At 42.5% G+C, this 72,089-nt stretch overlaps 2 protein-coding genes across 4 annotated transcripts in view; both read left to right on the forward strand.

Moving 5' to 3' along the window:
* Positions 1–5,006: 5,006 nt before the first annotated feature.
* Positions 5,007–50,665, forward strand: RANBP3L (RAN binding protein 3 like). Of its 2 annotated transcripts, XM_080679059.1 has the most exons (14): positions 5,007–5,779; positions 21,911–21,969; positions 22,772–22,811; positions 23,990–24,067; positions 29,393–29,464; positions 29,788–29,915; positions 33,140–33,240; positions 34,050–34,134; positions 39,425–39,527; positions 39,881–40,011; positions 41,578–41,698; positions 43,989–44,131; positions 47,939–48,128; positions 50,130–50,665. In XM_080679059.1, the coding sequence occupies exons 1-14, from the start codon at positions 5,689–5,691 to the stop codon at positions 50,171–50,173; spliced, it is 1,386 nt and encodes a 461-aa protein (XP_080535185.1). In that variant the 5' UTR covers positions 5,007–5,688; the 3' UTR covers positions 50,174–50,665. The 2 variants fall into 2 exon arrangements, with proteins under 2 accessions (XP_080535185.1, XP_080535186.1); XM_080679060.1 differs by lacking the exon at positions 29,393–29,464 and having other exon boundaries at positions 5,202–5,779.
* A 4,864-nt stretch (positions 50,666–55,529) lies between these two features.
* Positions 55,530–72,089, forward strand: part of NADK2 (NAD kinase 2, mitochondrial) — a 32,081-nt gene continuing 15,521 nt past the window's right edge. Inside the window, exons 1-6 of one of the 2 annotated variants that reach the window (XM_080678499.1) lie at positions 55,530–55,929; positions 62,324–62,412; positions 63,206–63,294; positions 64,109–64,190; positions 69,431–69,514; positions 70,297–70,433. In XM_080678499.1, coding sequence (XP_080534625.1) covers positions 55,630–55,929; positions 62,324–62,412; positions 63,206–63,294; positions 64,109–64,190; positions 69,431–69,514; positions 70,297–70,433 — 781 coding nt within the window. In that variant the 5' untranslated portion in view covers positions 55,530–55,629. The remainder of the gene's footprint in view (positions 55,930–62,323; positions 62,413–63,205; positions 63,295–64,108; positions 64,191–69,430; positions 69,515–70,296; positions 70,434–72,089) is intronic. The other variant, XM_080678498.1, reaches the window with a different exon arrangement.

Raw genomic sequence — 72,089 nt, forward strand, 5'->3', positions numbered from 1 at the left:
ATAAAAGAAAATGAGAGAGAGAGAGAGAGAGAGAGAGAGAGAGAGAGAGAGAGAGAGAGAGAGAAGGGAGAGATAGAGAGGGAGGAAGAAAGGAAGGAAGGAAGGAGGAGGGAGGGAGGAAGGGCGGAAGGAAGGAACTACTGAGAGAAGAAGATATGAGGGAGGTAGAAAAGGAGAAAAAGAGTTTGGTTATTATTTCATTCCTGCAAGTGCAAATTCAGCTCAAGTAACAAAAGTTTGATCAGGTGCAAGTCAATTTGCTTTATTTTGGAAATGATCCCAGTTAATAAGTATTTTTCTTTAGCGTTCAGTTCTGCTGCAATCCCACTGACCCCAATGCCTGTTTACTTCAAACACTTTTAGGTGGAATTCAGGCTCTTTAGCATCATTTGATCCTACCCAGATGGTGCACATTATGGAAACAGAACCACTGAACTCTGGGTTTCCTTGCCACTTAAAACAAACAAAATGAAACTCCACATTTTTCTGACTTTTGGTTTTATTTGGTCTTGTTTTCATTTTATCTAAAAGGCTTCAATAAAGTTAGAAAAATGTAAAGCTGCAGAGATTAACTACCTGCGCACAGCCATGAACAAATGTTACCCAGAGGAGAATAACCAGGTAACTTTCCTATGGTCTCAGGTACAGATCATCATTTTCTCATATTGCAAATACAAGACCCCATTCTCCTGGGCGTTAGATGAAAAGACAAGGGTTTAACTTGTAAGGCTATTTTACTACCTGACCTTGGACTCTGCTGACCTGTGGGAGCCCTGTGACAGTCAAACCTGAGGCTCATCTGCAAGAAAGGGCCAACGTTAGTTTGAACGGCCAATGTTTATGGAGTGAGGCAGTATTTCTGATACCCAAGACCAAAATGTTGGTCTGCACCGAATTAAAGATCAAGGGTGGCAATTCAGATAGTGAGCCCCTTTGATAAGTGGGCATTTGATGCTGGGCCGGCGCAGCCTCCTGCATCCAGGGAGCAGGTGTTCCAGCAAAGCAGTCTCTAATAGAACCATTTGCATCTCCTGTGTTTTACAATCAGCAGAGAGAACGTGGGAAAGAAGGAAGAACCCCGACCAAGGAAACCAGTGCAATCTCTTTGGCATCACAGAGCTGATAAGGGAAGAAGCCTGGCTTTAATAGGATGCTAATTATGTTTTAGTCAAATTGCAAGTAAAAATGCCAAAATATTACTCACTTGTTTCTTAACACAACCAGACTTCACCTTCTTTAGCATCATTTGATCCTACCCAGATGGTGGGTTTTATTTATAAGTAAAAAGCACAGTACACTGTGCACGCTGAGTACTAACTTGGTGGTGTTCCTGAAAAGGCAGGGCCATAGCTTATTATAGCTGATGAGAGGCCCGGTGCACGAATTTAATGCACGGGGGGGGGGGGGGGGGGGGGAGGTGTCCCTCAGCCCAGCCTACACCCTCTCCAATCTGGGACCCCTACCTGGATCAGGCCTAAACGGGCAGTTGGACATCCCTCTCACAATCTAGGACTGCTGGCTCCCAACTGCTCACCTGCCTGCCTTCCTGATTGCCCCTAACCACTTCTGCCTGCCAGCCTAATCACCCCCTAACTGCTCCCCTGCCAGCCTGTTTTCCCCTAACTGCCCTCCCCTGCAGGCCTGGTCACCCCTAACTGCCCTCCCCTGCAGGCCTGGTCCCCCCCAACTGCTCTCCCCTGCAGGCCTGGGTCCCCCACAACTGCCCTTCCCTGCAGGCCCAGTCGCCCGCAACTTCTCTCCTCTGCCGACCTGGTCACCCCTAACTGCCCTCCCCTGCAGGCTTGATCACCCCCAACTGCCCTCCCTTGCAGGCCTGGTCCCTCCCAACTGCCCTCCCCTGCTGGCCTGATCCCTCCCAACTGCCCTCCCCTGCTAGCCATCTTGTGGCGGCCATCTTGTGTCCACATGGGAGCAGCCATCTTGTGTGTTGGAGTGATGGTCAATTTGCATATTATTCTTTTATTAGATAGGATACTTCCTATGGCTGATGCAGCTGATGTTATTTTATAGGCTCTTGTAACATACTGCTTTCAGCTACACTGGCTTATTCCCAGAGCAGAAGTGTGACTCAACATGCAGCGTAAGACCTCAGCAGTCTCCTTGATTCAAGTCGTCAGTCACAGGGCCACCGTGCAGGGATGACTCAATGATGCACAACCGTGGGACATGGAGGGACCGGGCAGCAAGCCTGCCCTGGAAGCCTCTCTCTGCCGGCCGTAGCGACACTGGAAACTGCTTTGGGAAGATGTAATGAATGAAATCAAACCAGATCTGCTTAAGCAGGTTATGCTTGTTTACCTTGACAGGAGGACTTTAAAAATATATAGGCCCTAGCTGGTTTGGCTCAGTGGATGGAGCATCGCCCTGCAGACTGAAGGGTCCCAGGTTCGATTCCAGTCAAGGGCACATGCCTGGGTTGCAGGCTCGATCTCCAGTAGGGGGCATGCAGGAGGCAGCCGATCCATGATTCTCATCATTGATGTTTCTATCTCTCTCTCCCTCTCCCTTCCTCTCTGAAATCAATAAAAATATATTTAAATATATATTCCACCTAAAAACGTCAAAATTAGAGAAACAGAGAAGAGAGTGATGGTTACCAGGGATTGGAAGGTGGGAGAAATGGGGAGTTATTGGCCAAAGTGTACAAACTTCCAGTTATAAGGTTAACTAGTTTGGGGCTTGACTGTATAGGATGGTGTTTATAGCTAATAAGGCTGTGCCATCTACGCGAATGTTGCTAAAGGAGTGGATCTTAAACATTCTCACCACAAAAAAGAAATGGTAACCATGTGATGGGAAGGGGAGGGTAGTGAACGCTATGGTGGTGATCATCTTGCAATGCAAATGTATCAAATCAACACTGCGCCCATCAATTCTATATCGATAAATCTTAGGGGAGGGGGAGTTAAGTTTTAAAAGGAAAGAATGTATACAGTTCAGGCCTCAGACTGTGCAGTGGGGTCTCAGGAATCTCTATCTTGACTCTGTTCCCAGCGTAAGTCCAGTACTCAGCCAGATTTGAGAATTGAGGGCCTAGATTTTCTAATACACTCCCAAATCTTACTTAGATTTTTAGTTTTAAATCTGTATCTTTCTCCTCAGTCTCTAGCCAATGACAAAACAGAATAGTCTTTCCTTTCCCAGGTCTTCATATTCATGGAATGAGTGTTGAGTGACTTCTCTCATTGCTTACCAAACATGTGTTTCATTTGACAAAGGAAGACATAACCCTGAGAGATGCTAAGTACCTGGTTCTGGGTCACACAGTGCAGCGATAGGAGTGCCAGGAAGCTGGCTGTTTTGGCCTCTGTGGTCTTACCATTCCATTTCCTTTCCTTCCCCCTAGCTTTACATCCTTGGGTGAGAAAGAAAATGAGGCATCTTTGGAAAATCAGACACAAATTAGGGTACATGTAGATATTAATCCTTAAGCAACATTTTTTTTTTCCCAGAGAGGAATGTACAGAGTGAAAAAGACTTAAGAGTGATCAACCAGATACAATGTGTGAACCTTTGGATCCCAATTTGAACAGAATGCAAAAATTAAAAAGAAAAATTATGAGGCATCAGAAAAATAACACCAGCTGGATATTTAATAGCATTAAGGAATCATGCTTAAAGATTTAAAAGATGACGATTTTAGCGTGGTCCTGTTTTTCAAAGTGCTTGCGTTTTAGAATTACATATTGAGAATGTAATGATGTCTGGGATGCTTCAATGCCAAGGGTGAAGTGAGGGGAAAGTGACTGTGATGAAACCACATTGATTCAAAACCACATTGTCCCGTGAGTCGATGATGATTGAGTCCAAGGGATGGGTGCACGAGGCTTATGGTGCGGTATTCTCTCTATCAATTCACAGACATGTAAAAATTCTCATAGAACCCTTTAATCCATGTCTCTCAAGGCCTGGCTTACAGCTTTGTGGGTTATGTGCTTTACCTGCATAGCAGTAGGCTCATTAGCGAGGCCCACAGTTGAATAGACTATTGGTAGCTGTGTCCCATTCGGGGAGAAAATGCCTCGGCCTTCCACCGGGACCTCTGTGAAGCAGGAGCCCAACCCCAGCCACTGAAAGCAGGGGCTGTGGTTCTCCAGTCACAGGAATCTCTTTCAAAGGAGCCACAGACTTCTACAGCCTGTTCCACCGCGAGGGGCCTTAAACTGCTAGAGACAGACCATTAAAATAATAAAGGCAGTTTAATAAATCACTAAAAATGTTGTGGAAGAGCAATCACATATTTCCTAGGAGTTCTCCTAGCTCAGAGTACACCTGGGAAATGGTTAACGCCCCGGAGTAAAAGGAGGGTGCCCACCGATCAGACGAGGAGGTACATTCCTAGTTAGGGTGTCAAGTGCAGCACCCATTTCCAAATATGCAAGGAAACGGCAGGACCCAGACATTACGGCTGAACAGCGCCGCCTTTCTCCTTTATTCTTGCCACCGCTTCCTTTCTGAGTCCACGAAGCGCTGTGAATCTTGAAGGGCAGGGTCTACCAGCATTCATTAGAACTTCAGAGGCAGCCAGCTCCCAAGTTAAATGAAAGGTGCTTGGGATTATTTTAAAACATGAATGAATCCACTATTATTTCAATGAAATATGAACAACTTTTAGCATTTCAGTGAGATATGCTTTTTCAGCGCACACACAAACACACACACACACACACACACACACCCTGGAAGCAGCTTTGTCTTATGACCTAGAAGTAGCAATAGAGAATCTAAGGGCGAACGGGGCTAGATTTCTGGAAAGATCATGGTTTGTGTGCTTATTTTTCTTGCAGAACTCCAAATAGTTACCTTGGCAGCTGGTCTCTCTACGACTGCCCATCTCTGAAGACGGGAGGCTGTTTACAGAAACTGAGCGTCCCCAGCAGTACATTTCCATGAGCTCATTCTTAGTTCCAGGCCCACCCTTCAGATCTCGGATGCACAGACGAATCTCCAGGCCGCATAAGCCCCTGCGTTGAGTTTTTGTTTTCATTGCAGACAAAGCGGCAGAAGGCAGCGATGTGGGTACTGAATGTCAGGGCATCTTTCTAGAATCCCTGCTTCGGTCACTATTACTCCCAGCAGCTCCACGGCTGGGTCTTGCCTGCGTCTTTATGCTAATCAGCCAGCCCACGGCTCCTCCTCCTCCCAGCCTCCCTTAAGAACCCTTCACGGTCCGCTGTCCCAGAGGGCAACTCTGACCGGCTTAGAAATCACTTGGCTTAACTCGGCTGCACTTTTGTCTTCTTGTGTGCAATTACTCTCTTAGCAGCCCTCTCTGAATACCCGGGGCATTAGATTTCATGTCAGCAGAAGGAATCAAAAAGGCCCAGACGGTCATCTGTTGGAAATAGTTACTGTGTAGGATGGATTTTACACTTTAAGGAGGAAATTTTTCAATATGCTTTGAAATGAAAGAAGAATTTTGTATTTTTATCCAAGTGCATTGGCATCTTTTTATGTGGGGGCAGTTATAGTGGGGAATGTTGATTTTCAGAATCACGACTAGGAAACCCTTGGACATGTATTAGAGAAGTAAATGTTTTACACGCAAGGGCAGGATCCGCGCCTACCTCTGTGGTTCTGGGTGTCCTGGGAAGACCAGTGTAGGGGACTGGCCCGGGGAAGGGGATGCCCTAGTGACCCTGGAGCCCTAGTGATCCCGCCAGGACCATGTCTGCTGTGCACAGAGGAGGCAGCAGCCACCTGCTCTGCGGTTTGCACACCTGCAGACTGAGGCTCCCGGAGGACACGCAGCAGCGAGGTGAGTCCGGCAGGTTAACGAGTTGTGTGTTCTGTGAGCTCCTGGCCATTTGATTCCTGAAAGAGTGTGTGTGTGTATGGGGCGGGGGAGGTTTGGAGAAGTGCCTGGGGAATCTCTGGTTGTAAAATGCTTGGCAGTCTTCCATGTTTAAACTCTGAGAATAGTCCTAATAGTGATGCATAAGGTGGGTTCACTTGGATTCACTGTTGGTTTTTAAGGGACTCTGGGAGACTATAGACAGGCACGTTTCTTGGAGCTGTCATTCTGGAGCTCTAAATGTCCGGCCACTCTCATTTTTCTGGAGCTTGCCTGATGTTGTGTAATTGAAAACACCCATGCGGGCGAGACTGGATCCGCTGCATGCGGGGGGCGGGGGTGGTGCTGAGAGTGGCTGTGAGTTCGCCTGGGACTCTCCCCTGTCCTACTACGGATCGTGCACTTCTGACTTCGAGTTTAAGCTTAATTTTGTCTGGCTCTCTGCCGTATTCCTTTGTGGGCAAAAGAAGTATATTCTTGGCTCTTTCCCTTTCCCGGTCCAGGAACAGCTGGAGTTGGGCAGGGCAAAGGGTCACGTTTCACCCCGTGGGCACTCGTTCAGACTAAGCCCGCTACCTCCCTCAGGCTTTTTAAAGTTTCAAGTCCACTGTCCAGACAGCTGGATCAGTCCATGGAAGGCGATTGATGATCCCGCCAGTCCGTTCTGTCCGGGACAGCAAAGGACACTGTGGAAAAGTCCGGGTGCTGTCACAGATGACATACCCCGTCCCCCAGATGAAGGATTTCCCCCAGACATTTATAACTTCTCCTCAATAACCTGCGATGGATCTGGCTATGGGTCAGTCTAGGCTACAAGCTCTCTATTTATTTTTCCAAAGACACAGCTTGGGATTTCAGTGACATGGGGAGTGTTGGCTAAAGGACTGAAACCCCCCCCCCCCCTTCCCAAGGTGGCATCTGTGTGCTAGGATTTGTGTGACCACGTCAAGCCGCCTCCCTGAATGTGGGCTGCGTGCTGTATAAGGCTGAGCATAGCGGGGGTAGAAAATACTTCACGTTAAATGGAAACAGAGAAAACTCTTAAGACCATTCTGTGCCATCAGGGCTCATGTAAGTTATTTTGAACTAACTGCTTTAGAACATAAAGTCCTGGTATGTGTCCGGGTTTAAGCACAGAACTCAAACCTTCTCGCTCCCCTATCAGTAGACAATCCTAATTCAGCATAGGGTTTTTTGTGTGCTTGAAATATTTAAAGCTACCTTCCCCCAACTGCTGATATAATATTTGTTATATAAGATATGCTGGGGGGAGCATAAAGGAGATGGTAAGAATCATCTGTAAAAATTACCACCCAAAGATGGTTGCTATTAACATTTGAATGTATAGTCTTCTAACCTTTTCTTCTATGCAAATGTACAGATTATTGTACTGTGTGATTTTTAAACAAAAATAGACTTTGTACATGTGCTCTGTAAACTGCTTTTTAACTTAACAATAGGTCATGAACAAATGCCCACATCTTTATATATTCTCCTACCACCTTATTTTTAACAGTTGTATACTATTCCTTCCTGTGGATGGAGCAGAATTCCTTAGGGCAATTCCCTACTGTTCAACAGTTCATCGATTTCTAATTTTTTTACTCTTACAAACAACACTGTTTAATATAAACTAATAGATAAATCATTACAGAGATAAAATTATTTTCGTGGGATACATTCTTAGAGGTGAAATTGTGGGGTCAAAGAATATGCATAGTTTTAATGTTTTGCTTTTTTTTGTGTGTGTGTGTTTTGGCCAAATGGCCCTCCAATCAGCTGTGTAGGAATATATTCCCAGGAAACTGGGTATTGCTTAAAAAGCTTTTTTCCCGACTTTACAAGTAGAAAATAATGTCCCACTGTTGTTTTAATTTAAGGCAGGCTGTCTTGACGGTCTCTCCCTTCCTGGCCATATTCAGAGCAGCCTGGAAATATCATTATGATGGCATACTTCCCAAAATACCAACAAGACTGAAAGTCTGGTCTCCTTTCTCAGACTGCAGCTTTGGCCTAGATGTTTCAAAGCAGTCATCTTCTTCCACAGCCGAGTCTCAAAATACCTGCCCACATCAACCACAAGCCGTAGAGTTGTGAAGCACACGGATGCAGTCCAGACTGACAGCTGACTGCTCCAAGAAACGCTACCAGACATCTGAGTTGACCAGTGACCCCGGGCAGTGTTTGCTAGGCTGCGAAATAGTGTTCCAGTTACTGTCTTGGGGTTTAAAAGTATTCATTGGGTGCAGAGGCCCTGATTTTTCCTCTAAGCTATATTCGTACCTTGCTATTATGCAAAATTCAGAAAAGTCCAAGGAAGCAAAGCTATTTGTTTCAGTGTGTCATCTAGCTGTGGATTCATTCACTGAGGCATTCTGGCCTCCCGCCCAACCAGCCCAAGGTTCCAGCTCTTTTATTTAGCATACAGACCATGATTAATTGACATTTAATTCTTCAGAGGCATGACCAAGTTCAACACATGCATTCTTTCTTTTCTTTTTAAATTAAATTTTAATAAAATTTTATTGATTTTTAGAGAGAGGAGGAGGAGAAAGAGGAAGAGGAGAAAGAGGAAGAGGAGGAGAGAGAAACATTGATTTGTTGCTCCACTTATTTACTAGTATGCATTCATTGGTTGATTCTTGTAAGTGTCCTGACCGGGGATCGAACCCGTAACCTCGGTCGGTACATCAAGACAACTCTCTAACAAACAGCTACCAGCCACAGCAACACCTACATCTTTTCCAACCCTTCATACTTTATGCTGAAGTGTTTTATGTTAACTGAGGTATTTAACTCTTTCTACCTCGTCACTCACAAAAGAAGTATTTGGGGTATTCTTATAGATAAAAGTCACTTATTCTGCAGCAGTTACTGGGAGGATGACTGTGCAAAGCACTGTGTCAGATGCTGGGTGGGTACGAAGGTTGAACTAAGCCACCTAAGCTGTGGTTTCTGGTCCACACAGCGTTACCCTCTATGGTAGTAGATGCTACATCCGTTGAGAACAGAAGTCCAGTAGGTCCCTCTCCCCACTCATCGCTGTCTTACAGCTTCTTCCATGACATTGTAAATCCATTTTCCCATAACACCCATCTGAGATGGCATCTACAATGATCTGGCAGATATTTCAAAAAGAAGATATACAAATGGCCCATGAAGCACATAAAAAATGCTCAACCTAATTAGTTAGTAGGGAAATGCAAAATAAAAACTATGGTGAAATACCACTTCACATCCACTAGGATAGCTAAAATTTAAAATACCGATGATAGTATGTGTTCTGGAACTCCTACTCATTGTTGTGAAGTGGTGTGACCACTTTGGAAAAGACCTTCACAGTTTCTTATATAATTAAATCTATACCTACCCGATGATGTAGCAATTCCACTCTTAGGTATTTTCCCAAGAGAAATGAAGCTGATAAGTCCACAAAAAGTTGCACAAGAATGCTCACAGCAAATTTCATTCCTATGAGTGCCAACATGCAAACAACCCAAATATATGTAAGCAGGTGAAAAATGGATGAGAAAATTGTAGTCTACTCATACACTGGAAAACTACGCAGTAGTAGGAAGGAATGAATTACTAAATTGAACTCAAATGTGTACACACTTTGGGGATAAAGACAGGAGGTTGACCCTGTGCGAAGAAGGACCAAGATCCTGGCACACGAGTAACACACACACACCTTGGGCTGGTATGCTCCGGCAATAGCATCCATGTTAGCCTTGCTGATATGCTGTGTTATGGAAGGTCATCTATTGAGGATGCTCTAGACAACTTTCATGGTAACTGCCACTGGGAGACCTATAAAATCCCTTGCAGAACTATGATTCTATGATTCGCCCATAATTATTTCATTCATGTTGGTGTTGTCTCCTCCTCTGTGTTGTACAAGTTCTTTGAGAGCAGCAAACCAGGTTTATACCGTGACCACACCACAGTGCTAACATGTCACTTATAAACAAATCACATTTACAAAGCAGTTTGTCATATGTCAGACACTTAAGCACTCTTCATGTGTTAGCTCATTTTGTACACCAGCCCCATGAAGTAGATAATGTCAATACCTCACAGCTGAGCCAAGATCCTAACCCTAGGAACCTGACACCAGAGTCGGCACTTTAACCCATGTTCATTCCTTCTGAAGGGGGCACAAAATACATGCCCAGCTAAGCACCTAGAAAGGGCCTGAGTGATGGCTGATCATGGAATTTAATTTGTGGTTCAGTCATTTAAAAATGTGTTGTTATTAAAGTCACCGGTTCATTTCTATACAAACTACTAACCACATCCTACTGTCTCCAAAAGGGTGTATTTGATGCTTAAAAAAATAGGTGCAAAAATAAACTGTATAAGTGCAAACATCAGCCCAGAGCAAGTGGCCTGCTTACTGGGCTAGCTGTCTTCATTGACATGTAAGTAACCACCCAGTCTCTATCTCTTACGCCGCATGGAGTGGGAAAGGTAGCAATGTAGCACTTTTGGAACTGGGCTGGTATGGCCTTGGAGAGATGGTTTGGGTTTTGACCAAGGAAACAAGCAGTATCTCTAACTTAAGATTCAAAAGGAGCTAAATAATAGTCATGGTTATAAATCACCTTTTCATTTAAACTGAGGACTCTCCTTACTAAAGCGCTGGCCCTTCTATTATTTTAAATCATTAACTCCTCTTGAAATCTTAACATTTAGGCAAGGTAAGTTTCATACCTTAGTTGCTTTTTAATCATGTCTGCTGGCAAATCTAGTACAATATCCAAAGCCAAGATTCAATATGTGGGAAATACCTGTATTGGGTAAGAAGCTGCATTCCTTCTACCTGATGACCAGATAGCTCACCCTCTGTAGATGATAGTAAACAAGCAAGATGTCATAGGGGTAAGGTCTGAACTTCCAAGAAGGGATGGTAATCTGAAGATATCTTTTGATACTAACTAAAGCAACACCTAAAGAATGTAAAAAGTGCATCTGTGAGTTGAGCCAGGAGGAGGACAGGGGTTAAATTGGAGCTGAGGAGATGGGACCTGACCTATACATTCAAATAGGAGGGAAAAGAAGGAGATTTTGTGAGTGGCCCGTATCACTGTAGGATGGTCCTCAGGTCCTAAAAGGACTCAAAGCTCCCAGGGCACATATTCTCTTCCATCAGCAAATCAAAAACAAAAAACAAAAACACCAGACCTCCAGCAACTACAGCGCAATAACTTGATCATCGCTGTGGAGTAGGGATCCAAAACCATACTTCAGACCTATGTGATGTCTGATCTCAGTCATTGGTGCCAAATCCTCTCTTGTGAGAAAAGAGGTAATTCGTAACAAGGAGGGATGTTGCCATCTATAGAGACAAGAATAAAGAGAAAGTCTTTGAATGTTGGAAAGAGACTTTGAATGTGTGAAACTTGAGTTGTATGCAAAGAAATTAAGTGACAGATAAAAATTCATGTGCATGTATGTGTTTGTAAGCTGGGCATGGGTCAGACACACACTAGCACTCTAGATGACGAGGCTCTGTTTGATTAACAAGACCAATTTTGTTACAAGGTGCTTCATTCTCAAGTACGGATTCCAGTTCTGGTGTTGCTATTTTTTTTTCTTTTTGAAAATTGAATAAGCTAAAGTTAATCAGCAGAAGTGATTGTCTTATAGTCGGTTGAAGTGAAATAGGTTTAGAGGGACTTGTAGAAAACAACTAGCCTTAAATTTAATGACAAAAAAAACAAAACAAACAAAAAACACAAACAAAAAACAAGAAAAAAAAATCTTCAAAAAAAACACCGTAATAGAGGAGCCAAATTTCCTTCTAGCTTTGTGAACATTTCTCACATGTTGAGGCTTAAACTCGCAATGTTGTTATTGTCCATTACTTTGCTCACAGCAGGCAATTAATGTTTACTAAATAAATCAATATTTTCTTCCCCAAAAGTTCATCCAAGCGATTGTTATTCATAAGTCCCTGAATGTTAGGGCTTCAAAGATCACACAGTGCAGCTGATTTTACATATCCGAAACCTGACACAGAGTAGAGAAGTACCCTACTCGAAGTTAATAGTTCATGCAGGCATCTCAGACTACACGTCCATCTACATCTACCTAAGAATATTATGACATAAGGGCCATCATGATTAAAAATATTTTAAATGGTCTTTGAAAATTAAAACTAGATAACCTTGAGTTTCTCCTCATTTAAAAATACTCATAAAAGAAGATTTACTTGGTGTATAATGATCCTAATATTAATCATGTAGAGAAAATGACTAGTATATAAGGGAGGGAGAAAGGAGAAAGGGAAGAGTAGAGAGAGGAAGAATGTGTAGGGAGGCAAGAAAGGTGGTGTTAGAGAGAAATACGGGGCCAAATGGAAGCAAAGAAAGGAGGAGGAGGCAAGTGAGGAAAAGCTGATTTTTAATAAAATGTCCAACATGTGGTATATACATTCAGTAGACTATTACTCAACCTTAACAAGGAATGAAATTCTGATATATGCTGCAACATGGATGAACCTTGAAAACTTTATGCTAAGTTAAATAAGTCAGACACCCGAAGACAAATATTGAATGATTCCACCCAGATGAGGGACCCAGGATTAAATCCATTTATCAGATGAGGGACCCAGGATTGTCAGAAAGTAGAACAGTGCTCACCAAGAGCTGAGGCAGTGGCACCGGAGTTAGTAGTGTTTAATGGGCACAGGGTTTCAGTTTGGGATGATGAAAAAGTTCTCGAAATGGATGGTGGCATTCATTCACACATCAGTGTGAATATACTAATGTCACTGAACTATACATTAAAATGCTAAACTTTATGTTAGGTATATTTTCCCGCAACAAAAACAAACTCTTTAAAAAGAAGACCTCGCATAGTTACAGCATCTCCTCTCACCTTTCGTCTTGACTTATAACACCTCAACGATTATGAAAGCTGCAAAGAAAGGAAATGGATAAACATAAAGGATGGTGTTCAGTTTTCTTGAGGACTTTCCAAGCCACATGAAATTACACATTGGATAAGGAGCCTGTATAATTTTCTCCTGTGATTTTCTTCGGCCTGCTGGACAAGTGTTTCTGGGGAGGTTGACCAATTGCTCCCTGGCCTTGACTTCTCCCAAACTGCTTCTACATCAGTGCGATAGGCTGTGGGCCCAGAACCACCCGCACAGGCACACGGCATTCCTGCTGCAGTTCTGCGCCCCGGGGCCCAGCAGGGCTTCTCGGTGGAGATGAAAGCCAGGCTGCCGGCTTCTGCACGGTCCCAGGAGGAGAATGAGGTCCAAGTGCCGGCCTTGGGGGCAGCTCTCTCCTTGCTTCCTGCGTTTGCCTCCCACGTCTTGTTCTCAGGAGAGTAGCATCCACTTATTCCCATGGAAATGGGAAAACCAGGAGCCTTTTCTCCTGCTTGCTCAAAGGCTCAGGACAGAGGGGAACGGGTTGGAGGAAACGAGATTTGGAGTTGGGAGTCTTTGCTATCAAGCCTCTCCATCTAGCCCGTGTCCTCGGAATCTAGGCAGGAACTGAAAAACAATGTGCTTCATGGATCTGAATTCCATACACGGAGCTCTGCTTCGGCCACACTGACTTGGGAATAGTCTTTGTGAAGATTGGTCTAATTACAGGGGTGGGCAAACTTTTTGACTCGAGGGCCACAATGGGTTCTTAAACTAGACCGGAGGGCCGGAACAAAAGCATGGATGGAGTGTTTGTGTGAACTAATATAAATTCAAAGTAAAGGAGCGCAGGGGAGAGCAAGAGAACCCTCCGCTTTTTCGGCTCCGCGGGCCGGATAGAACAGCCGAACGGGCCGGATCCGGCCCGCGGGCCGTAGTTTGCCCACGGCTGGAATTCTTTCTAACATGATATTTTGTGTCAAAATCGCCTCCTTAACTTTAGCAGTACAAAAACACAAGAAAATTGGACTCTGACATACCATGTTAAACCTGTGCGTGTACCTGCTCAATAATGATCTTCAGCGTGCCCTGAAACCTAGACTATGCATCCGTTTCCTCCTCCTCCAGCAAAGTGGGGAGACCCACGTCCAATAGGTGGAAGCATTTTCACATTGCAAGTTCTTCTGAGGGGAAAATGCGTGATTTATAAATGCTGGCAAATGAAATAAATGGTACCAACTTGACCAAGCACATCTTTATCACCCCGTGGGCATGCATGAAGGAAACTGTAGAGAAAGAGCAAAACCACTCTCTATGGCATCCAGGGAGCCCACAAGTGCTGCCACTAAACATCGTCCAGTAATCTCAGATGGCCGGTAACTACACAGCAGCACACAGTAGCTGTGTTTATAGACAGACCTAGTACACCGTCAGCTTATGGAGAAGTGGGTGTGCCCTGTCCAAAGGAACACATTCTTCTGAGCTATTTTTGCCTGGGGCTGGATAAACATTGACAAGGAGATCTTCAGTTGCTAGACTCATCATGTCATTGGCCTGCGGACATTCTCGAACAAACTTCTTTAGAGTCAGAATATGAAGAGAAAACGGCAAGAGTGAGTGAAGCACCTTGAAGTGTTTACACATGGCAAAACAAAAGTTCAGGACGACTCCCACAGCCTGGGTCACAGCTCTGCCAGGCTGGTCCAGACCATGGAGTCAAAGCTAGAAATGCCTGCCCGGCCGGCGTGGCTCAGAGGTTGAGCATCTGCCTATGAACCAGGAGGTCTCGGTTCAGTTCCCTGTCAGGGCACGTTCCTGGGTTGGGGGCTTGATCCCCATTGCGGGGCATGCAGGAGGCAACTGATCAATGATTCTCTCTCATCATTGATGTTTCTCTTTCTTCCTCTCCCTTCCTTTCTAAAATCAATGAAACTCTATGTATTTTTTAAACACACACACACACACACACACACACACACACACACACACACACAACGTAGAAATGCCAGATTTCTTAGAATTGGCAGTTTGTTTTATTTCTAATGAAAACTTAAAGCAGTTCAAAACATTTAGAATTGGATTAAAAAGGTCAAGTGGTTTTCCCCTTTTACTTCACATGTCGTGTTTTTCACAACACGCTTGTACACAAACTGCTGATAGCTGACGCAGGGATGGCCAGGACTGGAGGCAGCCCAGCAGGGGCCATTCATCTTGTGTCTCACATTGAACTGGCGCTTCGTGAGGCAGCCTGGAAACTTCCTGGGCGAACCGCCTGCTTCCCTCCAGGGTGCTGTTATTTTACCTCGTGCTCAGGACAGAGTGTCTCATAAACTAGCATGATTGTCCCGTCACAGTGAATCCTGTCCCTGTGGCCCTACCCCCTCTTTCTGCAAAGACCTCCTTCTTATATTTTGGTGGGTAACTTGTTTATGTCATTTCTTTTGCAGTTTGACAGAGCTCCTCCGTATTGGTGAGAACTAAGTGCAGAACATTTCATGTTTGTGGCTCCTTCATGAATTGACCCGGATTCCTTCTATATTTTCGGGGCTGCAGTTTGCCCTTTCTTAAAATTGTCTTAGAACATTTTCACATAGTTTTGATATTTGTCTGTTCTTTTTTCAAAAAATCAAGACTGTGATTCAGATACTTCGTGCCTCCTCACCTGCTGTGATGTGTTGGTATTTTCTACAGAAGGTATCACAGTTGAGACTTAGATGCTTCAAGTTCTTATTAAAGATTCGGAGTTCTACAACAAATGTTTTTGATGTAGCTTAGGTTTCCAGGCTAAGTGTTTGCTTTGCAGGAATGACCATTTGAACTAACATTTACTAGTAATAATCTCAAGCAGAGATATTTGCTAAACACTTTTGGGGGAAAAAGTCAGATTTCAGACATACTATGAAAACCAACTTTTGCATTACAGAGGAAATCATTTATGGCTTCACAGGATATCTGAATGATTGATTTCCATACCAATTTCATATTTCAACATCCTTCCTACAAATATTTCTTTTTAAGTCTTCAGAGTAACCCTTGACTTCACCTTTCATTGAGTCATAATAATCATAGTGTGGGGTTTGAGTAGCAACTATTTCCTCATTAATAACATCTGGAGGTTTAGTCACTAACTCCAGGAGTCCCCACTGCCATCTTCCTAATCCTGGTCTCCGTGGACAGAAACCTGGGGTTGCTCCAGGGACTGCTTCTCAGATATGTCTGCAGGTCACCTGGGGATCCTGTAAATGCAGCTTCTGCATCAGTAGGTCTGGGCGGGGCCCAGGAGTCTGCATTTCTAACAAGCTCCCAGTCAGTGTTGCTGCTCTGTCTGGACCACACTTGGAGAGCAAGGATCTCTGCAGCTATTTATGGGCCATAGCCTGAATTCAGAAACGTCCTGATATTTAAAACAAACGAAAAGAAGAAGAGAACAGGAGCTCAGGGGAAGTGAGAAGACAGCTAGTGGGAAGAATAGGGTGATGAGTGAAAGGAAAGAGAAAGACCTCTGAGGAGCAATAAGGCATTTCTTCCAGAGTTGACGAGAGTCACAGGGTGTCGGCATATGGCATAGGACTGGGGCGGACGAGGGAAAGGCACCTCACTTTTATTCAGTGTCTTCTGTGCAACCTGTAGTTTGACATGGTGCTGTGTGTGTGTGCATGTATGTATATGTACATGTGCATATAGGTGTATATGTCTGGATAGAGAGAGATATGTGTCTATGTGGGAGACAGATGGATAGAGAGAGAGATAGGTAGATAGATATTCCGCTTTATTCCAAAAAGGTTTGAAGAGGCAGCTCGACCAGGGACCCTCACATGCTCAGATTGTTTCAGCCATAATCACCCTTTAACAAATACATACAGAGCGGGATGGAAAAGACTGAGGCCTGGGTAATTTTTTTCTTTTAGCACAGCTCTAGGACTCTGACGCCAGAGCTCCAAAAATCCATGCTTTGACCGAGAGCTGGACACAGGTGAAGGAGTGGGGAGAGGTCAGGGGTATAAGGGCAGTAATGGAGCCTGGGGTGAGACGGTGCACAAGGAGAAACAATTAGGGAAGAGGAAGCAGCCGAGACCACGGGAAGGCCCAGGGAGAGCGAGATGGGGCCAGGCCGCAGCCCAAGTGGACGAGTCCAGTGCTGGGAGCAGAGGGCGGCGACCCATTTGGCGGCCCCGCCCTCTGTGGAGGGGTTGCCATTACCTCTTCCCTGCCAAGACTGCTCCACCACCATTTTGGCTGTGGCTGGCACAGCCTGGTCCTTTCCAGCGTGTGGAACTTGGCTTTCACCTCCCCTAAACGACAAAAGCGGCAGCAAGCACTTTGCAGGGCTCCAGGTCGGAGAAGCTGGGGAGCAGAAACCTGGGCCCCCCAGAGCTGCACACTCCACTCCCACGGGGACTCTGAGCCAAAGGTGTCTGTTGTCTCAGGCCCCGCCTCTTTTCTGGATCTGCTTTTGGCTCAGTAGATCCTTTCAAACCTCCTCCATTGAGATGATTCCTCAAGAAAACCCTGCAGTTACTTTCCTGGATGAAATTGGGTTGTTTGTCAGAGACCGAGTGCCAATAAAATAGAGGGACAAGACCTTACCACCCACTCCAAATTTGGGGCAATTGTAGAACATGTGAGAATAGGGGGAAAAGGAAATTTACATTTACTGTTCACACTTTAGAATCCTGAAGAACTGAGCTCTTACATACCTGCAGAAGTTTCTAGCTGGATTCTTGTCTGGAGACTTGGAGGAGTACTTGGAATAAAGGTGAAGGGCAAGGACATAAGATGCCTCTCAAATGTGCATCCCAAACTCAGTGAATCCATCTTGTTCACACCTTTATTTCCATACGAGAGGCCCGGTGTATGAATTCGTGCCTGGGAGGGGTCCCTCAGCCTGGCCGATGATTGGGCGATCGGGCCATCTTGCCCAGTCTGGGGGGGAGGGACTTCAGGAGGTTGGTTGGCCATGGGGGGTTGGCCGTGGGAGCGCACTGACTACCAGGGGGCAGCTCCTGCATTGAGCATCTGCCTCCTGGTGGTCAGTGCGCGTATAGCAACCGGTTGTTCAGTCATTCAGTCATTCTGTCACTTAGGCTTTTATATAGAATCTATATTATAGATAGATATTTCCATCATTCTGGAATCTTCCAAGAAAGAAGATAGTGGATGCCTGCCTGCTAGGCAGTGCAACTCAATAAGAAGTCTATTTTGGGCAAGGAGCTTGAGATTTGTCCTTTAATTATGGGTGTCTGACACTGTAGTAGGAAGGAATTATTTTTAAAAAGTTTTTTAATTCTACATATTCATATGGTTTGAAGGATCAAATGGTTCTACAAGATTTTCTGGAGGAAAACCCAGCAGTCTTCTCCTTGCCCGTTCCTTTGCTCTCTCTCTTCTTGGTGCCAACAGTGTACATATTACACATTTAGAACATGATATTTTACAGGTGAAGTTCTATCGGATATCACAGTATGACAGGTGGGAGTTAAGAGCAATAATTTGTAGGAGGAGCCTGGGTTTAATTAAAGGCTTTGCCACTTAGTAGTGGCATGACTTTGAGCAAGTCTCTTAGGGCCTTCGTTCCCCCACCTGTAAATACGGTAAGCATCTGTAAATACGGTAGAAAGCATATTTAATTCACAAAGCAATTAATTAACGTAGACACGATGATGGGTAAAAGCCCTTAGCCCACTGCGTGCTTCCATTGTGGAGCAGAATGACAGGTGAACGGAGGTTGAGGTATATCACTAGTGCACTGTGTCCTTTCTTGTATATAACAGGCCCTTAAGTATATTTGAAGGATGAATGAGCACTTTTCTTGTAATGAGTAGTTTAAAAAACAACCAGGAATATTGGGATTCATTAAATGTTACATGAACCTTAAGACAGGCAAAACATCAAAATTAATCCTTAAGTTTTTAAGTTTCTCCTCCCCATTCTCTCATCTTCATCCCTTTTAACAGAAGACTGTATTTTAAACTTTTAATTATTCCATTTGCCTCAAAACATCATAGATGCAAGATGATCAAAGAAGCAAAGAGCAACTAGCCAGCTCTCTCCTGGAATTTAGCCTAGCCTCTTAATTACTTCCTCTCTCTCAGTCCTTCCCCCGCCAGCCCCCTTTCCACACAGCAGGCAGAGTGATCTTAAAAAAACAAATGCACATCCCAGTGAATCACTCCACAGCGTAAAATCTCTTACTGGCTTCCCATTTTTTCTCTGAATGAAAACAGAACTCCTGGCTCAGCCTACAGGCTTCCCAAAGCTCCAACCTGGTCTTCAGCCTCCTCTGGTACCGCTCTCCTCTCTCTCACCTTGCAGACAATCTCATCCACAGTCATCCGTCACTACATATTTGTTAGATAAATGGCTTGAGTAATAAATACATTATAAATAATAAAGGATACCGTTTAAAAAATATAATTTCAAGGACTTTGCTTTTATTTTCAAACTAGAGGCCCAGTGCATGGGTAGGGTCCCTAAGCCTGGCTAGCAATCAGGGCTGATCAGGGCCTTCCTTCCCCCAGCTGCCAGCTCTAGGCCAGGGCTTTCCTTCGTTCTGTGCTGCCCCCTGGTGGTCAGCGCACGTCATAGCGAGCAGTCGAACTCAGGGTTGGTCAAACTCTCGAGGGGACAATTTGCATATTAGCCTTTTATTATATAGGTTTTTCCTACTGGGTCAGGTGTGAAAGCTGATGTGAACCCAAGGGCTTGATCAATGCTTACTTTGTCTTTGTCTTGGAGGCCAGAGAAATGCTTGGGAGAGAGGGAGAAACTTTAGATGGAAGTGGAGGGTAGGAGATTATCTGCTTTCTAACCAATGTGCTGGGCTGTGTCAGGCAGAGCAGGCGGTGCCTGAGGCTAATGTACCTTCAATCAGACAATGTGTGCCTGGGTCCTAACACAGTGGCTGGCACACAGAAAAGATGTGCAATAAATATTGGTTGAATTAATGAATAAAAGGGGCCTTCTTACTTTACCATACGCCTTCCAAGCTGCGAGTAACCCTTTGGGATTTCCTCCTTAATGCTGCCATTAAAGATCGCTTTTGCCCGTGTTTAGCTGAATGTTTTGATAGGAGGAAAGTGATGTAGTTTGTCTTGGCTGAGGCCAAGTCATGCTATTTTAAGAATGACTACCCAAGTCCAGTTGAGAAAAGATCCATTCATTGCTGGGATTCAGAAGTATTCCCCTGTACATTCACAAAGACAGTTTCCTTTCCAAGTCACTAGCGAGCTCCTTTCTTACATCTAAAGTAATTGCTGGAAAGGGGCTTGTTTGAGGAAGAACGAAGACTTGAGCTATAGTCTCGTGTGGATGGGATTGCCAGTGTGCTACTGAATGTTTCGCGCTGGGACTCACTTGGCCCCCAGGGCGGACAGGGCAGTAGCACTTGCATCAGGAGTGAATAGTGCACGTCACTGGGCTGAAAGAAGGCACCCAGCTTCTCGTGGCTCCAGGAGCTCAGCAAAGGGTAGTCTGGTGGAGTTCATGACACTCTCTCGTGGATAACATTGTGGGGAACTGGAGAACCCCTTTCTGGCATCTAAAAGGTGTGGTAGTTCCTTGAAATGCCTCGGCTAGAGGTTATTTATGCAGCCTAGGGATGCCCGGTGACCTCAGCCTGTATGGCAGCGCGGAATGTTGGTAATGGCTTCTGGAAGCCCATCGTGAGCACAGGTCTGAGCTCATATTTGGGCTCCTCAAGAAAGTGTGTCATCAGTTAGCCATGTCGGTTATGAGCTTTGAAATGGGGGTTGGTGGCATGCCACATATTTACTCTTCTTTTTTTTTAAAAAAATATATATTTTATTGATTTTTTACAGAGAGGAAGGGAGAGGGATAGAAAGTTAGAAACATCGATGAGAGAGAAACATCATGAGAGAGAAACATCGATCAACTGCCTCCTGCACACATCCCACTGGGGATGTGCATGCAACCAAGGTACATGCCCTTGACCGGAATTGAACCTGGGACTCTTCAGTCCGCAGGCCAATGCTTTATCCACTGAGCCAAACCGATTAGGGCTTACTATTCTTTTCTGAGGCTTTTTTGTTTTATTAAAATCTTATAATTAGATCTAAAAATCCATTTAATCTTCACATGAACTCTGTGAGGTAAGTACTGTCATACTCTTTCTTTTTTCAGATGAGGAAACAGGTACAGACATATTCCGTTTCCTAAAGCCAATTAGCAGTGAAACGTGTATTTGAACACATGCCCACCTAACTCCAGAGCCCAAGCTCTTAAGAACCATGTACTTTTCCCTGAGAATTCTGGAGGGCTGATATTTAAAGCTGTGATCACCCACTTATACCCTAGAGTCAATGAGTTTCTCTGCATTGTCCTACCTAAAATAGGAAAATATAAACGATTAATAAGGTTGGTTTGGCTGAGGACAAACTTTAGCTACTTTATAACACTAACACTGATTCTTAGTCTAAATATTAAAAACATTTCTTAGTATATGACTACTCTAGTCAAGGAAATATGGATTATTTCTAGATCATTTTTAAATCTGGAATGCAGCACATCTATACCTTCAGATCTGATCCAAGTAGGAGTACTATTATCAAAGGAGATTTTTCACCCCTTGAAACTTTTTATTCTGAAAGTATAGATGTTAAATCACTCTATCTTGGTGGGATTCCGAAGGCAGGGAATTGTATTTTGTTTTTCTTAAACCCTTAACACATGTTCTTTTTTATTTATTTATTTTTTTTATTTTTTATTTTTTTAATATATTTTATTGATTTTTTACAGAGAGGAAGAGAGAGGGAGAGAGAGTTAGAAACATCGATGAGAGAGAAACATCGATCAGCTGCCTCCTGCACACCTCCTACCGGGGATGTGCCCGCAACCAAGGTACATGCCCTTGACCAGAATCGAACCTGGGACCTTTCAGTCCGCAGGCCGACGCTCTATCCACTGAGCCAAACCGGTCAGGGCAACACATGTTCTTTTAATGGGATGAGCACTCTATTTGTGGAAATATATTTACTATCACTTTCCCCCAAGTATTTATTTCTGTAATTAACTATTAAAATTATTTGTAAATATTCCATTTATAGCATCCATGTAAAACAGTTTGGATTTCACCAAAGGCAAAAAACAACAACAAAAAAAACAAATAAATAAGCAAAATCTTCAAATATTTTTAGTTGGTATTAGAAATGTCAGAATATGATTTTATTTTTTTTCCTGTTCTTTTTACTTTACAGAAAAATCTGTCATTGCTCAACCAATATTTGTTTTTGAAAAGAGAGAGCAAACTTTTAAGGTAAGTTCAAGTGACTTTTTTTGTTTAATTTTCACTTTGACAAAGAAAATTGTATTGAAAGAAGCTAGCTACACTAAGTGATAGCCCTTCCGAGTACGTTTATTTTCTTATTCTTCTCTTAGCAGAGCAGTGCCTCCGGAATATTTATATAGTAGGGATTTACCGACAGCAATTCAGCTGAAATGGGAAGCCAGTGACCTTGTCTTGAATTTCCACTAAATTATACTTTTTTTGGAGTGACTTGCGTAGGAGGGACTGAAAGAGATCAGAAGGACTGAGGCTTCTCCAATCCAGCCTAACTGAGTATTAAATACGTTGTAAACTGCGATATCTGATTTAAAAAGGGATCTGACGGACCCTATCTTTTTTACAGCATCATACCTGCTTCAAGAGACAAACAATAACATTACTAGTAGCATTCTCACTTTATCTTAGTTAGTATTTCCTTGTTATTCATTCCTGCTTACGCAGGTAATGTACATCACTACCCCCACAGTTAACTAACTAAAGAAATCTTAACCCCCAAGCTATAGTTGAGAAACCAGATTCATGGGCCCCAGCCCAGGTCAGCCACTCAGAATCCTGAGTCCGAATTTCAGAAGCTCCCACAGGGTTCTGCAGTCACTGAATGTGGACCCGCTCTGCCAGACGTGGCTTGTTCTTGAATGCATGCTGGTGAGTAACGGTGAGCAGCTGTGTCCTGGCCTCGCTGAAGAGACCTGGCTGTGGAGAATTCTCTTAGAAAGCGACAGGGTAGAAGTCTGGTGTGAAAACTCTCACTGGCAGCTTCGTTTCCTTCCAGAGACCTGCGGAAGAAACCCTGCACGAAGCAGCAGAACCTGGTAACGATTTAAATCTTGTACTTCAAAATCAACCTTTAGACAAAGAACATAAGCAGGCACAAGCATTTTGGCATGTGGCACAGACTACGTAAAACTTGATGGTTTTTCTTGTGTTTAAACATGGAAGCGTTATGTGCTCACACAGAATGGGGTATACAGATGTCGTAGTATAAAATTGCACACTGGAAATTTATATAATGTTATTAACTGATGCTATCCCAATAAATTTAATTTAAAAAGAATTCAATAGGAAAATGTGGTTCAAACTGCATTGAAAACTCAAAATGAAAAAATATTTTATTAAAACACGAGGACTAAATTCTTCAAACAAAGAAAGCCTGAGGAGAGAATCCAGATTAAAGGAGACAAAAGACTTGGGACAATCAAATGCTATATATGATTCTGGGCTGAATCCTGGCTGGATGGAAAGTGTTATAAAGGACATTATTAATCAATGGACAAAATTATGGTTGGTGGGTTAGTTAAGAATATTGTATGTTATGTTAAATTTCTTGAAGTTGATCATCATACTAGGATAATATGAGAGATTTTCTTATTCTTAGGTAATGAACATTGAAATATTTAGGTGTAAGGGACATAAAACACATAGTTTAATCTGAAGTGATTCAGCAAAATATGTGTGTAAATTGAGAATGATAAATCAAATGAGGCAAAATGTTAAAAATGGCTGAATCCGGTTGAAGGGCATATGAGAATCCTTTGTACTATTTTTACAACTTTTCTGTAAATTTGAAAATATTTTCAAATTAAAGCAAAATTAAAAACAAAGAAACAAACAAGGAAGTGGACTGGCTGTTGTTTTGAGAGATGCCATGAGGGTCCCTGAGATCAGTGATGTTAGCAACTCTAAAATCCCAGGATTCTCTACGGCCTTTGTTTCAACGTACCAAAAACATTCGCAATACAATCTCAGAATTCATATACAATTTCTTGCTGAAACTACTTGTGTCTGATAGTTTCACAACTGATGATACGACTATCGGTTCCTAATACCCAAGCTATTAACCCCAATATTTAAAATTGAGCTTCAGGAGTTAACGTGTTATCCAATGATAATTTGCATAGACAAAAGGAAATTCTATTTGTCCCCCATATCATCGGTTGAGGATAATTTGTTATTGCAAGCAATTTTACCCTTCACATTGAATTTCTTGCAGAATGTAATGGTTTTTCAAGAAAGCGCATACGGTCTTCATCTTTTTCTTTGGAAACTACAGATTCTCAGTCCCAAGGAGGTAGGTAGAGTGTAGACTGTGAGTATTTCTGTTATATTTACTCTGAGTATAAAATTTCTAAGAAACTTTTCAAATAGATAATTTTTAAAAGTCTACTGGATAGTGCTTATAATACATGGTTATATGAAAATAGAAGATTGTTTTCATAAAACCATACAGTGAGTACATTCAATTGGTCAACATTGAAAAAAGACTGAAAGGACATAAGCCACAATGTTAGGAATGGTTATTTCAGGTAATGGGATTATGAGTGATTTGGTGTCTTTTGCTATGTTTACAAAGTTTCTGCCTTAAGTATGTATTAGTCTTGTAGGGAAAACAGCCATCCTAATATATAAAGAGCCAGATGCTGTTACGACCGAACAGACGACCGGTCACCATGAAGTGCATGGAGCACCTCTCGGTCTCCCCCCTCCCCCTAGCCCCCGAGCCGCTCGCCATGAGGCTGGGGGTGGCAGCGGGCGGGCCTGGGGACTGTTGAGCGGCAGTGGCAGCGGCGGCAGGCTGCTTCATGGGGCAGCAGTGAGCTTAGCGGAGCTGTCACTGGGCGGCAGTGAGTTGCACAGAGCAGTTGCAGGATGCGGGGAGCCTTGCGGAGCAGTGGCGGGGTGGGGGGAATTTCACGAAGCGTCCAGCCGCGAGCTTTGTGGGGTGGCAGCAAGCTTTGCGGAGCAATCAAGGGGCAGGGGGGAGCCTTGAGGAGCAGTTGTGGGGTGAGGGGAGTTTTGCAGAGCAGTGGCGGGGTGGGGGGAGCCTTGTGGAGCAGTCAAGGGGCCACGAGCATCTCGGAGCATCCTGGGGCGGGGAACTTCACTTAGCATCACAGGGCGGCAGAGGCCAGCGACGGAGGCCAGGCTAGGCATAGGGACCCTAACAGCGCACGATTTTGTGTGCGCTGGGCCTCTAGTTTTCTCATAAGTAACACCTACTTAAATAAGTAGATGTCCACCTTTTAAAAAGACATTTTGTTCTAAGAACGTCATCATATAGTACTGAATTCTGAATAACCAGTGCCTTAGTTTGCCTCTCTTCTACACTCAAAGCACTCTGGTGATTCCTTTTAGAGTTGATTGTGTTGCTCTCTGCCTTGTCATACGGCTATTTATGCTATATCTGCCTCCTCCACTGTAAGTTCCTTGAGATCATCTTCATGCCTGATAGAGTATCTTAACACATTGTGACGGATCACGAGAATTCTCCACTTCATATTACACAGTGTTTTCCAAAGTATCATACTTTAAAAAGATATGAGCTTGTAAGAGCATGTAATAAATAACTTCAAAATGCAATGGGTATTTAATTTTAAAGCGTGCCTTTAACATTTATGTAAAACGTTTTTTGTACTCATTCAATAGAAATGTATCTGGCCACTGGGTAAAGCTAGCAATAAAACTACTGGTCCGCAATGTGTTAAACATGGTGAGCACTCAGAGAGCTTCTAGAACCTTGAGCCTGTCACTCTGACCTTTCCAAATCCATTCTTATTATGATGATCTTTCTTTCTCAGCTGCTATAAAATACTGACCTTTTAGTGGCAAACATAATAGAGATCTTAACAAAGTATGAACAGAAGAACACCTTAAGAACTTTACAGATCCAGACAATACATCTGTTTATTTTTGGAAGAAAGTTTGAACTTGATGATTTTTTTAGGATTTCATGTTTATGATAGCAACATACTGTATAAGGCAGCCCTATAAAAGAACTTGCTTTATTTTACTTATTATTGTCCATGTACATGGTTTATAATACATATAGTTGTATATGCAAAATATACAACTGTACTTTAGATTCTTATTCTAAAGTTATGCTTTAGATTTATATATTTTTTAATTTAATAAATCTTTATTGTTCAGATTATTACAATTATTCCTCTTTTTTCCCCCATAGCTCCCCTCCACCCGGTTCCCACCCCACCCTCTGCCCTTACCCCCCCCCCTCCACTGTCCTCATCCATAGGTGTACGATTTTTGTCCAGTTTCTTCCCACACCCCCCACACCCCTTTCCCCCCGAGAATTGTCAGTCCACTTCCTTTCTATGCCCCTGATTCTATTTTATTCACCAGTTTATTCTGTTCATCAGATTTTTTATTCACTTGATTTTTAGGTTCACTTGTTGATAGACATGTATTTGTTGTTGATAATTTTTATCTTTACCTTTTTCTTCTTCTTCTTCTTCTTAAAGAATACCTTTCAGCATTTCATATAATACTGGTTTGGTGGTGATGAACTCCTTTAGCTTTTTCTTATCTGTGAAGCCCTTTATCTGCCCTTCAATTCTGAATGATAGCTTTGCTGGGTAGAGTAATCTTGGTTGTAGGTTCTTGCTATTCATCACTTTGAATATTTCTTGCCACTCCCATCTGGCCTGCATAGTTTCTGTTGAGAAATCAGCTGACAGTCGTATGGGTGCTCCCTTGTAGGTAATTAACTGTTTTTCTCTTGCTGCTTTTAATATTCTCTCTTTGGGGTTCTTTGGGGTTCTCTGTGCTTCCTGGACTTGTAAGTCTGTTTCTTTCACCAAGTGGGGGAAGTTTTTGGTCATTATTTCTTCAAATAGGTTTTCAGTATCTTGCTCTTCTCTTCCTCTGGCACTCCCATAATTCGGATGTTGGTACGCTTGAAGTTGTCCCAGAGGCTCCTTACACTATCTTCATATTTTTGGATTCTTTTTTCTTTTTGCTTTTCTGGTTGTTTTTTGCTTCTTTGTATTTTAAATCTTTGACTTGATTCTTGCGATCCTCTAGTCTGCCTTTGGATCTCTGTATATTATTTCTTATTTCAGTCAGTGTATGCTTAATTTCTAGTTGGTCCTTTTTCATATCCTTGAGGGTCTCACTAAATTTATCGTCCTTTTCTAGAAAATTCTTGAAAAACCTTATAACCGTGGTTTTGAACTCTATATCCAGTCATTTGCTTTCCTCCATTTCTTTCATTTGTGATCTGTTTCTTTGTTTCCGCATTTTGGCTGCTTCCCTGAGTTGATAGAGTGGCTTTGTGTGGTAGGTGTCCTATAGGGCCCAGTGGCTCAGCGTCCCCAGTTACCTGAGGTGGACACTCTTGGTGCACCCCTTTGTGAACTGTGTGCACAGTCTTGTTGAAGTTAAGCCTTGATTGTTGTTGGTATCACTGGGAGGAATTGACCTCCAGGCCAGTTGGCTGTGAGGATCAGCTGGGTCTATGCTGGGAGAACTTCTGTGCTGGAGACACCCTTATGGGAGAAGACTTGCAAAAGCCTCTGTGCTCAGCTTGAATGGGACAGAGTCTCAGGGCAGAGCAGACAGCATTGGTTTCCTGTCAGCCCTACCCTAATAGGCCCCTGTGTCCCTGTGTCTCAGTGTCCCATGGCAATCGCTGCAAGCACCTCTGAGAGAAAGCTGCCCTCAAGTTCTGCCTGCTGCCAGACAGTCCAGTTTCTCCCCCCAGAGTCTTGCCCAGAACTGGAGTTCAGTGCAGTCAGGAGCTTTTGTCTCCCTCCCACTTGAGAAAGCCAGCCATGCACTCAGTTGCCAGCCCTCTCGTGCACGCGTCTCAGTACCTCTGCCTTCTGCAGTTCCTCTGAGTCTCAGTGTGCTTTTCTCTTTCCTTCTAGTTGTAGAATTTCCACTCAGCCAGCCTTCCTGTGGTTCTGGATGATGTTCGTTTTGTCTTTTAGTTGTAGTTTTGAAATTGTTGTGCGAGGCAGCAGTTCAGGTGTTTACCTATGCTGCCATCTTGGTTTCTCTAGATTTATGCTTTAAAGTTTAGAATATTAATCCTTTTGTACTTTTCATTAATTAAAACATTACTTCCTTTTTATTTGAAATTTATAATGCTTTGCTAAGCATTATAAAAACTATTTTATTTTGCTGAAACCGGTTTGGTTCAGTGGATAGAGCGTCGGCCTGCGGACTGAGGGGTCCCGGGTTCGATTCCAGTCAAGGGCATGTACCTTGGTTGCGGGCATATCCCCAGTGGGGAGTGTGCAGGAGGCAGCTGATCGATGTTTCTCTCTCATCGATGTTTCTAGCTCTCTATCCCTCTCCCTTCCTCTCTGTAGAATATCAATAAAATATATTTAAAAAAAACTATTTTATTTTAATAAAAACTATTTTATTTTAATTAAAGATTTGAAATGGTTGGAATATTTTCTACATTAAAATTATGACTTATATTCTTGGGTGTTTTGTCTCTACTGAACAACCAACTGCCTTTCCAAGGTAAGCTTGCCACTAGAAATAAAAAACCTCCCACAAACTATTCACTTTCTTTTCAGTGATCCTCATGCACCTGGGAACCACCGCATAGTCAAATTAGTGAATTTATATTCTTATTAAGAATTCCAAGCATGACTGAGCAACAGTATGTCAGATACCTTTCAGATACAGAAGAGATGCTTCTAACTCAGTAAGCCCCTGTAAGCCTCACTGACACATTACAGACATTAAGAGGAATGGGGTCCTAATTCCAGAAGATTTGTTTACTGTATTTGTGCACAAAGCAAAGGGATGGCTTTGAGTTAACGAGATAACTGCTTTAATTTTTCTTATTTTAATCAGACCAAAAAAGTCAGATACGCAAAAGGGAAAGAAACCTTCATATCAGTAAGCACCATTCCTTTGTATGTAGTACAGAATATTGGTGGTATTACAACAGAGAAAAATTGCATAATTTTATATGGTCAATTCATTGTTGCTTTTCAAGAATGAAGGTAATAAATACCATTTAATTGAATTTTGAATTATAGAAGCCGTTCTACCCCCAAATTTGTAGCAGGCTATAATACTTTGAAAAAAAGCAATTCTTATTCTTTTCTCATCTCCATTACTCAAATGCTCCAAGGCTTCTGTTTGTGCAACCAGGAGATGATCACTTTGAAATGTATAGTAATTCCGTGCTTGTAGCCACCACCACAGTCTTAGCCCACAGGTGCACTTCTTAGGAAAATAATGTATCACAATGGTTTCACTTCTGTCTTCAGGTATTATTAGAGCAGGGAGAGGGACAGAATTTGCTAACCATTTTTTAACATTCTATCAGGGTTCATTATCAACTTAGATTCTATAATCTGTAGAATTTGCTTCAGCATTCCATTTCATGATTCTAAAGACGGCCTATTCTCTTAATGACCTAATTTTCACTTACATTTATGAGAGCAAACAGAACTGTAGCAAAGCTCATCCCGCCACCACGCATTTTTAGCAGTCAGCGCTCTGCTGTGCACTGCCTCCTACTCTGTTAGTGCGGACACTGACATCTACTGGTGAGTTCCAGGCGAGACTGTTAGAACCCAAATCATAAACGGACCCTAGACTTAAATTTTTCTACATATTTTTTTTCTTACAGTGAAGAAAAACAATGTTTTTATGACACCAACTCTTGTGCAAAGGAATGTTGGCATGAACAGTGCAGAACAAAGTATGTGGTTTCTCTATTATGAAAACCTCAGAAATTACATTTTACCATCTATATTTTAATCTGTGTGTGTGTGTGTGCGTGTGTGTTGGGGGGATGGCGGTAAGGCTGAGTGACAAAACATGAAAGAAGGCATTTGATAAGCCCAGTCCCATGGCCAAAATAAACACTTACTGGGTAAAATCTTGGCTGGAATTACGTAGTAAGCAATTCACTGGCTATTTTGACTTTGAATAGTTAATCATAATCATTAAATTAGTCAAAAAATATGGAGAAAGAAGTATGTCACTTAAGATATATTGACTCTTTAATTCTGTTCCATTAAGGTCCTTTGAAACATTCTGAACGTGTTCTAAGACCTGCTATTTTGCAGCCACCTCTATCTCAAAGGAGTGAAAAAGCAGGACACAATGCACTGGGACACTGCAAGACTAAAGAAAAAGCAGAAAGTAAGGTAAGAGAGCTCTGCCGTGGTAGGATGACCTCAGCCCCCCATCTGTCCATTAGTAGGTTGTGTGGGCCGCACACCAGTCATGAGCACTGGGAGTCATTAGGGGTCGTCTGAGCTTTATGTTGTTGCAGAATCAGCGGCACAGCTGGAGAGCTGCTGGACTAGATAGCAAAGAGCCCTCGGTGACCTTACTCCACATGCCCTCTTACGTTGGAGAGCTGTTCCCCAGAACACGTTTTGTCATGTCTCCGAAGCTGCAAAACTGAGTCCTACAGGACGGAAACCTTGTGGTCTTGTTCCAGTGCCCTGATCCCATGTGAGAATAGGGAAAGCAATGAGGTGCCAGGGGCTGGGAGGCGGAAGTCCAACGTAGGGCAGGGATTTCTGCATCTCCAACTGCTTGGCATCCTAGCGTGGCTTTGCTGGTTTAGGTCACCCCAGGGATCCACTCAGACCCCTTTTCATGGATACCAGGAGCAGGGAACTACCTGCACAGTGTAACTGGGAGGGGTTGGGAAGCCTCTGGAGACGAGAAGAATTCTCTCTTCCGTTGCGATACGTTATTTTCCTAGGAAGTGTGCTGGTGGGCTCAGGACTGTTGTGGGTGGCTGAATCAGGCTTCGTGGACCTTTGAAGGACATACTCATTTTGCTCAGGCCATGTAGACATGGGTTTGGCATCTTCTCTTGCTATAGTTCTAGCTGTTTCCTCCAGTAGCGGGCACTTCAGAGGAATGAGACACAACATCAGTTAGTTGGGATTTAAGAGTTAATTCCACCAGTCGTTTATTTCCAGCTAAACTGTGAGGGTTGGTCCACCTCATTCTGTTTTGTTTTTCCGTACTGAACATAAGGATAGCAACACATGGAGTGTTAAAAAATACCAGTGAGTTCATCAATTCAGTGAAAAGAAATCAAGTTGGTAGTAATCCTACTTCTGCTACTATCTATGTTTGCATTCTTGGAAAAAGCACCCAACCTTTTCTTTCTATTAGTGAAGTGAGGGAGTTGAACTTAGTCAACATTTGCCAACATTTTTATATTTCTAAATCTTTTTTTTTGGTAAAATATGATTTCATGAGACCCATTGTAAGTTAAAAAAACATTTTATTATTTTTGCATGGTTTATGATGTGATTTTTAAGTAACACATGTTTTAAATTTTAAATCAGTATATTATTAAAAGTTTCCATTTCTAATAATAATCACATATTACTTAAAAGCTTTTATTTATTTACGAAGCGATGCATGTTAATGTTTTAAAAGTTTATAAGAAAAAAATACGTGTTGACTAATTCTAAAATGTTATTATATTGCATTTGATTTTGTAACAGCATCCATAAATAATAGATTTTAAAAAAAGTAGATGAATATTTATTCTTCGGCATCTTTTTTAAAATCTTAATTGCATATTTAAATAATAAAATATAATATATTTCTTTCATTTTCTTCCTAAGTGATTAAGCATAAGGGAAAATTTCAGGCTATTGTTTGTAAGCATTTCTTCTTGAACAACTCATGAAGGTTATGAATAGAACTTACTCTTCATTAGTGAAAAGCCTAATTGGATATGCCCATCATTTTCTATTTAATGATGACCTCTGGACATCTAAAGAAAAGCTAAATGCTATGTAAGAATTCTGACAAAATAGATGTAATTTATAGATGTAGTGAAAATCACTCCTAGGTGAATTTTATAGAACCATTATTTTCATGTTCCTTAGTAACTTGTATATCAAAATCAGAAAAATTTTTATACATCTTGTCATTAATCAGTGGTCACTTATTGTGTATAATTTAAACCATATATGCCTAATAAAACTATTTTAAGCAAAAACTATTTTAAGCAATGTAAGAGTAAAATCTGTGATTTTGGCTGAGTGATGAATCCTCTGCGCGACTGAGTCATGAACATATATTTTGATTGTTGCTAACCAATGATGCATAGTCTCTTGATACATATTTCTCAGCTCTCAAATTCTGTTATAATGGAGGAACTACTCAAAATTATTTCTATTGGTTGATACAAGATTAAAGTAGAAACAGACCCCATCTGTCTTTATTTTATTTATTTATTTGATGGAAATATTTATTTTTTTATTTTTATTTATTTCAGAGAGCAAGGGAGAGGGAGATAGAAACGTCAATGATGAGAGAGAATCCTTGATTGGCTACCTCCAGCATGCCCCACACTGGGGATTTATTTTTTAATATATTTTTACTAGAGGCCCGATGCACGAAATTCGTGCAAGAGTAGGCCTTCCTTCCCCCGGCTGTCAGCACCACCCCGGCTTCCCTCTGGCACCCGGACCTGGGCTTCCCTTGCAGCCCTGGCTTTGTCTGGAAGGTCGTCTGGGAGGACATCTGGTCTAATTAGCATATTATGCTTTTATTATTATAGATTGATTTCCAAGAGGAAGGGAGAGAATCATTGATCGGCTGCCTCCTGCATGCCCCACACTGGGGATTGAGCCTGCAACCCGGGCATGTGCCCCGACTGGGACTCGAACCATGGTTCATAAGTCAAAGCTCAACTATTGAGCCATGCTGGCCAGGCCCACCTGCCTTTAAAGACATGAACTCCCTACCACATCTCTGGTAGGGGAAGGAAGGTGTCCACAAAACATTGGAGACACTAGATCTGATCTTTTAGGGCTCCTTCCAGTTCTAAAAGTGCCCACGCCCTCATTTATGCATTAACACATATGTACATATGCACATTACTAATTGATTCAGTTACCAGTCCAATGTTCCTAGGTGAAGAGATGGAGTTTCCTCCCACATTGATTGGATGGTGGTGATGGTGAAACTCTTAGTTGCTTCCAGGGATTAAATAAACCAGAAAGCTAGATTTACTAACCTAGAAATGAGATTAACTCCATTGGCTAAAAAAGGAACAAAAGGAGTGGGATTTCTGAAATATTAGGACCAAGTGTATACAGACCCAGGCTCAAACATCAGCCCCATTCCTGGTTGTCCAGGCCTAGCCAAGTTGTTTGAACTCGTTAGGTTATTCACACATCTGGGAAATGTGAATAATAAATAATAGGTGTACAAAGTGTATAGAGTTGCTGTGAACAGAGAATGCGATAGTGTACATATAATGCTCAGGGAAGTACTTGAATACAGTAAATTTTTAATACATTTAATTGTAACTATTATTTCCTTATCTGATGCTGCCATAGGAAGCAATTTAAATGAACTTTTTGATGGATTTCTTTTCGTTCAGATTTCTGAGAACTCCTGTTTGCTAAATGAAAATTTGCCAAGTGCCGGAATTTCAATCCAGCTGTCTACCAACCAGATTCTTTTGGGTGCCGCACCAGGAGGGTGAGTGCTGTTCCTTCACTGTTGCTTTCTTTTATCGTTATAACCATTTACAGAAAATAATTTTCTGGCATCGTAGAGATAAATTGTCAATATTTCTGTTTGAAAGAAGACTTTATAAAGAACACAGTTTAAAATGCTTTTCAAAATGTCTCTAATATTGCAATATCATTAATATTGGATTGTATCATATATATAGGATGGAATATTTATATATATAATGGAATATTACTAGACCATAAAAAAGAACGAAATCTTACCATTTGTGAAGCATGGATGAAGCTAAAGGGTATTATGCTAAATGAAATAAGCCAGTCAGAAAAAGACAAATACCATATGATTTCACTTATGTGTGGAATTTAAAGAACAATATAAATGAATAAACAAAACAGAAACAGATTCATAGTTACAGAGAACAGACCGACGGTTGCTAGAGGGGAGGGGAATTGGGAGATGGGTGAAAAAGGGGAAGGGATTGAGAAGTACAGATTGGTAATTAAAAATTAGTCAAGGGGATGTAAAGCACAGCATAGGGAATATAGTCAGTAATACTCTAATAACTATGTATGGTGCCAGGTGGGTTCTGGAAATATCAGGAGGAGTACTTTGTAAAGTATATTATCGTCTAATTACTATGCTTTACATCTGACACTAATACAAAATAATATTAAATGTAAACTATAATTGAAAAAAATTTTAAATTAAGAAATGAAAAAAGTCAATCATTGATGAAAGGAGGAAAAAGCAATAGTTATAGCAAAAAGAAGCTATTACACATAAATAAAATAGCAAATCCTTATTTCTTTTTTCAGATGTCAACCAAATGAAGATAAGTATTCTTTTAAAAGCTGCAGTTCTGACTTCGTTTTTGGAGAAAACATGGTAGAAAGAGTTTTGGTAAGATTTTGGCAAATGTTCTCTTATTATGTAGAGAGCTGTCACTTCAAATTTCTGAAGACAAATTAGTTAAAATAATGTTACACTGGAGCATACTCTTTAACTCCTGGGTTCAAAGGCACGTTTTCTTTCTTTAACTGGGAAGAGTCTCCTGGGAAGCTAGTTTTCGATGTGAGAATAATAGACAGGAACCCACAGAGGAAGAGAATTGTATAATTATAACATTATTACTGATGAGTAATATTAAATAGTTCTTGACTCGTGTTAACCCAAAGGTACCCAAGGAAATCCCAGAATTACCTGTAATAGTTACTAGGTGTACCAGTTAATAATGCGGATTTTTTTCAATCGATGGAGTTATACATATGTTGATATATATGCGATTTGATATGTATGCTATTTTATTGTATTGACAGCAAGCTTCAAAACTTCATATGTCAAATTTGCTGAAGGTGTTAACATCATAGATATTTTTACGCTTAAAAATGTCGAATTTTGTGCCGAAAAAAGAGCATTTGTGGGACATTTTAATTCATTACTTTATTTTGAAGAAAAGTGCTGCTGAAAGTTATCATATACTTAGGGAAGCTTATGGTGAACATGCTCCATCTCAAGATACTTGTGAACACTGGTTTAAACACTTTAAAAGTGGTGATTTCGATGTGAAAGACAAAGAACGTCCAGGTCAACCAAAAAAGTTTGAAGACCAACTATTACAAGCATTATTGGATGAAGATGCATGTCAGACTCAAAAACAACTTGCAGAAAGATTAAATGTTGCTCAGCAAACAATTTCCGATAGTTTACAAGCAATGGGAAAGATTTTAAAGGAAGGAAAATGGGTGCCACATCAACTGAACAAAAGACAAATGGGAAACCGAAAAGTCATCAGTAAAATGTTGCTTCAACGACATGAAAGAAAGTCTTTTTTGCATCGAATTGTGACTGGCGATGAAAAGTGGATTTATTTTGAGAATCCCAAATGCACAAAATCATGGGTTGATTCAGGTCAACCATCAACACCGACTGCAAGGCCACATTGCTTCGGAAAGCAGACAATGCTCTGAGTTTGGTGGGATCAGGAAGGTGTGGTATATTATGAGCTCAAACCAGGTGAAATCGTTAATACTGATCGCTACCAACAACAAATAATCAATTTGAACCACGCTTTGATCGTGAAATGACCAGAATGTGCCAGAAGACACGGCAAAGTAATTTTGCTTCATGATAATGCACCATCACACACTTCAAAACCAGTTAAAGACACGTTAAAAGATCTTGCCTGGGAGGTATTAACCCACCCACTATATTCACCAGACCTTGCTCCTTCAGATTACCACTTATTCTGATCAATGGCACACGCACTTTCTGAGCAGCACCTCAAAACGTACGAAGAAGTGGAAAACTGGGTCTCTGAATGGTTTGCCTCAAAACAAGAAAAGTTCTATTGGGATGGTATCCACAAATTACCTAGAGATGGGGGAAATGTGTAGCTAGCGATGGACATTACTTTGAATAAAGGACTTTTGATGTTTCTCTTGAAATTATCGTGTTTTCTTTGATTACAATACCTGCATTATTAACCGGTGCAGCTAGTAGATAAGTTCAACTGGTAATGACATCTTAATATCATTTTTCAATAGCATTTTTTTTGTAATAAGATGTATTTAAAATTGTTTGCCAATTTTTTTCTCATTAGCCTTAACCTTTCCCTTCAAGGTCTTACTTTGAAAAGTGTTACTGTAACGTATTTGGGTCTAGCTTTAAGAGGAAAATCACTTGCCTGGGGGAATATACGTGCCAAGTGGCGACCCTGAACTGTCATTACTGCCCGCTTTATTCACTGTTGAGTATCCTGCATGAGGCAGTTGCTGCTCTGCCCTCCTTAGGGTATGTCTCTAAGACAGCATCATCTGGGGGAGGGGGTGTTATAGCAAAGTGAAAGCTATGGACCAGGTGAGCCTGTGCTTTAATCTAGTCCAGTGGTCGGCAAACTCATTAGTCAACAGAGCCAAATATCAACAGTACAACGATTGAAATTTCTTTTGAGAGCCAAATTTTTTAAACTTAAACTTCTTCTAACGCCACTTCTTCAAAATAGACTCGCCCAGGCCGTGGTATTTTGTGGAAGAGCCACACTCAAGGGACCAAAGAGCCGCCTGTGGCTCGCGAGCCACAGTTTCCTGACCACTGATCTAGTCCATCCCATCTGCATACTCTTCCCAGCTTTTACCCAGACAAGAATCTTGGCTAAGATAGGCCTCGGTGGCTAGCTTGCCTTATGGGCTGCTAGTTACAGGGAGGACCCAAGGAGGCTGTAGAGATTTAAAAACCCATGAAAGGGCTCAGATTAATAGAAAGACCAACTCATGAGGCCAGTTTATTCCAAGATTTTTAGGGCTTCCACAAATCAGTCCCTTTTACGATCTCCTTTATTCCATACCTCAGGCTAAATCCCAATCCCAAGAGCAGTTAGCATAGCTTTCTAGTTTAGAGGTGTCCTTTGGTCCCTCCCAAAATGAAGGTCAACACCTGCGTTCCCAGAGCTGGTGACCCACACCTTTGCATCTGAGCCAGAATGGACCAACTTCCAGAGTGAAGCTCCAGGCAATATATTTAGGGATATTTACTCCATAACATTTAGTCCTAAATTTGACACCAGATTAGCTTCTGTAAGATGTCACTGACAAAAATAAAGTATTTTATTAGCATTCAACTCAATGTAACAAAGGTATTGTGTTCTTATGATATACTAGTGATTGGGTGCATGGAATTCGTGCACATTAAAAGGGAATTAATTAGAGGAAATAATTTAATACTGCTATTTGCCCTTTCTCTATAATAGAAGTGTCAGAGATGAAAGAAAATTAGTAAAATGTATATGAAAACCTTCCTCCTGTCAGAATCTGGGGCTCACCATGGGACCCAGAGTCAAGTCCCTGCCCACCCACGTGAGACCCAGACCCGGCCACCCCCACCCCACATTGAGCTAGATCCAGACCCAGCCAGTCCCACCCTTGTCAAGCCCTGCAGGTCAGGGGGCGTAGCCTCAGGTCCCCTGGCCCAGCGCCAGGACAGGGGGTGTGGCCTGAGGCCCCCCAGCCCAGACTGGGGTGGGGGGCGTGCCTTGAGGTCCTCTGTCAAACCCCACCAGGTGGGGGACATGGCCTGAGATCCCCTGTCAAGCCCTACTGGGTGGGGGGCATGGTGTGAGGTCCCCCATCAAGCCCCGCCAGGTGAGGGGGGCACAGCCTCAGGTCCCCTGGCACAGCAACAGGAAGGGGGTTGCAGCCTTAGGTCCCCCATCAAGCCCCGCTGGGTGGGGACGCGACTTGAGTTCCTCCGACCCAGCACTGGGGGTGCACCTTGAGGTCCCCTGTCAAGCCCTGCTGGGTGGGGGGCAGCCTCAGGTCCCCCGGCCCAGCACCAGGAGGGAGGTGCACCTTGAGGTCCCCCATCAAGCCCTGCTGGGTGGGGGCCATGGCCTGAGGTCCCCTGTCAAGCCCAGCCAGGCAGGGGGGCACAGCCTCAGGTCCTCTGGCCCGGTGCCAGGGTGGGGGGTGTGGCCTGAAGTCCCCTGTCAAGCCCCACCTGGTGGGGGGTGTGGCCTCAGGTCTCCTGGCCTGGCACTGGGGCAGGGGGTGCCAGGGTGGGGGCCATGGCCTGAGGTCCCCTGTCAAGCCCTGCCAGGTGGGGGGCGTGGCCTGAGGTCCCCTGTCAAGCCCCACGGGGGCAGGGGAGGGGTAGCCTCAGGGCCCTGCTGATTGCTCATTAAGGCTCCTTATGGGAACTTGGCCTCAGCTGTGGGTGCAGCCATCTTTGTGACGGACTGATGGTCAATTAGCATATCCCCTCTTCATTAGATAGGATAAAGCATTGGCGTCGATCTTCAGTTTGCCTGCATATTAGCTATCTGGTGAGACTTTCCAGTATTTTTATGCCTGGAGATCTCCCTAACCCAAACCAACCATATCAGAATCTCTTGGTTGCGGCCAGGTGTCAGGCGATTCTAATATACAGCCAGGCTTGAAACTTGCATGAGACAGAGATACTATACCAAGGACCTAATCAGGATTGCAGATTTACTTTGAGGAGGCACTTGTGCACTTTCCTAGGGGCACTTTACATTTGGTTTACGAAAGAATCTGCGCTTCCTGTGTTATTGATAACATCCTACCGATAGGAGCAACAGAGAAACTTGTATTTGTCTTCTGGTTAATCCTGTGATCCCTTGGCCTAGTGATTTGGGGGCTAGTATATCCTTCTGACTGGTTAGCCGACCATGTGCTCTTAGAGTTAGTCATTAAGCTTTCTGTGCCTTAAATTTTCTTAAAATGAATTATACCCGTCTCTACCAGTTTTAACAGAATATCTTGATGTCCAGGTAATAATGTGAACGAATCTTGAGTTTATATGGGAAATGATATAAACCTGAGTATCATTTCAGTTTTCCCTGTTCTGCAGGGGGCTATACAGAATCATAAATGGTAGGGAACTACTCAGGCCTTTTCACACAGGCCTTGATTACAACACGGGTGCAAAGACCCATTGTTGGCAAAAGCTGATGGGAGGGAAACTAAGGTTGTTTCTATGAAGATGATCTCTGAGACAGCTCAGTGGGTTCTCTGGATAATTTTATCATTATTATCATTATTATTTTTAATCCTCACCACAGGATATGTTCATTGATTTTAGAAAGGAATAAGGAGAGCAAAGAGGGGAGGCACATCAGTGTGAGAGAGAAACATTGATTGTTGGCCTCCCATACGTGCCCCTACAGGGGATTGAACCTGCAACCTAAGTATGTGCCCTGACTAGGAATTGAACAACTGAGCCACCCAGACAGGGCGATGATGATGATGATGATGATGATGATGATGATGATGATGATGATTAATTATTATTATTATGTTTTAATGCTGTGGATAGAGACAGCGGATTGCTGGGCATACTGAAATACCTTGAAATAGATAATAGCTGTACCTCCCTGTAGGTACCAGGTTAGTCTGGCGGTAGCATGGAGCAGCTGTTACCTCCTTTGGGGCCTCTAAAACTTCTCACGTTGTCCCTGGAACCAGATCCCACCCAAGCAGGCTGGCGGTCACCGGGCTATGCTTCCTGGTGATCAGGACCAAGGTCCCGCAAGGATAGGGGGGCACTTCCTGTGCAGCACGGAGGGAGCCCAAACAAAAACACAGCAGTTTTGTTTAACACAGAAGAACAAAGATATCCTTGGGCTTCCTGCAAATGTAAGAGGGTAAAATGAAGTAATGCATCTTTCCCCCCCTAGGGCATGCAAAAACTCACCCAGCCGCAACCTGAAAATGATGCCCAAGCCAAGGAAAAGCCATTCAAATGCACTCTAACATTTCCTATCAACCCTCCAAACGCAGGTAAGAATTATTTCACTTGTAAAACTTTTGGTTTGACTAGTTTATTTCCTGTTTCCCCATGTCATTTGTTTAACATCTATAAAATACAAAAACAATAGTCCAGTATTTTCAAATTTGTTGGTAAAGAATCAAGCATGTACATATAGTTACATGATATAGAAGCTTTTTAAAGTTTTTGACTTAACGACATGGCAAATCATTAAAGAGGTTTACTTAACCTGAAGAACTTGGGTTTTTTGGAAACACTCATTGTTATAAAAAAGTGGAAGAGGTGCATTTAATAGGGGCAACAAAGAATGTTCACACTAGAAAAAAATGGGGCCTTTTATGTGTTTCCCCCCGTTTTCACTCAGGAACAGACGCTATTAAAAATATATCCCTGATTGAATCAGCTGCTGCTCTCTCTTCCAAATCATCACCAAAATGCTTGCTGAAGAAAATTGATGTAATAACAGGGGAGGAAGCAGAATATAATGTGCTAAAGGTCTGTATATCATATATTGCTCTTTACAGATATAAAGTAGCCCTTACAGGTATAAAGTTATCAACAGGGACATGTTTTTTAAAAAGACAGAAGTATACTTTTTAAGAAAACTGAGCTGCTTAAATAAAAATGTTGGACAATTCCAAAAATTAAACCACTATTTTGTTGTATTCTTACGCTTGTGCACATAACTTGCAGAAAAATGGGTTATTGGGTTTATAACTATTCACATGAGGAAGCAGACAGCTCAGGACCCTTTCTTAATATGACTTCGACCTAAGTTGTACCCTCTTCACCCTGCTTGTCTAATCAGTGCCATTATCATAGGATTTAAAATTTTAACTTACACAGAGGCTTTAAAGTGCTGATAAGATGAATTTATTTTAGTTCAAGAGAGTGAAAGCATTTTGTTTTCCTTTTGAAAGTTTGTAAGTTCTGAATTTCATATAAATCAAAACTTTCACAGATGCATCTGTCTCCATCAGGTTTGAACGTGGAGTGGTCTAGGTATCAGCCCAGGCATATGAAGTGTAATTACTACAACTTGATCATCTTTCAACAAGGCACGGGTTTCCCTTAGTCTGTCCACATCTGCTCTTCCTCCTTTCCTCTTCTCCCCCACAGTCTGCTAATACGTTTACTGTACAAGTGTGTCCCAAAGCGTAACCCCGGATCAGATTAGCCCTAGACTGTGGAAGTGATTGTGACGGGTGAGACCCTGGCCTGCTGTATTTCCAACAAGTCGTCCAGGTGACTCACACACACAGTGACGTTTGAGAGCCGCTGGTATTTTAAATCACAGTAGGGTACTCTGGTATCACATCTTAGTGCTCATGCTCTAGTCTTTAAAACATTTAAAGCATACAAATATTTCCATGATTGCTTTACCTTCAAACAAATTACATAGCTCAAATAGCATTAAGTTTACTTTAAAAGTTGATGTTTATATAGATATACATGGAGGGGCAAAAGTAGGTTTACAGTTGTTCAAATGGAAAATAACACAATAATTAATAAGTAATAATATAAGAATAAACTCTATTTCATGTATGTACTCACAACTATAAACCTACTTTTACCACATCATGTATTGTTAAGTGAAAAAGCAAGATACAGAAAGGAGTATGCTATTCTACCATTTACAGGGAAAAAAAGGGGAACATATAATGTATTGTCATATATATATATCTATACTTATATATGGAAGAATTAACAAAATATTAGCAAAAGTGATTACTGATACAGGAGGTAGAAAGTACAAATGGGAAACTAGGTTTGGGGAGGGACTTCTCACTTTGTACATCTTGCTTTTTAAAAAATCTTTATTGTTGAAAGTATTACGTAAGTCCTCCCTTTTCTCCCATCTTCTTGCTTTTTGATGTTTGAACTGTTAAAAACTAGTATGTTTGTAAAGTTAAATAATATTTAAGTTTAAATAACATTTTAAAACTGATGTGTAAATCATTAACGAAGGTTATTCTGGTAAAAGATCAAACAAATAAAAGTATAGGGAGGGATTTGAAGAAACTTTCTATATGTTTGACATTTTAAAATATTGCCCTTCAGATCAACTGCAAGCTTTTTGTGTTCAACAAAACCACCCCGTCCTGGACTGAAAGGGGCCGGGGAGCTCTGAGACTGAATGACACAGCTGGCAGTGACCGTGGGGCCTTCCAGTCAAGACTAAGTAAGGGATCCTCTGGGGAAGCAGGATGTTATGTCTCAGGGTAAAACCTCCAATGTAGGTGCAAATCATTGCCTGGAGATGTGTCATAAAGTACGTCAAGAAACCAGACTGTTGAAAACAAGGTTGTTTCCAATGTGCCATAGGGGCTTCCTGGTTAGAGTAGGCTCTTCTGTCAGAGGACACTGATTCCAGTTCTGGCTCCGCACTGACTAACTGGTGACCTCAGACAAGTTAGTTGACCACTCTGCCCAGTGGTATCATTTTAAAAGGGGGATAATGGCCCCGGCCACGTAGCTCAGTTGGTAAGACTGGTGTCCCCATACATCAAGGTTGCAGGTTTGATCCTTGGTCAAGGCACATAGAAGAAGCAACCGATGAATGAATAAATAAGTGGAACAACAAATTGATGTTTCTCTTTCTCTCTCTCTCTCTCTCTCTCTCTCTCTCCCTCTCTCCCTAAATCAATAAATGAAAATTTAATAATAGTCCATAACTTGATTGTGAGAATTCAGTGAGATAATGCATGTAAAGTACCCATGAAGGAGCCCGCCACATACCTAAATAGCAATCCATTATTATTTAAAGGAATATGATACAAATTATTTAAAAAGTGAACATAGTTTTCCTAAAAAAGAATATTTACCCTATAATTTACAATGCCATTCATAGCATGGTGTGTGGGTTGGGATGAAGGGTCAGTGTCCAAGGAAATAAAGGTGTGTAGTTATTGAATCCTGCAGACTGAGTGATGGTTAGAATCTGGAGTCAGTCACACTGAAAGACTCAGGAGGTTTTTGGCATCTGAGAGGCACATTGGCCCTCATTCAGAGGCCCAAACTTAAAGTGAGCCCACACGGAGATCTGTGGTAGGGGGGATAGGTTTGGTTGACTGTTCAATACTAGCCAGTAAGAGCTGTGGAGGAGACCACAGATTGAAGTTGGATCTAAGTGTATGCATGGCCGAAACCGGTTTGGCTCAGTGGATAGAGCGTCGGCCTGCAGACTGAAGGGTCCCGGGTTCGATTCCGGTCAAGGGCATGTACCTTGGCTGCAGGCACATCCCCAGTAGGGGGTGTGCAGGAGGCAGCTGATCGATGTTTCTCTCTCATTGATGTTTCTAGCTTTCTATCCCTCTCCTTTCCTCTCTGTAAAATACCAATAAAATATATTTAAAAAAAAATAAGTGTATGCATGTTTGTTGAGTTTCAGATATCAAGCTCAACAAATGGGTAAGGAATAGAATTCAGACTAGGAGAATAGAAACAGTGTCTTCAGTTCTGTAATTGGCAAACAGGTTTCTAAGTATTATTCCCAAGGCAGGTGCTGGTTGTTTTTCTACTTTGGTTTGATTTCACTCCTTCCACCGCCTGCCAAAAGAACCACAAAACAACCTTTAAAAAAAAAAAAATTATACAGGACATACAAGTTCATTATAGAAGACAGAAAATATGGATCAACAGAAAGAAAGAAAATCACTCATAGGTCTATCTTCCTGTGATAGCTTCTGTTTATAATACATATTCTTCTAGACTTTGTTCTCTATCTACATGAATGTATACATATATTGAAAAAGGTGTGTTTCATGGTGTTCATATTGCTTTGCAACTGGATTTCTTCTTGTTTACATAGTATATACCATGATCACTTTTCTACATCAATAATTCTCTTTTCTTCAGTCTTTTTTTAAAAACATACATATATATATGTATTTCAGAGAGGAAGGAGAGGAAAGGAGATAGAAACATCAATGATGAGAGAGAATCATTGATTGGCTGCCTCCTGCATGCTCCACTGAGGATGGAGCCTGCAACCTGGGCATGTGAATCAAACTGTGACCTCCTGGTTCATAGGTCCAAGCTCAGTCACTGAGCCACGCCAGCTGGGCCTCTTCAGTCTACTTAATGGGTTCATAATACCTTGAATAGCTGTGCCATCATTTATTTAACTCATTCTATTTTTTAATTCCATTTCAGTTTTCTCTATTTTAAACAATTTTTGAGTAAATTCTTCAGAACACTAGGTCCTCGAAGGAGTTCTAAAATTTTAATCATTTTTAATATTATAGTAAAAATATATAATTCCAGCATTTTAACCAAAAAAAAAGAAGAAAATTCTTTAACATAATAAAGTTCAATTTGAAAACCAAGTTATAATCTAGTCAAACTTAATCGTGAAAATACAATCTGAAAAATAAGCATAAGATTTACTTTGCTTTCAATATGGGGAATTCCCCTGGAAGGGTAAGAAATCAGCTCTTCTGTAGTCTGATGTATTCACCTTCCTGTTTCAGTTATGCGCAATCAAGGCAGCCTGAGGCTGGTTCTCAACAGCAAACTCTGGACTCAAATGGAGATTCAAAGAGCGAACCAGCGAAATTTACGAATAACAGCTACTGATTTAGAAGACTATAGCATCAAAGTGTTTTTAATTCAGGTAAGCGATAAATTTCAGTGATAGAGGATTACCCACCCTACTATATTTATAGATCTCTGCAATTACTCATTTGTGTTGTTGTTTTTTTCCATTTTATTTATTTATTTTTAAATATATTTTATTGATTTTTTACAGAGAGGAAGGGAGAGGGATAGAGAGTTAGAAACATCGATGAGAAAGAAACATCGATCAGCTGCCTCCTGCACACCCCCTACTAGGGATGTGCCCGCAACCAAGGTACATGCCCTTGACCAGAATTGAACCTGGGACCCTTCAGTCCACAGGCCGATGCTCTATCCATTGAGCCAAGCCGGTTAGGGCTTTTTTTCCATTTTATTGTGTAACCTGTACCATTGGCAAAAAATCAGCCATTCACTTCGGTTGTTTACAGTCTGATATAAGACCTACATTTTACATGGAATTTAGAAATTAACACCTAAATCTAGAGTAATCAACTGGTACCTGTCCCAAGATATTTTTATTGATATAAGCCGTCGAACCTCTATATTTTTCTTCACTATTGAAATTACCTCAACAATCTTACTAAGTTACCAAAGGGACGACTGTCCAGAAGCTAGCAAAGTCCACAGCCTGATGCTCATACTGAATGCTGAAATGGAGACGGCTTTGGGATCACAGGGAAGGGATAAGGGAGAAATGGAAAAACACAGGGCTGGCGCGTTAGCCAGTCCAACAGCAAATTCCAGTTCTGGACATGAGTCAGTCTCCAAGGTAACAGGAGGGAGCACAGCTTCAGCTCTTTTCCTGCAAAGGGAATGCTTGACCTTACATAGAAGATATCCGGGCACAAGAGAGAGAGCTGGCAGGAATCAGGTCAGCAAAAAGGCTGGGTCTCCCCTCTGGGCTGAGACCCAGGAGAAAACTGAGGACCCAGGTGGCTCGGGCAGAAGCAGCAGTACAAGTGGCTTGGCTTGCACAGACCAATGAAAAAAATGTTGGCAAGTGACCATTGATGAAAACCCAAAGGTTTTATTAATTAACAGTAAGTACAATGTTAGGTGTAAGTGATGTAGCGTATTAAGATGCTAGAGTAAGATGATGCCCCACCCTGTTCACCATGGAGGGAGCTGACACTCTGCCGGGCCAGATCACTGGCTTTGAATGGTGCAAGCAGCCTGCCTGAGACTGTCAGCTAGGATTGGCTTCTGCTGCTCAATACTGAACTCATGCCGTCTTTTTAAATTGTAGGATATTTTTTTAGAGATAAGCAAACAAAATGCAAATAAAAATCACTCCAAATTCCACTCGCAGAAATGGTCACTATTAACACTTTGGTCTTACCCTGTATTTTAATATATAAACATATGTACACACATATATAATACACTAGAGGCCCGAAGCACGAAATTTGTGCAAGAGACTCGGCCCTCGCAGCCCCTCTCAGCCCTGGCTTTGTCCAGAAGGTCATCCGGACGGTCGTTCTGCTGTTTGGTCTAATTAGCATATTAGCTCTTTATTATATAGGATATGTGCCATACTGTACTTACTGTATGACCTTCAGGCAAGTTATCTAGCCTCCCTTAACCTGATTTTACTCACCTGATAAATGAAGAGAATAATAATATACTTCATAAAACGGGTGAGAAGATTAGATAGCTAATATTTGATTGTAAAATATATTCATGTAACCTTTTTTTCACTTATCAATGAAAATGAGTGTTTTTGTGACATTAGTTCATTCTTCAAAAATTATTTTAACAGGTGAAAAGAATTCTATTGTATTATGCATCATAGTTTATTCCATTAATTCCACTTAGTGAAATACTTAGGTAATTTACTGTTTCATTATTATAAACTAGAGGCCTGGTGCACGAATTCATGCACAGGTGGGGTCCCTCAGCCTGCCTGGCAATCGGGCCGATTGGGGCCATCTCGCCCAGTCCAGAGGGAGGGGCCACGGGAGGTTGGTCACAGGAGGTTGGCTGTGGGAGCGCACTGATCACCAGGGGGCAGCTCCTGCGTTGAACGTCTGCCCCCTGGTGGTCAGTGTGCGTCATAGCTACCCGTCTTAATGGTGCTTAGGCTTTTATATACATAGATTCTTTAAGGAGGCTGCAGGAAACTCTGTGTACATACATATTAATTTTCTTGGGAACAAGTTTTGACTTGTCTTGACAAATTTCTCTCCAGAAAGACTGAACCAGTTTTCATTCTCACCAGCATTTTTTTATGGTACTTCCTCAGAGTTATAATTTTTTTAAGCATTGCAAATTTGTTATTCAAAAATATATCATGTTGTTTTATTTTTAACTTTGGAATTTCTTAAATGAAAACATCTGAATGAATTTGTCCAAAGGAAATAGATATATTGGCTAGTGAAGGGCATTACAAATTTAATGTAAGTATGTCAAGGAAGCAGAATAGCATTTATATTTCAATTACAAATACTCTCAATATTTGTTATTAATTAGCTTACTAAAGAAAATTACACCTTTGCATATGATATAAAAAATTAAAGTAGTCAAGTCAACAGATATTTATTCAACAACTACTCTGTAATATCAAATACAATGAGAACCAAAAATATTTTATTTCATTTATATTAAAATTTTTCCACCCACAAGTATTTAAGGCAACTTAAATACATGCATATGAAAAAAAAAATACTTTAAAACCCTTCTCCCAAGAGTTGGCATATAGTTGGTTCAACCCTCAGTTCTGAGTTTTAAAATGTTTGTTAACTCTCTGAAAGGTTAGCAAAGAGAAAAAAATGTCCCAGATTTTTTTTGAAATTGTGAAAAGATACGCATAAACTACTGCCATGTCACCTTAAAGAACACTGAGTCAGATGACAAAAACCTGGGACTCAAGTGCCAGACAGTTTGTCAACTAGCTGTGTAAATTCAGACAAGCCATTGCACCTTTCTGAGCCGTCCTCTCCTCACCTATCAGGGAGAGGCGAATAAGAGTATGTTGAACACCTGTGCTATGTGCTTTGTTAATATTAATGGATAAATAAACACAGTTTATTGTAAAAAATGGGTAATAACAGAGTAACAGTAACTGTTATACAAATGGTATTGTTACTCTCCTTTTGATATTTATAGCAACCATAAAAATAGCACAGAAAAGTACTGAAAACAAGTACTTCTGATGGGTTTTGGGTACAATACCATAGACCAGTGGTCGGCAAACTCATCAGTCAACAGAGCCAAATATCAACAGTACAACGATTGAAATTACTTTTGAGAGCCAAATTTTTTAAACTTAAACTTCTTCTAATGCCACTTCTTCAAAGTAGACTTGCCCAGGCCGTGGTATTTTGTGGAAGAGCCACACTCAAGGGGCCAAAGAGCCGCATGTGGCTCGCGAGCCGCAGCTTGCCGATCACAGCCATAGACTGCTCTAGTGAGCTCTGCTCCTCCACAGAGCTCTGCGGCTTGCAGGGGGTGTCCCCGCAAAGTGATGTAAAGGAAATGAAGTCTCGCCTCCCTCCCCTCCTGCCCTCCCCCTCCTCCCCCCCCCCAAGTTCTACAATTTCCTACAGGGTAAAATATTGGAGGAAGGATGGTCTTTACAAAGTTAAATTCAAATAGAAATTTCCAATCACAAAATTTCATTTTCTCCATTTAAAATGCACAAACTGGGACCTCTTACAAAACCATCTGCCTTAGGACTCAGTTTGGTTCAAGATAAATGGACTTTTTACACTTTAGTGTTTAGGGTTGTTTACATTCTAGATGTATGCCATTCTAGTTCCTTCCTTGTTAACAGTGAAAGATTAAAAATCCTTAAAATGTGGCTATTATTATTTCTATTCCTAACCCCCGAATTTCCCCCATGCAGGCCAGCGCCAAAGACACAGAATCTCTGTATGCAGCCATACATCACCGTCTTGTTGCTCTTCGAAGCTTCGAGAAGCAGAAAGACGTCAGTCACGCTGAGAGCCAGGCAGAAGCAGCCCTCCCACAGCTGAACTGCGACAGCTGTGATGAGGATGAGGATGGCTTCGCCCAAGGCACTAAACATGGATCAGGTACAGGACTTTCCTGCTGGCAGGTCAGCGGTTTGAGAGAGGAACCTCAAGCACCATCCTAATGCATGAAACCGGTTTTTAAAAAGTGGAACTTACCGATTTGTTTACAGTGGGTGGGGATGAGAGCCCTTGCTGCTTGGACCAGGGAGTGGGTTTGAAAATCTGTCTTCTAAATGGGCCTTCAGTGGGATTTTACATAAGTCAGCCTCATCACGATGCTGCATATCATTTACATATAAATGGCATAAAAGACCATTTTTACAATTTAAAGTATTAATGGCTGCCCCGAAACTAACCATTTATCCATATTTCTCTTCACTTGCTCTCATTCTCCTATTATTGGCCACAATAGGAGAAATTATAAATACTCGTAGTGGAGCCACCAGGCAAATCTGGCTGCAAACATGAAAAACCCTCTTTATTCCCTTTTTGGAATGTGACTGCTTTGTTTTCAAAGACTTTCTTTGCCTGGTGCGAAACGAGTTCTTTCTTTCTCTTTCTCCCTTTCTTCCTTCCTTCCTTCCTCCTTCCTTCCTCCCTCCCTCCCTCCCTCCCTCCCTCCCTCCCTCCCTTCCTTCCTTCCTTCCTTCCTTCCTTTCCTTCCTTTCCTTCCTTTCCTTTCTTTCTTTTCAGAGAGGAAGGGAGAGAGTGATAGACAGAAACATCAATGACAGAGAATCATTGACTGGCTGCCTCCTGCACGCCCCCCACTGGGGATCGAGCCCACAACCTAGGCATGTGCCCTTGACCGGCATCGAACCTGGGACCCCTCAGTCTGCAGGCCAACGCTCTACCAGACGTTTACGTTTTCATACTGATGTGTGGGTGTAAAATTCAAGTTCATCATTATTTTTGGAGAAAACCACTGTCAAGGAAACAAAGAAATTTTTATATAGATGTAGGTACCTAATAAAGTCAGCCAAATATTTTCGGTAATAGTTTCATTTAGCCTTCAATTCTGCTTTACAGAGGACTGAGGGATATACTTTTACAAAGATAAAGTTTTCCAACTTTTAATCATTTTAAATCTTAAAGCTACTTTAATCATACATAATTTAATAATCCATCATGTGCAGAACTTGATGAAATATCTGCCTTTGCCTAATACTAAAAATGTAATCAAGACAAATATGCGGATCAGCATCCGAAAGTGCTTGACTCAGTGATTCAGAGCACTAAGTGAATATGATATCTCTTGTTATTATTAAACAAATGGCTTATTATTCTTTGAAATGTATAAAATTTCTATCTTTTATATTATTATAAAATTTATATTGTTAACAATAAAATGGGGTCTATTAGAAAATGAGTTGGTAGCCACTAAAAATGTTAACTTGAAAGAAGGATTAAATGGCAAAAGTCTCATCAACAAACAACCTGTTTATAGACTCTACCTTTTTTTTTTAATTTTTTTAAAAATATATTTTATTGATATTTCACAGAGAGGAAGGGAGAGGGATAGAGAGCTAGAAACATCGATCAGCTGCCTCCTGCACACCTCCCACTGAGGATGTGCCCGCAACCAAGGTACATGCCCTTGACCGGAATCGAACCTGGGACCTTTCAGTCCCCAGGCTGATGCTCTATCCACTGAGCCAAACCGGTTTCTGCTAGACTCTACCTTTTTTAATATGCAACTATTTTTAGATAAGATGAGAAACAACGGAAATAATAGGAGCCCCTCCCTTCTCCTTCCCCCTTTCACTTAGTACCTTCTCCAGGAGGTGGAGCATACGAATGCTAAAACGTTAGGAAAGCGATGAAAAGTCTAATTTTTGAAACTCTGTTGCTCATGATTTCAGGAAGGGTATAACGATTTGAAAATGTCATGTTTAACATTAAGCACCATTTCTAAATGTTACTTAAAAAAATATAAGGTTTCTATATTTCATTTCCTCACCAGTAAGCATATTCATGAGTATTCCTGTTCCGTTGAATTCAATATTAAATCAAATCTGAACCTAACATTGTGTAATAAAATATTTTAAATTTATGTCACAGATCCTTCTAGGTGGACCCACCGACAGTCAGTTGCCTGTTCATGAGTGCCACCCACCATCACATGACGACATCGACACAAAGATTGGTCACCAACGAAAATACTAAGCCATCCTAACTAAACGAGAAGATCCTGTTCCCCCTTGAAGAGTTTTAATAGAGAAGTTCATGAAATACAATTTGTTGCAGTTAAAGTTTTTCTCTTATGTAGTCTGATAATTCTGAGGTTTTACATTTTGATTATTGTGGAGCAAATGACAGAATTTAAAAAATACATGGACTTTGGAAGTTCAAAATTTGTCATTTTTGAAGAAGTTAACTTAGAATAGGATTTGATAACTAATTTGGACTATTCATCACATTGATGGATATAATAGTTAAAATGATAAATTGCTGGATTTGATAAATAAGTAAAATATTTATTTTTTTCAGTCATGCATTGTGTGGCCATAAAACAAATATTTTATAATATTTCCAGTAATTGCTTCGAAAACCACTCTAACTGCATAACATTTCATTAAAACATGTTTTTCTTCTGAGACGTGTATTTTCATTTAGCCTTTGGATTTCCTAATACTGTAAGCTTATGTTCTCATGTATTCCTTTAAGGACAGTATTTGTTCTTAGACGCGTATCCACTGTTCCTTTATATTCTTGACTGACAGTCAGCCTCCAATAATTGTTGAAGGAATGTCTAAAATCCATGACCTGTGTATCAAAACAGTTAAGTATACAAAAACGGAAGTAATTTAACTTGTCCTTTGCATGATTTATGTAATAAATGGTCATTAATATTTGTGTAGGTGTGGCTGTATAGAGACCTTTTTAAAACAAACATATCACATATAGCCAAATGAAATTTTCTTAAAAACTCAGCAGTAATTTCAACAATCATGCAAGCGAGTTTTGATGCCCCTCTCTCGATTTTTGTTTCAGAGACGCTTAAAGTGTTACACAAGAAAATTATACTTAGAGCTGTATTTCATTTTCCAATCCAGTGTGATCATCCGTTTGGTTTAAAAATGGCTTCCGATGGTGACCCTAAACAATCCCCTTGTCAGTGGCATCTTAATCTGCTACGTCCGCCACAACAAAATGCCACACACTGGGTGGCTTACGCAGCAGAACGTCATTATTTCTTACAGTTCTGGAGGCTGGAAAGGTGGGTTTCATTCTGAGGCTCTTCTCTGGGTTTGGGGGGGCCACCCCCGCACTGTGTGCTCCAGTGATCTCTTCTTGTGAGAGCATGGCAGAGAGAGAGGGAAAGCTCTCTGGGTCTTTCTATAATCTCATCAGACCAGGCTCCGCCCTCATGCCCTCATCTAACCCTAATTATTTCCCAAAGCCCCATCTCCAAATACTGTCATGACGGGGGTGGGAGGGGTAGAGCTTCAACATATAAATTTTTTGAGAACATAAACATTGTGTATAACAAGGGAATAAGAGTTACAATTCCAAAATGATTTCTGAACATGTTTGGATATTTGAAAACTATGACATTGGAGGAGTTATTGTACTAACTGGTAAATGTTTCGCCTAATAAAGACTTGGTGTATCATAGTTTTCAAAAATTAGAAGTTTACCAGGACTTAGTGATTTTTGCCAATTGAGTGGACATAAAAGGCTATTGCACTATTACCTTAATTTGCATTTTTCTAATTTTTAATAAGGTTCAATATCTTTCAGATATTTATTCCCTGCTTGTGTTTCTCCCAAGAAATTCCTGTTGGTAATCTTTGCAAAGCTAAGCAAACCATTTTCTCCTTTTGGTGGCTTCCTAGCACGCATGGGATAAAAGCCAAGCTCCTAAGCATGGATGTAATACTTTCCATGTCTTTTTCCCTGTCTCCCTCTCTAGCCTCACCTCCCACTGTTCCTGTCTCCTTCTCTAGGGACTCAGAGCTGCTCTTTCATTGCTCCATACCTTTGTGGAATTCCTTTCTCACCCTTGCTCATGCTAGCGAATACTAACCCATTCTTTAAGACTTGGCTCATGACATTTCCAGAAAGCTTTCCCTAACTCCTCTTAGGCTGAGTTAAGACCTTCCAGATTCTTGTAGAATGCTGTGTATAAACTTTATGCTCCTTTGGGGAGGGGGGGGAGTGAGATACCTTTTATTTATCATTTTATTTACCCTAGTAGGGTGCCTGGCCCATAGCAGGCGGTCAAATATAATTTGATCTCCACTGACATGTGTTGTACGCGTAAGTCTCAACAGAAAGTTAGAAAAAAAGATCTGAAGCTCATGAGGCAATCCGCTAAAGATACTGGTAGTAGCTAAAGTCATATAAGGGGAAAGGGGCTTAATATTTGCCAAGTGTATACGTTATAATGGGCACATATTTAGGCATTTGTACATATATTTACAACTTTACAAGGTAGCTAATATCCTATATAATAAAAGCCTAATATGCTAAGTGTCCAGTCGTCCGGTCATCCATTCAACCAATCAAAGCGTAATATGCTAATGACATGCTAAGGCCGCTCAACCACTCACTAAGACGTGCACTGACCACCAGGGGGCAGACGCTCCAACTGGTCATTTAGCTTGCTACTGGGGTCCAGCTAATCCAAACTGAGTGAGAGGGCCCTGGAGCCCTCCTACAGTCCCTCCCTGGCTGGCCAACCTCCCGCGTCCCTCCCCGGCCTGATCCTGTGGCATGGCCTGCACCCTCTCGCAATCTGGGACCCCTCGGGGGATATCAGAGAGCCAGTTTCGGCCTGATCACGCAGGCCAGGCCGAGGGACCCTAATAATGCATGAATTCATGCACCAGGCCTCTAGTATTTTATAAATGAAAAAGTAGAATTAGAAAGGTTACAGAACTAGTCCCAGGTTGACAAAGCTAATAAATGGTGAAGCTGGGGTTTGAACCAAGGTCTTTTTAAATCCAAAGTCCAAGCTCTTTTCATTACACAATACTGGATGAACTCATGCAGAAGAATGGAGAGAGAGAGAGAATGGAAGGGAAGGGATGAATAAATCCTGAAGACAAGCTTAGGAAGAACCCAAAAAGGGGACAGAGAGGTGGGAGGAACGCCATTAGAGACTGGTTTGCTGGAATCCAAAGTAAAAAATTTCAAGAGTAAATGATAAGCATTTCAAATGCTGCATAAAGATCAAGTCATTTAAGGGCTGAAAAAAAATATCAAGATGTTAGAGAGATGAACATGTTTAAATAATGAAGAGGAAAATCCAGTAGAGTGAGAATTTGAGGGGGTAGGAGGGATGGGATCCAAAAATACCAGAGAACAAAGGGATATCCTAACTGAGAAGATGTCAATGTGGGTAAGTTTGTATGTGGAAATGGGGAGATCCAAAAATTTGAGTTCTTCTCTGTGAAATGGGCAGGGAAGAGGTCTGAAATTTCACATACACAAGACCAAACTCATAGACTTTGATCCCAAACTGGTTCTCTAGATTCATTTTTCAGTCAAGTGGATCATTGACACTCCACTATACATCTAAGCTTCAAACCTCTGTTATCTGTGACTTCTTCCTTTTCTTCTTTCCTAATATCTAATGAGTTACAAAGTGTTAGAACAGCAAAAATTAGAAAGGACCTTGAGGCTGTTCAAGTTCTAACATTCCACAGAAATGAAAAGCTATGCTTAAGTTTCTTCTATAGCTCACTCTTAGCAGCTGTTGTAAGGCAAAGTTCCTGGCCAGAAGGGATCAGCGACTACTAAAAGTAGACATCTCCCAGACTCCATGGTGTATTTCCCAGTTTAATATACTACCTGCCCCACAGTAGGGACTCAGTAAATACTCAGCGAACCCATGAATGAATGTTGGAGGTAGGTGCTAGGTGAAAAGTAAGAGTCACAGATTCAGAATCAAGTTGGGCTTGATAGAACCTTGGTATCACTGCAGCCCAGCTCCCTCATTCACAGGTGGGGAATCGGGAGCCAGGAAAGATGACGTAACCTGCCCAAAGTCCAAAAGGCAGTTACTGATAGTGCTAGGACTACAGAGGATCAAAGAGGGGGCTGGAGCAAGTGGGTCTAAGGAGCAGGATGGATAAACACTAGGGTGTGCACTGCCATTTGAGTCTCCTCTTACAATGGGAGCATTTTCTTCCATTTCTCTAACTGCTTCTCCAGCCCAGGTCCACCTGCAACGGTTGCCAACAGCACCCAAGTCTCCCTTCTTCCTCTTGCCCTCCGATGTGCTCAACATTACAAAGCCAGATCAATAGTGATCAAACATTGCTTTCAGGACCCACTGGGCAGTTAAAAGCCTTCAAAGGCTAACCACTACTTATACATAGAATAAAGTCCAAATTACTAACATTCTTAACCCTTCGGCCTTGTCCTACTTTTCCAGCCTTATCTGGAAATGCTGCGTTTGGCCAGACTCCGCTACCCATTAACTTTCTCAAAGGCTACCCACCTCTTTCTTCCTCTGAGCTAAGTTTTTTGTTTGGCGGTCAGCAGGGACTGTGACAGGGCCCTAGCTAAGAGGCGCTCAGCGCTCAGCTCACTGCGCTCTTTCAATTCTGAACCAATTCTAAAGAAGGGGCTTTGGCATTTTCCTTTTGCACTAGGCCCTGCGAAGTATGCAGCTGGTCCTGGGAAGGTCTCCTCAGCCCCTAGACCAACCTTGTAAATATCAGCCATGCAACAAGTGTTGGTTGAATGAATAAAAAAAGGTCTAGTCCTATGAGCAATAATGAACTGGTCTACATTTATGTGATTAAAAAAATTAAATTGATTTTAGGGAGAGGGAGAGAAACATCCACGTGAGAAACATCCATAAGCTGCTTCCTGCACGCACCCCACTGGGGTTCGAGCCCGGACCCTGGACCTGTGCCCTGACCAGGTATCCGACGGTACCTTTTGGTGCACGGGATCAAGCTCAGCCCACTGAGCCACACCGGGCCAGGGCTGTGGCCTAGTCTTATGTGCAATTATGAAAATGGGCAGAACCGCTGCAAGATGCCCACCACAAGCCTTCCCAGCAGCCCCTTCAAAAACCAGCCCGCAGCCCACGCGGGGTGGCCTCCGACCGGTTCCAGCTGGATTCTTTAGGGCAGCTCCAACGCCAAATGGAATCCCAGCCCTTCCCCCGGCCGCAGCCAATCCCCGCAGTTCCTCGGGCGCAGCGCGTCCCGATTGGCTAAGAGAGTTGGCAGGGACCTGATTGGCTGAGAGAGTTGGCTCGGGCGGGAGAGCGCCCGCAGGAAAGGGGGTGGAGCGAGAAGCTGGCCGGCGGGTGGCTAGGCGGCGTCTGCGCAGGCGCGGATGGAAACGCCACCACCAACAAACAAAACCCACCACCCTGAGAGCAGCGGCTCGTCCCGCCCACCTTTCCCGCGCGTGGGCTCTGCCCCTTCCAATCGCCCGGCTGTCCCCGCCCCCGTCAACGTCCGGGGCGTCCCCCTCCCGGCGCGGGCCGCGCAGGGCCCGGCACTTAACCTCTGGCCGCCCGGCGCCCAGTTAGAGGCTGGGGCGGAGGGCGCGGAGGCGGGAGCGCGGGCCTGGACCCTCCGCCGGGCGGACGATGACTTGCTACCGGGGCTTCCTGCTGGGCAGCTGTCGTCGCGTCGCGGGCGGCCGGGCGGCGGCGCTGCGGGTTCCGGGCGCGGGAGGCCCCGCCGCGCGGCCGCGGCTCGGCGGCGACGGGGGCGGCCGGCGGCGCCTGGGGCAGGGGCAGGCGCGCGAGCTGGCGGGCTGCGGCAGTCGCCCCGACGGCGGCTTCCGCCCGTCCCGGGTGGTGGTGGTGGCCAAAACCACCCGCTACGAGTTCGAGCAGCAGCGGTACCGTTACGCGGAGCTCTCGGAGGAGGACCTCAAGCAATTGGTGGGTCCCGCCGGCCCTCGCCCCGTGCCTGGGCCGAGACCCCCTGCCCGAGGCGCTCTTCGCCGGCCCAGCTCGCGTCCCCCACTCGCTCTGGCTTCGCTCGGAGGTCCCCCCTCGCCTCTGGGTGGGGGGCGCAGAGAGAGAGAGAGAGGGTCCCTGTTCGTGCGGAGACCCCCGGCGCGGGACGTCTCCAGGAAGCCTGCGCTGGGGGACGAGGGGCTCCCACCATGGAGGGTTTCAGGGATTCGTTTGGGCTCTCCCACCCCACCCCTTCACTGGGAGTAGCAACAGCAGCCCCCCAGGAAGGTCTGGCTGGCGCCTGACGTCTGGACGCTCTGCAGAGAGCTCCCCAGGCCTCCCCGAGAAAGCGGGGCCCCGGCCGCCGCGAGGGGAAGGCGCCGCGGACACACCCCCTTTGACTCGGCGGGACTGCCCCGGGCGGGCGCTCCGGGCTCGTCGGGAGGAGCCCTCTCCTCGCTGCAGCGTGGGGGTCAGGCCAGGTTCTAGCGGTTTGTTTTAAAAGCACAGGTGTCTTCGTTGCTGGGAAGAGCAAGGGAGAAAAGTTGACTTTGAATATCTGTTATTAAGTAGGAAGGTCAAGGCAAAGGGCAGGCAGACCTGGCAATGCTGTGCTAAAGAGCCCACGTCTACGATACAGCAGGACCTCCACAATAGACTATATTTGGTGAAGGTATTTATTAATATTTTTGCAAGGTCTATAAATCCACCCAAGGAAGAAACCCTGCATACTTAACTCTCCTTTTGAAACTTCTGATCCCGTGTTCCCGTCCGCCAATTTTAGGAAAAGGAGAGTGAGGATGCTTCGGTAAACTATTTGTCTACAAAAATCTCTATTGCAAATCTCTTAACCGTTGACACCAGCGAAAGGCTTTGGAATGAGTTGCCTGTAACCCTAATCTTGTGGAATTCTGTGCAAGCGTAGACAGCCCGTTCTGAACGTCTGGTTTGTAATCTTCAGCACATTTTTTGGTAATATTTTGTGGGGGGTATCCAAATAAAATTGTAAATTATCTTTGCTTAAGCACTGGATCCGTGTCCAGCAGTAAAGTTCTTTTTTTTTTTTTTAAATATATTTTACTTTTTTTAAAAAATATATTTTATTGATTTTTTACAGAGAGGAAGAGAGAGGGATAGAAAGTTAGAAACATCGATGAGAGAGAGACATCGATCAGCTGCCTCCTGCACGCCCCCTACTGGGGATGTGCCCGCAACCAAGATACATGCCCTTGACCGGAATCGAACCCGGGACCCTTCAGTCCGCAGGCCGACGCTCTATCCACTGAGCCAAACCGGTTAGGGCAGTAAAGTTCTTGACTCTTGGATGAGCTCATTGAAGAGGGGCCCTGCATTCATCGGTGGGAGCGCTGGGTGCGGATTTTGTTTTCTCTCCAAAGTGGTTGAATAGAAAACAGTTGCAATGAATAGAAAACAGTTGCAATTGATAGAAACAGTTGCCTTCTTTAAAAGAGGTGGTCAACAAACCGGTGGAGCAGGAGGTTGGAGTTAAGTTTGTGTTAGGGGGTGAAGCTGGGGGTGAGGCCGGGAATACTATCAGAAGCAGGTGTTTCTGTTGTGGGAAAAGGGTATGTCCCTTGGGCGGTACTCCTAATTTCACCAGATCTCCTTCTTAGAAATGTGAAATGCCATAAGGACACCCGTAAGTATGTTCTTCATACAACTTTATGGAAACCTCCCACAACAATTTAAAATAGTCCACGTGCCCCAGCCGGTTTGGCTCAGTGGATAGAGGTTCATCCTGCGGAACGAAGGGTCCCAGGTTTGATTCCGGTTTGGTCCCCAGGAAGGGGGTGTGCAGGAGGCAGCTGATCGATGATTCTTTCTCATCATTGATGTTTCTATCTCTTTCTCCCTCTCCCTCCCTCTGTGAAATCAATACAGAAATATATTTAAAAAATAAAATAGAATAGTACACTTGGGATGTTCAGAGTGTGGGGTTGAGGGTTGGGAGATCGGAGTAATTAGGCCCAGGTTGTGTGATTAGTTTCCTGCCGGTGAGTCTTTTTAACTTAGCTGGGACCCATGGGGGGCGGGGGGGGGACACTCCTTTCTGTGTGGTACTGGCAGTTTGCAAAGTGCTTTTGCCTATTCAGCATGTGAAATGCTAGGGTGGACTAGATAGCCTCCAAGACCCAAAGACTGGCAGGTTGGACCCGGCTAACTTTTCCAAGGCCTCAAGGAAATGGGTGGCATCCGAATTAGATTAATTGTTGGACCTCTGAACTAGATTGCCGCTTACCAAAACTTTTTAAATGTAGGCAAATCGGTAACATCGAACTGCCTAGTGTCCCCACACAGTATCTGAAGAGAAATCTCTAATAGGTAAATATTTGTCTATCCCTGGGTAATGCTGTTTGGAATAAGAAAACTTGGAAGTAAAACTTGTGGACTATAGAACACAGTTTTGAAATAGTTGCTTTTATTTCAATTAAGTAGTATTGGGTTCGTTTTCTCATTTCTACTAAGTCTATTCAGAATGGAATAGCATTAGGTGGATCCCAGACCAGAGGTCAGGAAGAGGCCAAAGAATACTAGACAGGGTGAAGTGGTTCTAAAATGGGATTCTATTAGAAATGGTGAACATTTTTTGCTATTTTGTTGGGGGTAAAGGATACTAAGGTATACAGGTCACGTGAATTGGGTATAAAAGCAAGCAGCTGCGTGCTTAGTTGAGTCTTTGAGCACCATGGTTGCTGTCTGCAGTGCCATGGTAACTGACACTGGTTTTGTATCCGAGGGTTCTCTCGGTGTGGTGGTGGTTTTGTTGCAAATAGATCTCAGTTAGGTTACTTAGGTTACCTGTAAAAATGCAAAGGGAAGATGAGCGTGGAGTACCAGGACAGTTTTATATCCGGAAGCCTCATGGTTTTCTAACTTTGTAGAAACGTAAGCAACTAGAGGAAATACGTTTTAGTTAATAGAGCATGTACAAAACAGGTTTACATCCTTCCGATTTCATCAGTGACGCTTTCATATGGTTACATGGCTTAATTTTTAAGTCTTGCTTTTCCCTCCCCCTAACTGATCAATGACTTTTCCTGTGAGTTGAGGGTTTCTAGTCAAGGATTTCCCCTCTACTTGTTCATGACCTTGCAAGGTTTAATTAAACTATTATTACAGTTTCAGGGGTCCTCAAACTACGGCCCGCGGGCCACATGCGGCCCGCCGAGGACATTGATCCAGCCCGCCGGGTGCCGCTGCCTGTCCTGCTTAGCAGCCGACTCGTCCCGGGCCCGCAGTGCGCATAGGAATTTGTTCATAGTTGTTTTTTTTAAACTATAGTCCGCCCCTCCATCGGTCTGAGGGACAGTGAACTGGCCTCCTGTTTAAAAAGTTTGAGGACCCCTGGTTTACATCATGAGATGTAACTGTTGGCAAATGCGGAACTTTTAGTAACAGTCCAAGAGTCTCACAAATTAGACCTTTAGATGAATCAAAGCTGATGGGAAAGGTTTTTGACATCATAAACATGTCTTATTGGTCAAAAAATAAGGTTTTATTGAAAAATGTTTTGACCTCTGTCAAATTAGAAATGAGCCGTTTCCACTCGCCTCTCCCCCAGGTGTTAACAGTCCCAGGTGCACCCCCCTTTAATGGCTCTCATTTATAGGGTTAAAACATATTTTCAAAACGGGATAGAATAATTGCATTTGGCAGCCCCTCTATTATAGGATTAAGCTGTTCCTAGGTATTGCCTTGTTAATAGGTTTGGGACATGTAGTGCCTTGGATTTTGTTTGCCTTACTCTGTTTTCTGAAAACAATGGTGTAGCTTAGGTTGTAGTTTTGGGGCACATACTCCTTTTGCCACATGGTGTGCAATGAGTATAGTGTATGCAATATGTGTATTTGTCACATTCAAGGATGTGATCTGGAATACTGCCAGAGCCTCCTAACGGAAACCCCACTCCTCTCAATCTTCCAGACACGGGCACCAGCGTGGTCTATCTGACATGAACATCTGGCCACTCCACTCTCTGCTTAGAACTCCTCCAAAGCTCCCCATACCCTGTGGGGTCAGCTAGGGACTTTGTTAAAATGAAGATGCCTGGACCTTAGTCTCCCCAGCCCCTCCACGATTCTGATTTACTTTATGGAGAGCTCTCAGACTCTGCCTTTCTGAACCACACCCTTAAAGCTGCCGACTCAGCATTTTAAAAGCAAGCTCTCCAGGTTTGCAAGTGATCCCGGGATCACACTTGGAGAATCGGCTATAGATGAACCTTCGTGATCTTTAGTGTGCCCAACAAGTCCCTTCAAGAAGTGGCTCCTGTCTGCCTGTTGAACTTCATTTCTGATTAATCCTTGTCTTATGTGTCCTTCCAGAAATAATCTATACATACAAATCAACACAGTGAGACATCTTTTTCTTTGTCTCATCTCTTTGCTCAGTGATAAAATGTTTAAGCTATTCTGCACCTGTTCTTTTCATTGATTTTAGAGAGAGAGATGTGAGTGATAAATATTGATTGGCTGCCTCTCATAGATGCTACCAACCAGGGATCAAACCCGCAATCTAGGTGTGTGCCCTGACCTGGAATCGAACCCACAACCTATTGGATTGACACTCCAACCAGCTGAGCCACCCAGCCAAGGCTCTTTTAAAACTCTTAACTCTTGCCAAAACCGGTTTGGCTCAGTGGATAGAGCGTCAGCCTGCGGACTGAAAGGTCCCAGGTTCGATTCCGGTCAGGGGCATGTACCTTGGTTGCGGGCGCGTCCCCAGTGGGGGGTGTGCAGGAGGCAGCTGATCGATGTTTCTCTCTCATCTATGTTTCTAACTCTCTATCCCTCTCCCTTCCTCTCTGTAAAAAATCAATAAAATATATTTAAAAAAAATAAAAATAAAACTCTTAACTCTTGCCCTAACCGGTTTGGCTCAGGGGATAGAGCATCGGCCTGCGGACTGAAGGGTCCCAGATTTGATTCCGGTCAAGGGCATGTACCTGGGTTGCAGGCACATCCCCAGTAGGGGGCGTGCAGGAGGCAGCTGATCGATGTCTCTAACTTTCTATCCCTCTCTCTCTTCCACTCTGTAAAAAATCAATAAAATAATTAAAACAAACAAACAAAAAAAAAACAAAAAAAAAACTCTTAACTCAGTGCTTTCAACAAAAGATTGGGAAGGTCGGTGTTAAAATAGAATTAATACAGATCATCCTGGAGTAATACGATTATATTGAATTAAGATTTTTTTATATGTGCATCTTTCATGTTGTATTATTTTATAACCTTTTAAAAAAGTAAAAAGCATTTTAATTCTATCTAAAATTGGTTTTACTTTATAATCTGTAAGTAATGATTTAAAACAAAAATATATTTAAAATTGCATTTTAGACAGGTACTTAAAACTGATTTTGTGTCATAAAGAGGCAAGGTATAAGGGAATTTATAGAAGGAAAGAAAATAATAATGCTTTTTTGTTGTTAATCCTCACGTGAGGATATTTTTCTCCATTGATTTTTTTTTTTTTTTAGAGAGAGTGGAAGGGAGGGGGAGAGATAGAGAAACATCTGATGTGAGAGAGATACATCTATTGGCTGCCTCCCACATGTGCCCCAACCTGGCCTGGGATGGAGCCTTATGACCCAGGTATGTGCCCTTGACTGGAATCGAACCTGCAACTCTTCAGTCCTCAGACCGACACACCAATCACTGAGCGAAACTGGCCTTGGCTAACCATGCTTTTAATTCTAGCATTTATTCTAGTAGATAAATTTACTACTTGATTAAATGGACGCTTATTGAGGATATTTCTAAACTTCTAACATTTTACTTTATGGATTATTTAGAAGACATGCTTTAAAAGGAGAGTATTAAATGGTAAGATAGTAACATTATAAAATGTCAGTCTAATGGACTGGGAGAGAGAGTTCTTGAAAGATACATGTCTTTATATCTAAAAGTTATCTGTTCTGAGAGCTAACCAGCCTTTGTTTGGATTAAGGTAAATACCAAATAGAGTTCATAAATCTAAATACAAGAGAGCTGCAAATCCAAATGGAAGGAAGTCAGCTGCCTGCTAAAATAGTAGTTTATCCTTCATCTTCAATTAGCCATATGCAATATATTATAAGCCCATTTAAAAAATAAAACGCTCAAGCTGTAAAACAGGCAAATGATGAGATCCTATTGACTAGATGATTCAGGAAACTTAATGATGTATTTGGTATTAAAACCAAGTTGTGATTTTTCTGTAATCAGACTTCCTAGTTCAGTTTAGACTTGTTTCACAGGTAGTCATTAAAACGTGCCTTCAAATAAAAACCACATTGTTTTCTGTAGGGCTTTTTAGAGAAACGTAATATGTACTTTATATCATGTAATGAGACAACACTTGTTTTATTTTTATGTAGCTTGCATTGAAAGGCTCTAGCTACAGTGGACTGCTTGAACGACATCATATTCACACCAAAAATGTAGAGCATATTCTAGATAGTTTACGGTAAGTCTGTGGTTGGATTTTGGGTGCGCTTTTGTATTCAGGAATTGCAATTTTTCTCTACCTAGCAGCTAATCATTAGATTTTAAAATAAAGATGGCCATTATAAAATCACTTTCAGAAAATTATATTGTGGTTAATGGACCTGATACTGTAGTATTTCTAAGGAAATTTTTATTATACTCTGAAAATTTCCGAGATTTTCAGTTATTTGGTCTGCCTGAGAAATGCCTTTTCTACAAAGGGTTAACTCTGTACACAGCAGGCTTCAACTGTACGTGTAATGTTTTATTTCTTAAACAAAATACTGGATTGGTTATATGGGTGTTCATTGGGATATTCTTTGAATGTCTAAAAATAATCATTCTAGAAACCTGTTAATTTGGGGTAAATCTAGTCAGTGAATACGTTGATGTGTATACAGGAGAATCTGTAAGAACATGCAAATTAGAAAGTCACTGTTTCAGGGTCTGGCACTCGGATTGGATTTAAAATAATGGCTATTCAGTTTTATAATTTAAAAATGGTCTTTCCTTTGTCAGTAGCTATAAAAGATGTTTTAAAGAGATTTGGGATAGTCATTAACTTCCAGTTTATTCATATGCTTCATGACTTAGTTAATTGGCTGTGGCAATTAAGAGAAAATGAAGTTAACCTTACAAAGCTAAACATAAATTTGTTTATAAAACAAAATAGTTTATTTTACATCTTCATTGTAATAATCTGCCTCTCAGAAAACATCCTTGTGATGCTATTAGTGGAACTTGTATATATAACCTTTACTTGTTTATCTCAGGAACGAGGGAATTGAGGTTCGTCTGGTAAAGAGGAGAGAATATGATGAAGAAACCGTTGGATGGGCAGATGCTGTCATAGCTGCAGGAGGTAATAGCTTTACAGATAAAGACGGGGATGTGGAGATGCTCCTTAATACTCATGCTTCTCAATAGCCGGTGCTTGAAGCCTACCCTAAGATAAGGTGTTGGATTTTTAGGGTCTGTTTTACATAGCATGCCCCTTTTTTAGTGAATGATGCTACTTTGAGGTTCCATGCAGATATTTGTGTGTATTCAAGGTGTGTGTTTAACTTCAAGTATGATTCAGAGGATTAGTTGTTACTGTATTTTGGTTTAGTTATGCCGATCTTGAAAAAAAAATTTTTAAGAGTTTAATGAGATTATGTAAATTCCATCCCTCTCTGGCCCCAATTTACATACAACTTTTCCCCCTAAGCTTTATTATTAAGTTAGTGAACATTCTTTCTAAAGCTTTAAGTTGACAGCATTTGTTGGAGAGAAAATTCTGAAATTGGACACTTTGTTGGACATATTCCGATTAAAATAATTTGTGAATTTGGACTGATGTTATGAGAGAAAGAAAGAGGATCAGCCAATAGAAGTGATAAGATTAGAGCAGGGTTCCCAGTTAGGGAGTGGAGGCCAGGGCTACTGCTAACCATCCTACAATGCACAGGACGGCTCCCCAGGACAAAGAATTATACGTCAGTCCCGCCACTGTTGAGCAATCCTAAGTTAGAGTGGGAGAGAGAATGCGAAGGGATGATGGGCAGAGAGGAAGTGGAATAACTGTGACAGTCAGCAGATGGGATGGCGGCGGTGTGATTGTTAAAAGTACTGGAGTTCAAATGATGTTAGAGACCAGTCTTATAACGAGTCTGGGTCTGTCTTCTGGCCTTTAGGTGATGGCACAATGCTTCTGGCAGCAAGTAAAGTGTTGGACAGACTCAAACCAGTGATTGGAGTGAACACTGACCCGGAACGGTAAGGAAAAATACGTTTTTGTTCGGCTCTTTTTTTTAGCGTAATACAAAAAACGTTTATGCTTTCTTGGCATAGTGTCTGTGGATGATAAATCCTAACATTTGGAAGCTCCTCTTAACTGTCTGTGCCCTGGTCATGCTGCTGCAAGCAGTGATGCGTTCATGTTCCATCTTTGTCTTTCCTAACGGTTCTCGCTGACATTCCCGGTTACGCTTCCACTGATTTTTCTGGTGACCTCATTGACTTAGTGAATAGACCAAATCCTGTTACCATTTTTTTCCTTCTTTCCCCAGCCTCGCTGACATCACCCTCATTCTGTTCCAGCTGCCCGTAGCCATGATTATACCTGGGCTTTGTGATCATCTAGAATTTTCCCATCTCTCAAGTCTGCCCTTGGGCTTTTACCGAGTTGATCCTCTCTTATTTCCTTCACTTAATTCTCCCTTATTCACTTTCTTGACAGATTTCTTAATTATTTCGTATTGTTACCTTTCTGCTTAATCCTAGATCAGTTTGTTATCCTCTCTATTCCTGTATCACCACTGTTGAGACCATCCGGGAGAAAAGAAATCGTAGACACTTGGGCTTGGTGGCCCATATTTACTTTCCATCTGTAGTTTCTAGCACTTAGACCTGTGCTCTCAGTTGTTTGATAAACTTCCTATTTGGCCCAAGTCATCTCTCTCCCCATTTCCTGTGGCAGCTCCTTCAAGAGTGGCCCTTCAACTTCATGTCCTCCCTGCTCTCCTTCAGCACACCCTTCTCCTCTCTCACAAAGGAAATGGAAGTCACTGGATAAGAACTTCAGCTTTTCTAATGCGTAAAAAAAATCTTGTCTCTTCCCTTTTTTCCTCTCTCCCTTCACACATGATTTCCTTTTAGGCCAAACACTTAAGACTCCCATTTTTCAAGAAATTTTAATAAATTCTTTACCCTGTGTCACACTCCTGGTTATTTCCCTTGCCTTTCCTCTGTCCCAAAGCTGGGTATCTCCACTTTCTTACTGCACAGTTATTTTCTGAACCTTACCAGTCTTCTCTAGATTCGCCCCAACCGGTTCATTGATGTTGCCTTTGCCTCCCAAAGTGGTGATATGCTGGTTACCGAACCCACTGGACACTCAGCTCTTGTGTTACTTGATTTCCGGGAAATTTTTGGTGCTAACTGCCCCTTGTTGCATCTCTGTGTCTTTGGCGTCATGATGCCCCTTTCTTTTTTTTTTAAATATATATTTTATTGATTTTTTACAGAGAGGAAGAGAGAGGGATAGAGAGCTAGAAACATCGATGAGAGAGAGACATCGATCAGCTGCCTCCTGCACACCTCCCACTGGGGATGTGCCCGTAACCCAGGTACGTGCCCTTGACCGGAATCGAACCCGGGACCCTTCAGTCCGCAGGCCGACGCTCTATCCACTGAGCCAAACTGGTCAGGGCATGATGCCTCTTTCTTTCTGCCTCTATGGCTGCGTCTTTTCACTGTCTCTTGGTGGATCTTATTGTTTGGTCACTGCTTATGTACTGGTGTTTTCACATAATATCCTCTGGGCTATCCTGTCTCTAGAATAACTGATTTAATATCTATGGCTTTAACTTAGATCCTGGTGACTTGAAAATCCTTATATCCAACACTGACTGTTTCCATTCTCACTCTTATTTATATTTCTCCTCCCCACTGCAGCCAGAGTGATCACTTTATGAAAGTTTGATACTATTTTGAGACTTCTCTGCTCAGAATCTTACGGTGATTGCCATTAACTCAGACTAAAATGTAATTCTTTACTAAACTGGGGTGACCAACTCATCCTGTTTTGTCAGGGACTATTTGTAAGGCTGTTCTTAAGTGCACGTGTAATGTCTGCGCATCTGCTGACACCATGGGTGGAGGCTCAGATGTGGAGGCCTTTTGCTAGTGAGGAGCTCTGTTGGTATTTGAGACAGCAGGACCTGAAAGAATAAGTAGTTTTCCCACAAGGCTGTTCTTTCCATGCCATCGTGTGCTTTTGCCTAAAGTGCCCTTATACTGCTTTCTCATTGGAGTAGTTCCTGTTCATTCCAGATGCTGCCTCTCCTGGGCTCTGACTGTAAGTCCCTGGACAGGCAGTACTTATCTCTCTATTATTTCTGCGTGATTCTTTCTTCCATTTGACTGATTTCCCCGAGTACAGGACTTTGTGCTTTACTTTCTCTATCACTATTATAGTATTACTAGAGGCCCAGCACACGAAATTTGTGCACGGATAGGGTCCCTAGGCCTGGCCTGCAATCAGGGCCAATCTTCCCCAGCTGCCGGCAGCCAGCCCCGCCCCCCTGTCCCCCCATCCCCCGCCCCCCTGTCCCCCCGCCGCTGCTGCCGGTTGCCCTCTGTGTGTGGGGTGACCGGCGGGGCGATCGGGGCCCTGGTGCCGCCCGTGTCTGCCACCACTCACCCCCGTTCCACATCAGGCGATTAGAGCCTGCCAGCTGGGGATAGCTCCTGTGTTGGTAGTCTGCCCCCTGGTGGTCAGTGCGCGTCATAGCCAACCTGTCGTTCTGCTGTCTGGTCGATTTGCAGGTTATGCTTTTATATATATAGATATATGGTCAGTAGGCAATAAGCATTGAAATGAATGATTGATTAAATGATCTCAGGGAGCAGGGCTAGGACCCCATCCCTAGTTAATATTCCCTGAGCATAAGGAATTGAGATCATTGGTTCTGTGATCATTTTTTGATTAACTTTATTGTTGATGTATATGTATTTTAGAACTTTTAATGAACTATTTTTATATCTTTAAAGAGATTCTAGGTATTTTATACAGTTTATTTATTAAAATATATTTAAACAGATGATTTAATGCTCATTATCTTACGGGGATTTTGAAACTATAAGTAGATGGTGTTGCCTCTAATTTTACCTAGAATAACGGGTTTTAGAAGTTCGTTGTTTTTCTCCTTGCCTTCAGGCAGAATGGATTAAGCCTGGGGGCTTGTTCAGTAATTCAGGTTGCCTGACTTCTTTTTCTAAAGCACTGTGGTCCCTCACAGCCTTAAGTAAGCCCAGAAGTTATTGTTCGGCTTCAGTTTCTTTTTCTCTGGATTAGGTATCAAATGCTGCGTAACAAAGCACCCCAGAACTCAGAGCATAAAACAACAACAATCACTGATTGTCTCTCGGGGTTTCTGTGTGTCAGGAATTCAGGACAGCTCAGCTGGGTGGGTTTGGCTTGGGACCTGATGAATTTATAGTCAGATGCACTTGGACTTTAGGCCATCTGAAGCCTTGCCTTAGGCCAGTGGTCGGCAAACTCATTCGTCAACAGAGCCAAGTATCAACAGTACAACGATTGAAATTTCTTTTGAGAGCCAAATTTTTTAAACTTAAACTTCTTCTAACGCCACTTCTTCAACATAGACTCGCCCAGGCCGTGGTATTTTGTGGAAGAGCCACACTCAAGGGGCCAAAGAGCCGCATGTGGCTCGCGAGCCGCAGTTTGCTGACCACTGCCTTAGGCTGTAGGATCCACTTCTAAGATGGCTCGCTTACATGGGCTCATCTAAATGAAATACATAATTTCTGTTTGTGTCTTTTGTATTCTGCACCCATTCTATTGAGACTGGTAAATACCACATTTTTCCATGCTTAATAGTTAGAATTCGATAGAGGGCATGTGGTAGCCAGCCTCCAAGTTAGCAGCTTCCTAGTATTTACACCTTTATGTGGTTCCCTCCCCCATTCTGTATTCAATCAGGACTGGCCTCTGCCCAATAGAATGTGGTGTGCCTGTGTATACCACAGGCTTCCAAGGCCAGGCTGTCACTGGTATTGCAGCTTCTAGGATCACTCATTCTGGGGTAAGTCAGCCACCATGGTGTGAGATACCTAAGCAGCCCCATGAAGAGGCTCCCGGGAGAGGAATCAGGCCTCTTGCCAACAGCTGGCACCACTTTGCCAGGCATGTGAGTGAGCCACATTGAAAGTGAATCCCCCAGGCTAAGTCAAGCTTTCCGATGCTTATATTGCTAGCTGATAATCTGACTAACCTCATGAGGGATCTCCTCTCCTGAGTGGTTTAGACCTGCAGTTGACCCCAGCAGGTATTTTCTATCAAATGACTGTTAATACCTTTTATATACTTAGCACTATGTAAAGTATTGCCGGGAACATAAAGTTTTTTAACCTCAGTGTTGACCTCTCAGATAAAGAAATTGACTAGTCACAACTTCATGAAAACCTTGTTTTCTGCTCTTCACACTTACACGTTAACTTACAGTATTGCCAAGAGTGTGTTTTGCCAAGCCTACTCTCAACCATTCCTTCAAGATGGAAGCCACCTTTCCCTCGAGACTGATAATCATTGAGCTTCCTAGACACCTTTCATCGTGTTAGGTGCTGTATTCTCTCATCGTTCTGTAGCAGCCTCTAGGCAATCTTAACACTTTGCCGTTTGCAATAAAAAAAATTCTGTCTTGCCGAAACCGGTTTGGCTCAGTGGATAGAGCGTCGGCCTGCGGACTGAAGGGTCCCGGGTTTGGTTCCGGTCAAGGGCATGTACCTTGGTTGCGGGCACATCCCCAGTGGGAGGTGTGCAGGAGGCAGCTGATCGATGTTTCTCTCTCATCGATGTTTCTAGCTCTCTATCCCTCTCCCTTCCTCTCTGTAAAAAATCAATAAAATATATTTAAAAAAAAAAATTCTATCTTCTACATCATGCTGTTTACTCCTTGAAGGAGTTCATCCTGATGTGGTTTTTGAGAAAATGAAACGGTACATTGGATTAAACTTTCGGAGTTTTAGTGACTTGGAATATTTTAAATGTTTAATTTTAAAGGGGATTTATAGTTCAAAACACTTTCACATAAATACTTTGATTCCTCAGAATAACCTTTGGAGATTGGTGGGTTTATAGCATAGAGATGAAGAAGCTGGTGACTTGCCCAAAATTAATAGTTAGATAATTTCAGGGTAAGATGCAGACACCACTGTACCATTAAACAATTTTGCAGGGTGGTCAGTCTGTGGCAAATTTGCTGTTATTTTCAGTTTCACTATAATGTGGAAATTAAGTAGTATTGTGTATTGTGGCAGTAAAGCTGGATTTAAACTGTGTCTATTCTTTTTTTGTTTTTGGTGAAAATAGACAATTTTGTGGCAAAACAAATTAAATATAGAGTTGAAATAAAAAAAAATTCATATCTGATTTTTGAATTAAGTTATTTTTCTTCTTCTTTTGCACACCTTTCACCCCTTTTCAAATGAAGGTCTGAGGGTCATTTGTGTCTTCCTGTTCGCTATACACATTCCTTCCCAGAAGCCTTACAGAAGTTCTATCGTGGTGAGTTCAGGTAGGAATTTCTTTCTGTTGTTATATAAATATCTTAATAAATGTGTATCGTTAAAATACTGTTAAACAGAATTAGATAATATTTGGATCAGTCCACAATTATAACAGTAGCCATAAAATGTAATATATCAGCTGAGTCACAAACACATCTAACTTACCTTATTCTAGTCCAATCAGAACTGTATAGAGAATCCCTGACAAATGCCACTTGGCCTATACTAGTGTGTAATTGTTAATAGAGGGGTTTTTCCTTCAGTGAGATAGAAGCCATGTCTCCACTGTCTTAGCCTTGTTACATTATCTTAGAAAGATAGTACAAACTGTTGGCTAAAACTGAGTGTTCAAACTTGTTGAGATTTTGTTTTTTGTCCTCATCTTCTCCTGTCCAGAATGACTGAGTGTTCCTCCCTGGCTGAGGTCCTGGTATCCCTGTCTTACAGATTACAGTGTTTCTGAAGCAGTGGAGATGGGTTTTCCCCAATATTTCTTCCACTGAATTTGTTCAGTGGTCGGACTGCCTTGATAAAGAATTTGACTTTAATTCAAGTTATTTGGGACATTTTGTACACATACATTAGATATTTCCATTATGATCAAACAATGAAATAAACTTGTAAATCTCTTTTAGCAGGAACCTGTGAATTTTAGGTGTTTCTAGTATAATTTGTTCCTGAACAACTAGGTTTTTTTAAATGAATTTTTAATTTGGTGAAATTATAATGTCTAATTCTTAGTTTAATTTATTCTGTCTTAACATAACTTGCTTTCATTCACTCTTCCCAGGTGGTTGTGGAGGCAGCGTATCAGGTTATATCTTGAAGGGACTGGCATCAACCCCGTTCCTGTGGACCTTCACGAACAGCAGCTAAGTTTGAATCAACACAGTAGAGCCTTCAATATTGACAGAGTTCATGATGACAGTAAGTGGATTGGGGGTTAGATGTGTTTGGGTCAATATTTAACTTATAGTTCTTTTGATGTCTAATTTCTAAAAGTAATACTTTATAACTAACTTCAGTGCCACTGACAATACTTAAGGAAGTGCAGTGAACTATTTCAGGTGTAAAACTTACTATGATTAGACACTGAAGTAAGAAATACAGTATATTTTTAAGAGAAATGCTTTCTAGGATGGGTTTGAAAATGTCTAAGATGATATTTAAGGCCCCTGGGCGAGGGGCCTGTGGTGGTTTGCAGGCCGGCCACACCCCCCGGTGACCCAAGCGGAGGCTCTAGTATCTGGATTTATTTATTTTCTGTAATTGAAACTTTGTAGCCATGAGTGGAGGCCAGGGCAGGCCAGGGCTGCGGGAAAAATAAAGCAGAAGAACTAAAATGAGCTACCCAGTTAGGCATCAATCAGGCTGTTGGGGTAGATGATATTTAAGGAAAGAGTCTTGGCCTTAATCTTTGAAAGGTCAAAAAGGAAAAATAAAGTAGAAGAACTAAAATGAGCTAACCTGTGGAAGATTTCATAATAATTATCTACACTAATAAAAGAGAAACATGCAAATTGACTGTACCTCTGCTACACCCACAAGCCACGCCCACCAGCCAATCAGGAGCGAGTATACAAATTAACCCAACCAAGATGGCTGCACCCATGGAGTGAGCAGGAGGCTTGGGTTTCCCCAGCAATGGAGGAAGCCAAGCTTCCCGCAGCCCTGGCCGGCCTAGGCCTCCACTCAAGGCTACAAAGTTTCAATTATAGAAGATAAATAAATCCCAGATACCAGGGCCTCTGCTTGGGTCGCCAGGGGGTGTGGCTGGCCTGCAAACCACTGCAGGCCCCTCGCCCAGGCCGCCCCATGCCCCAAGGGAACCCCCACCCTGATCCGGGACACCCTTCAGAGCAAACCAGCTGGCTCCCACCCGTGTACCAGGCCTCTATCCTATCTAATAAAAGAGTAATATGCAAATTGACTGTCACTCCAACACACAAGATGGCTGTCCCCATGTGGACACAAGATGGCCGCCACAAGATGGCCAGCAGGGGAGGGCAGTTGGGAGGGACCAGGCCTGCAAGGGAGGGCAGTTGAGGGTGATCAAGCCTGCAGGGGAGGGCAGTTAGGGGTGACCAGGTCGGCAGAGGAGGGAAGTTCTAGGCAACTGGGTCTGCAGGGAAGGGCAGTTGTGGGGGACCCAGGCCTGCAGGGGAGGGGCAGTTAGGGGTGACCAGGCCTGTAGGGGAGGGCAGTTAGGGGCAATCAGGCTGGCAGGGGAGTGGTTAGGGGGTGATCAGGCTGGCAGGCAGAAGTGATTAGGGGCAATCAAGAAGGCAGGCAGGCGAGCAGTTGGGAGCCAGCAGTCCTGGATTGTGAGAGGGATCCCAGATTGGAGAGGGTGCAGGCTGGGCTGAGGGACACACACCCCACCCCATGCATGAATTTCGTGCACCAGGCCTCTAGTATATTTATATAGTTATATTTAAACATATTTACTATAGTTATAGTTACTGATTAAAACATTTATGTTGGGAAATTTTGCATTTCAGCCTTCACATTTGTGTTTCAAATATTTGTTTACGCTGCTAAGAGAATTTTAACATACGGTGATATGCAGCTTTTTGTTATAGG

This window comes from Plecotus auritus (assembly GCF_963455305.1).
Source record: "Plecotus auritus genome assembly, chromosome: 7".
NCBI lineage: Eukaryota > Metazoa > Chordata > Mammalia > Chiroptera > Vespertilionidae > Plecotus > Plecotus auritus.

Bases quoted from the DNA above. Each gene is read 5' to 3' on its own strand.
- RANBP3L (XM_080679059.1), top strand. From the start codon at position 5,689: ATGTCTGCTGTGCACAGAGGAGGCAGCAGCCACCTGCTCTGCGGTTTG. The intron at 29,465-29,787 runs GTATGTGGTTTC...TGTTCCATTAAG, and splicing joins CATGAACAGTGCAGAACAAA to GTCCTTTGAAACATTCTGAA. The intron at 48,129-50,129 runs GTACAGGACTTT...TTTATGTCACAG, and splicing joins AGGCACTAAACATGGATCAG to ATCCTTCTAGGTGGACCCAC.